The sequence below is a fragment of the Rana temporaria genome, chromosome 3 (genome assembly GCF_905171775.1).
Source record: "Rana temporaria chromosome 3, aRanTem1.1, whole genome shotgun sequence".
NCBI lineage: Eukaryota > Metazoa > Chordata > Amphibia > Anura > Ranidae > Rana > Rana temporaria.
In genome coordinates this window covers 223,545,850-223,617,938 of record NC_053491.1, presented here as the reverse complement: position 1 = coordinate 223,617,938, position 72,089 = coordinate 223,545,850, and the positions used below count along the sequence as shown (strand labels likewise).

The window sequence follows — 72,089 nt, the reverse complement described above, 5'->3', positions numbered from 1 at the left end:
TCACTGCTCCTGGCCCCTCCCTCCTGTCGAGTGCCCCACAGCAAGCAGCTTGCTATGGGGGCACGGGAGCGGAGCTGTAGCTTCCTGTGTCTATTCAGACAGAAAGCTGTCGTTCGGCCCCGCCTCCTCTCTATCCTAATTGGCTAACTGACTTTGATTGACAGCCGCTGGAGCTAATGGCACCACTGCTGTGTCTTAGCCAATCAGGGGGGAGAGTCCCAGAAAGCCGAGGGACTTGTGCACATCGCTGGACAGAGATGGGGCTCAGGTAAGTATTAGGGCGTGCTAGGGAGGCTGCTACACACAGAAGGCTTTTTATCTTAATGCACAGAATGCATTAAGATAAAAAACTTCTGCCTTTACCACTTCTTTAAAGTATAACAATAAAAATTAGATATTCCTTTAAATATAGTGCCTGGGGGGTCCCCTTAGTCTGACTGTAAAGTTGTGCATCTGTAGCATATATAGAACATGCTGCTGAAAAAATTACATTTCGAAAGAAAAAAAAACGAGTCAAATCATACTTCAAATGACTTGCCGTTTTTTTTTAAATTTTGGCATTGGGTTCCTCTTAAAATCCATACCATTTTTTTAACCAGCTATTTTTTTTTATTAGTCCGCTGTCATTGCGGAAGCCTATTGACAACTGATGACGACTTGTTAGGGCTTCCCATCCCCGCTCCTTAATAACCTGCTTACACTGCACCCGGATTGGACAAAGCTTTGCCCAATCAGGGCGCAGAATGCACTGTGCAGCGGGGTGAAAGGCATGAAAAGGGGTAAAAGGTGGGAGATGGAATTGAGGTGATGCCCAAGTATCAAGCCCAGGAGCCCAGAGAATAATGCAAAGAGAGGAGGGGTCACGATTCAATCCCCCCAAAAAAACCTGTACCTTAGATAGAAAGACATCTACGAGGATAAGGTGTCCTACAGCAGTCATAAACTTCAGGCCCCATACACACCATAGAATCTATCCGCAGATAAATCCCATCAAATGGGTTTCTGCGGATAGATCCTATGGTGTGTACACGCCAACGGATATTTATCCGCGGATAAATCTCCCCTGGGATGGATTTCCAGCAGATGGATATTTGCTGACATGCTCAACAAATCCATCTGCTGGAATCCATTCCAACGGATGGATCCGCTCGTCTGTACAGACTTACCGGATCCATCCGTCTAAAGGGATTCCCCGCACGCGTCGTAATGATTTGACGCATGCGTGGAATTCCTTATATGACAGCGTCGCGCCCGTCGCCGCGTCATAATAGCGGCGACGGCGCGACACGTCATCGGCAGAGGATTTCAGCGCGGATTTCAATGCGATGGTGTGTACACGCCATCGCATAGAAATCCTCTGGAATCCTCGAGAGGATTTATCCGCGGATACGGTCCGCTGGACCGTATCTGCGGATAAATCCTCTCGTGTGTATGGGGCCTCACATGTAAAGAATTGACACCTTACATCAATTGATGGGAGTATTGTCCCCTGCCAGCGCCAGAAAGGGGAAGGGTTTGAATAATGAAAAAAAAAAAAATGTTTTTATTGCTGTCTACATCCCATTCAGACAGATCTCCTTTAATTACTTTTCCCGGTGATACAGCAGGAAGTTAAGGTAAAGCTGCCCAAGAGATGCAACTCACAGTACACACACATCAGAGAAAAAGTCTTACTCCATATCGTTAAACCTTTCATATGGATAATTATTTTGTCCATACTGCTCTCATGGACTTCATTTTTCAAAACAGCCAAACAGCCAAACATTAAAAGTCCTAAAAAAACGACAAAACTAAATTATGCATAATTTTAAATTGTGATGTAGACAGACATTTTGGAGGTTTTATTGTATTTGCATGTACTAATAAATATCTGAAGTTATTTCTTGGTAATTATTTGCATAATCATTGGTGGGAGTATCAAGGAGGTATTCAAAATCATGGATATGATTGTTTTTTGGTTTAGATACTGTATGTTTTATGGTGTTCTTTAATTACCTTTCAGGTCTGTCTTGTGCATTTCATCACTGCATGGAGAAACGGGCACAAAAAAATTAGATGACCGTGGCATGAAACCGTCAACAATAAATAAAAAAAAAAATCCTTCTGACAACTGCCAAGTTTTATTTACAGTTTTCTGGACTAATGCCGCGTACACACGACCGTTTTTCATGACGAGAAAAATGCCTTTTTTTTAATTGGTCGTTAAAAGCGGTCGTGTGTAGGCTCCAGAGCATTTTTCACGACGACAAAAATGGGCATTAAAAATTTAGAACATGCTCTATTTTTTTCTCGTCGTTCTTTGCGTCATCGTTTTTCTCGTCGTGAAAAACGGTCGTGTGTACGCTTTAAGGACAGGGAAAAAAACCTGCATGCTTAGAAGCAAGTTATGAGAAGGGAAATTTGCATAATCAGCCCAAATGGTGGCGCCATTCGAATGGAACTTCCCCTTTATAGTGCAGTCGTACGTGTTGTACGTCACCGCGCTTTGCTCGAGCATTTTTTTTTTTCGTGATCGTGTGTATGCAAGGCAGGCTTGACAAGAATCACGTCGAGAAAAACTTCGTTTTTTTCCATGACATGAAAAATGGTCGTGTGTACGCGGCTTTAGAGATCTATGACTTTATTCATTTCTTTCTTTTCTAAATATCTAAAACCCATACCGAAGAAAATTTATTTTTGTAATGTTGCTTTATTTCTGTATACAAATTTAGAGGCATTCAGCCATCGATTTTTTTGTAAGCAAAGCTTGGATCTTCGATGGTTTAGCTCTGACTTTTTCAACCAGGGTGTACAGGTACCCTGGGCTGCCTTCAGGTTTCTTCAAGGGTGCCTTGGCAAAATGCATAAAATTGGCTAAAAATTGTACACATGCCAGTGGGTGGATCAAGCCTGCCTTTTAGTTACACAAAGCTATGAGTTTTCATTGTGCACCATTACCACCTTCTAGCGGCCAGCGTCCTAACAACCAAGGATGTCATCGGTTGATGAGGACATCAGGCACCTACACAGAATCCTTGTTTGCCCTTCCCCTGTCCTTCTCCATCTGCACTGGGGTCACATTAGCTGAGTGAGGGTGAAAACCTGAGTGAGAAGACAAACATTGGAATACTAGTCAGTACTAGTGAGCAAAGGTGTTTTTGCTTTGGAAGAAAAAATCACCTCTAATGTTGGGTGTCCTACGTACTGGATAATCCTGAATTACAGTACAGTGGGGTAAATAATTATTTGATCACCTGCAGATTTTGTACGTTTGCCCCCTTACAAAGAAATGAAGGGTCTTTAATTTTTACCATAGATATATTTTAAATGTAAAAGACAAAATATTAACCAAAAATTCAGAAAAGATCATGATCCTGTAAGGGCTTACCTTGTGTGGAGTCCATTTTGCAGGTTTGTAAGCTCACCCTTGCAGATACACACAGCCCAAGGTAATACAGGTAAGACACTACCTGGGCTGTGAGTCTTTGCACGGGGGCTAGATAGAGATTAGCCCAGGATAGTATAGCCGTGGCCCAGGATTCCAGAGAGAGTCAGGTAAGTACTGACGGAAAGTTCAGGGTTTGCAGACAGGAACGAAAGACAAGTCCGGGGCACAAGCCGTGGGTCAAGGGATGGAGAAGACAGGGAAAGTCCAAAAGTACAAGCCGGGGTCAAAGGGCAGGAGACAGCAGCAATCCAGGGTACGTAAGCCAAAGGGTCAGAAGCCGGGGTCAGTCTTGTAGCTGAAGACAATCACAGGAACCGTTGGCACAGACAGGACAAGCAGAGTACAATGAACTGACACCTGCCTCATAGTGAGGCAGGGCTTTATACCCTGGTTGATTAGGAAACCTGCCTCAGCTGGACCAGGATAAACAGGTGCAGATTGCAGGGAGATTCAAAGACAGGCAATCAGCACATAGTTCAGAACCAGGCTTTGATGGACAGCAAGCAGAATATGAATGAATGAATGAAAAACTTATAAAGCGCGGCGCATGCGAACTGAATCGCTTCTGGGCGCTAGTTGTTCGTGTCTCATGACATCAAAAGAGCAGAGTTTTGATTCGTCCTCATGAAAGTCAGGTGGTTTTCCTCCAACCGAATGCTGGTTGGTAAAGCGTTCCATAGTCTAGGACCCTGAAAAGCAAACCTTCTTTCTCCTTTGGACTTGTATTTGGTTTTCGGTACCCTGACCAGATTTTGGTCGGTGGATCGCAGAACGCGATTCGAATTGTGAGGTTCTATCTTGTCGCAAAGATATTGCGGAGCCTTCCCATGGATGCACTTATGTGTCAGGCAGAGTGCTTTAAATGCAATTCTGTCTTTTACTGGCAGCCAGTGAAGGGTTCTCAACGTAGGTGAGATTGATTCCCATTTTTTTTTCCCAGTCACCAGTCTGGCGGCCGTATTCTGAACGACTTGCAGACGGGAGATTTGGTACTTTGGGAGTCCGAGGTACAGGGCGTTAGCATAGTCCAGTCTGGAATTCACGATTGTTCCCACCACGACTGCTACGTCTTCTTTGGGGATAAATGGAATAAGTCTGCGTAGTAGGCGCAACAGATGGTGCGCTCCGCTGACTACTGACCCTATTTGTGCGTCCATTGTCATGAAGGTGTCGAAGATGACCCCGAGACTTTTGACTTTGGAGCTAGGGGTGATGATTTGGCCCAGAATGGGCGGGGGTGTCCAGGTTGTTGCCAGTTGACTCTTTCGGCTGGCGTGAAACATAAGGAGTTCTGTTTTTGAACTGTTGAGTTTAAGATAACTCTTAACTCATCCAGTTTTCTATCAAAGAGAGACATTTCTCTAAACTGAGATGATGATCCTTTTTGTTGCAGATGCGAAAATACAGTTGCGTATCGTCTGCATAAGAGTGATAGAGTAGTTCTTGGCTACTGATAATATCAAAGAGAGGGCGAAGATAGATGTTGAAAAGCACCGGTGACAGGGGGGATCCTTGGGGGACTCCACATGACACCGTGCGCTTTTCCGACGTGAAACAACCCAATTTAACTGTTTGTGATCGGTTTTCAAGAAAGGAAGAAAACCATGGTAAATCACCTTCTGCGACTTCTGCTACCTTGGCTAGTCGCATCAGTAACAGTTTGTGGTCTACCGTGTCAAAGGCTGCGCTTAGGTCCAGCAGAACCAGGAGACAAGATTCTCCTTCGTCTGCGGCCTCGAGGGCATCGTCCCATATTTTGAGTAAGGCCGTTTCTGTCCCGTGTCCGGGACGGAAGCCTGATTGTAATGGATCCAGTAGATTGTGGGTATCTAGATGCTGTTGCAGCTGTTGTACCACTACTTTCTCCATTATCTTGGAGAGAACATTTAGGCCTGTTATGGGACGGCGGTGAGTTGGGTCCTTGGGATCCAGGTTAGGTTTTTTCAAGATGGGCTGGATTGTGCCCTCTTTCAACAGGGATGGCACTGTGCCTTCCTTAAATGACTGGTTTATAAGCTGTGTGATGGGTGGTGCCAGGATGTCGGCACATTCCTTCAGCAGTTTGGTGGGGATGATATCATTGGGCGATGTGCTGTTCCGCAAAGCACCAATGATATTTTTTGTGGTATCGATGGAGATCGGTTCCAGAGTGAACTTTGTTGATTGTAGAGCGTTTCTGTGGGTGTTTTGAGGTTGATTGACGGTGGGGTTGAGGGGGGTATTGTTTTGCATGATGCTTTCCCGGATTCTTTCAATTTTGTTGATGAAGAAATCCGATAGTTCATTGAAGAACTCTTGGGTGTCTGAGTTGGGGACTTCAAGACATCCTGGGTTCATGGTCTGGGTGACCATCTTGAAGAGTTCGCGGGGGCGGTTTAGGGCGCTGTTTATCGCCATAGAAAAATGATGTTTCTTGGCTTTGAAGATTTCTTTATGATATCGTGTTGTTATTGCCTTGTAGATGATGAGGTTATCCTCTGCAGGACTTCTTTTCCAGGCGGCTTCCGCCCTTCTGCGCTCTTGCTTCAGAAGCAACAGCTGGTTGTTGAACCAGACGGACTTTCTTTTTCGGATGCAGGCTTTGCGTTTCGGTGCTACTAAATCGGCTGACTGTAGCAGGGCTGCGTTTATGGCATCCAGTGTATCTGCGGCTGTTTGCTGAGGCTGGATTGTTTTGATTCTGTTTCCCAAGGTAGATTTGAAGAGTTCCGAATGGAGCTTCTTCTGAGATCTAGCCCAGTGTATTGTCACCGGCTTGGGTGCTTTTATCACTGCATATGAATATGAATATGAACTTGAGAAGTGGCTCAGAGGCAAAGACCTGGAGCAGTGAAGGAGAAGTCCTGGGTTCAATCCCACCCAGAGCCACTTGGGGCATGACCACGCCTCGCTGTCTGTTTGGCACGATAGCGATCGTGACAGTTCCCCCCCCTTAAAAACGCCCTCCGGGCGCTGGAAGGAGCTTCCTCATAGACACAGTCTGTAAAGTCCAAACCACCCTCTTCACTAGAGTAGTCAAACACATCGTCCGACAGGAGAGATATGTTGCCATAGGCATCCATGCCATACAAACAGTTCTCGTCCAAACCATGGGGAAACAAAGCACCAACGACAGAGTCCGAAGACTTTTTCTTTTTGGACTTCGTTGCTTTTGAAGTTCTGGTAGGGGGTGCACTCACTGCTTGTAAAGCTTGTTCAAACACTGCTAGACCCTGCTTACGGACCATAGTACCATTCGAGGCATATGTGCAGTCAGGTGGAAGAACTTCACTTGGGGAGACATGATCTGGAACTTCAACTGGGGACACAGGAACTGGAGACACAGGAACTGAGGACACAGGAACTGAGGACACAGGAACTGAGGACACAGGAACTGGAACTGGAGACACCGGAACTGGAAACACAGGAACTTAAACTGGAGACACAGGAACTAGAACTGGAGACACAGGAACTGGAACTGGAGACACAGGAACTGGAACTGGAGACACAGGAACTGGGGACACAGGAACTGGAACTGGAGACACAGGAACTGGGGACACAGGAACTGGGGACACAGGAACTGGAGACACAGGAACCGGAAACACAGGAACCGGAGACACAGGAACCGGAGACACAGGAACCGGAGACACTGGAGCCGGAGACACTGGAGCCGGAGACACTGGAGCCGGAACTTCAACTGGGAAGGTAGGTACAGATTCTGAGGTATAGAAAAAACTCCCAATAGTACCCACCTGAAGAACCCTTGGCCGAGGTGGGCGAGTTGGGCAGAGAGATATAAGGTGCCCGCTAACACCACAATAAAAACAAAGTCCATAGCCTCTCCTTCGCTCTCTTTCTACCTTAGATAGGCTGGACCGGATGGCCCCGATCTGCATGGGTTCCTCATCCTCCAAGGTAGGCATGTGTGCATCCACAGGAGCGTCAAGGCTATGTGGTGTTGGAGCTTAATGGCTGGGGACATACAGAGCTTCATACCTTGGCACATGCTGGGCTGGCTTGGTGTCATATCTGTACTGGGAATTCCTGTCCCTGGATACTCGTAGGCCACGTGAACCGAGAGTGGACTTGGGAACACTGGTTCTCTTGGAGACAGGAATGTATGAGTCCAGAGCAAACATGAAAGTTTCCCAGCTGTCCAAGACTGGACTCTTTTCCTGCAACAACTGATGAGCCCATGATTTGATTTGCCCTGTGAGCAGGTTGATGGAAGCGCAAACTTTAACATAGTCTGTGGCATAGGTCTTAGGTTTAAGAGTAAACAACAACTCACAATCCATCTTAAAGCATGAGAAGGATGCACGGCTACCGTCAAACCTCTCTGGCATCACAACAAATGGCTCAGGATATGCTGGTTCCGGGGCTGGGCGTACTGTCCCTTTAAGCAATAAAACTTCTTGCTGTAGTTCAGAAATGGTATGGCCCAGGCTGGAGACTTGCAAAGCCAGGGAGGTGAGCATTTTATACAACTCTGCGGACTCCATGTTATTGGTCAGTTCATTATGTAAGGGCTTACCTTGTGTGGAGTCCATTTTGCAGGTTTGTAAGCTCACCCTTGCAGATACACACAGCCCAAGGTAATACAGGTAAGACACTACCTGGGCTGTGAGTCTTTGCACGGGGGCTAGATAGAGATTAGCCCAGGATAGTATAGCCGTGGCCCAGGATTCCAGAGAGAGTCAGGTAAGTACTGACGGAAAGTTCAGGGTTTGCAGACAGGAACGAAAGACAAGTCCGGGGCACAAGCCGTGGGTCAAGGGATGGAGAAGACAGGGAAAGTCCAAAAGTACAAGCCGGGGTCAGAGGGCAGGAGACAGCAGCAATCCAGGGTACGTAAGCCAAAGGGTCAGAAGCCGGGGTCAGTCTTGTAGCTGAAGACAATCACAGGAACCGTTGGCACAGACAGGACAAGCAGAGTACAATGAACTGACACCTGCCTCATAGTGAGGCAGGGCTTTATACCCTGGTTGATTAGGAAACCTGCCTCAGCTGGACCAGGATAAACAGGTGCAGATTGCAGGGAGATTCAAAGACAGGCAATCAGCACATAGTTCAGAACCAGGCTTTTATGGACAGCAAGCAGAATATGAACTTGAGAAGTGGCTCAGAGGCAAAGACCTGGAGCAGTGAAGGAGAAGTCCTGGGTTCAATCCCACCCAGAGCCACTTGGGGCGTGACCACGCCTCGCTGTCTGTTTGGCACGATAGCGATCGTGACAGATACATATAAATTAAGTTGCAGTTCAATGAGTAAAATAAGTATTTGATCCCCAAGCAAAACATGACTTAGTTTATTTGTTTGGATTACTGTATTGTGTTTTTGATAACTATTGACACAATAAAGATTTTTCTGATTAAAAAAAAAAAAACATGACTTAGTACTTGGTGGAGAAACTTTTGGCAAGCCGAGGTAAGACGTTTCTTGTAGTTGGTTACCAGGTTTGCACACATCTCAGGAGGGATTTTGGTCTATTCTTCTTTACAGATCTTCTCTATATCCTTAAAGTCTAAGTTCCCCTTTACAGAAAATATGTAAAGTGAACTTACACTGGACCCCCTCCCCATTGCACCTGATCCCGCAGTACCTGAAGCCGGCCAGGTATTTTAAATCGGTTTTCTCTCCTCCAGTGCTAACAGGATGGGCTATATGGGTTCTGATTGGTCGGTGCCGCCAACCAGTCAGAATAGCACTTATCCGTACCTTAACGAGGTACGTTTAGGAGATTAAGCAGTGGGGGATTTCTGATCTCCAGACCGGTAAAGCGGCTTTATAATGTGTCAGTGCAGGAGATCACCAGCTTTGGGTACAGCGGGATCGGGTGCGATGGGAAGGGTGTCCAGTGTAAGTTCACCCTTTTCTACTTGGTAACTTCTTCTTATTGGGAACTCAAAGTTTAAGCTTCCTCCATAAATGTTCTATAGGATTAAGGTCTGGAGACTACCTAGACTGCTCCATAACCTAAATGTGCTTCTTATTGAGCCATTCATTTGTTGCCCTGACAGTATGTTTTGGGTCATTGTCATGCTGGAAGACTCATCCACGACCCATCTTCAGTGTTCTGGCTGAGGGAAGAAGGTTCTCATTCAAAATTTAATAATACACGGCCCCATCCATTGGTCCCTCAATGCAGCAAAGTCGGTCTGTACCTTTAGCAGAGAAACAGCCCCAAAGCATAATGTTTCCACCTCCGTTCTTGATTGTAGGGATGGTGTTCTTAGGGTCATAATCAGAATTTTTCTTCTTCCAAACACCCCAAGTCGAGTTAATGCCAAAGAGTTTAATTTTGGTCTCATCTTACCAGAGCACTTTCTCCCAATCCTGATGAATCAATTAGATGTTCATTGGCAAACTTCAGATGGGCCTGTACATTTGCCTTCTTGAGGAGGGAGATCTTGTGGGCGGTGCAGGATTTTAATCCATCACAGCATATTGTGTTACCAACGATTTGTTTGGTGACTATGGTCCCAACTGCCTTGAGATCACAAGCTCCTCCCATGTAGTTCTTTGCTGATCCCTCACTTTTCTCATGATCATCCTTACCCCATGATGGGAAATCTTGCATGGAGTTCCAGACCGAGGGTAAATGATAGTTATTTGGCATTTCTTCCATTTGCTAATAATCACTCCAACAGTTGTCTCCTTCTCACCAAGCTTCTTGCTGATGGTCTTGTAGCCCATTCCAGCCTTGTGCAGGTCTACAACCTTGTTCCTGACGTCCTTTGACAGCTCCGTGGTCTTGCCCATGATGATAAGGTTTGAATGGAAGAAAGATTCTGTGGACAGGTGTCTTATACACACACAACGAATTGTCGTTAGGAGCACCATCTTAAATTGACAGGACTAATCTGTGTACCACATGAGAACAAACCGTAGCCAGTCTTTGGGAGCCATAATTATTGTTGGTTGGTAGGGGATTAAATACTTATTTTTCTCACTGAACTGTAGTTCAGCAATATCCAGTACGTAGGACACCCAACATTAGAGATTATATTTTCTAACATTTGTATCATGTGTTTTTTCTGGATTTTTGGTTGACATTCTATCTATCAATTAAAATACACCTTTGATAACAATTATAGACTCTTAAAGTGATTGTAAAGTTTTTTTTTTATTTTTTTTTTAAATAACAACCATGTATTACTTACCTCCTTTGTGCAAGGGTTTTGCACAGTGGCCCTGATCCTCCTTTTCTGGGGCCCCCCCCACGGCACTCCTGGCTCCTCCTCTTCTCAAGTGCCCCCTCGGAGAGCCGCTTTCCAAGGGGGCACTCGTTCGGGTGCGTTCCCGAGTTCCGCTGTTGCGTCCATTGACACAGATAGCAGTACTCGACCCCGCCCACTGGCTTCCGTGTCACTGAATTTGATTGATGGTGTGAAATGTAGTGCTAGAAATCTTATACAGTGAATCTGTACCAATAATATGTGAATAGTAATGAGTAAAAATCAGTCTCCAAAAGAAAAACATACATATGGAATTATTCACATGTAAATCAAGTCCAGTGAAATGAGCGCTCCATAAAATAAATAAAGTCCACCACAACTTAGTGGTTGTTCTCAAACGGGTGCTTGTGATAAGAACAGATGTGTGGAACATCCGGAGCAATGTGTCATCCAACTATTGATAGGAGTGTATACTCTTTTTTTTTAACAAGAAAAGGAGTGTATACTCTTACCGGAAATGGTGGACTCAGATACAGGAATAACATGTGATCACAGTTTAAAAGCAATGAGGGGAGCAATGAGCCAAGCCCAATGTGTTTTGTCCAAATAAGACTTCTACTGGAGAAGATGCCCTATTTGGATGAAACGCGTCAGTCTTGGCTGTGCCTGTCGCTGGAACGATCTAGCTCAGGTAATAAAAAGGGCAGGTCTGGGGGGGTGCTGCAGCACAAAGGGTTTTTCAGCACAAAAGGATTTTCACCTTAATGCATAAAATGCATTAACCCCCCTGGCGGTGTTCCCGAGTCTGACTCGGGGTTAGATTTCTGTGCTGCGATTGGTAACCCTGAGTCAGACTCGGGCTCGCCTCGCTAGATCCACAGGCATGGTTTACTTACCTGGATCCAGCGATGCCACCGCGCTGTGTGAGCGAGCGGGTGCTCGCTCGATTCACACAGCGTCCTCCTGTGCTGCCGATCTCCGTTCCCTGCGACGTTACAACGCACGGGAGCGGAGAACGGCGCCAAATTCAAAAACGTAAACAAACACAATACATACAGTATACTGTAATCTTATAGATTACAGTACTGTATGTAAAAAATACACACCCCCCTTGTCCCTAGTGGTTTGCCCAGTGTCCTACATGCACTTTTATATAATAAAAACCTTTCGTTCTCCCTGCAAACTGTATATTGTCCATAGCAACCAAAAGTGTCTTTTTATGTCAAAAATGGTTTTAGAGCAGCTAGAAAACAGCGATAATAAATTATAATCACTTGCAGAATTGTGCGATAGTGATTTGTGGGGAAATTCGTCATAAAAAAATAAAAGTAATGACAGCGACAATTCTGCAACTGAGCAAATTTCAGTGATTTTAAGTTGATTACATTATTGAATAATTTTTATTATAATTATATTATTATTTGTTATAATTATTTATAGTTATTTATTAGATTATAATTTATAATTTTGTTTTTAAAAAAATGTCATACCCGGGATGCCTATTAGACTCTGGTTTGGTCAGATTTAAGTGAGTTACTCCTAAGAATTACAGGCCTACAATATAAAACACCAAAATTCCTTGCAAATAATGGTACCGCTTTCAGCACCTTTTTTCTGAAAGAATCATACCGCCAGGGAGGTTAAGGTGAAAAACCCTGAGGGCCAGATTCTCGTACAACGGCGTATTGTTGCGCGGGCGTAACGTATCCTATTTACGTTACGCCTCCGCAACTTAGACGGACAAGTGCTGTATTCTCAAAGCACTTGCTCCGTAAGTTGCGGCGGCGTAGCGTAAAAAGGCCGGCGTAAGCCCGCCTAATTCAAATTTGGAACAGGGGGGCGTGTTTTATGTTAATAACTTGTGACCCGACGTGATTGACGTTTTTCACGACCGTCCGTGGAAATCTCCCAGTGTGCATTGCTCCTAATACGCCGCAAGGACGTATTGGTTTTGACGTGACTGTAAATTACGTCCAGCCCCATTCACGGACGAGTTACGCAAACGACGTAAAAAATTCAAAATTCGACGCGGGAATGACGGCCATACTTAACATTGGTACGCCACCATATAGCAGGGGTAACTTTACGCCGTGAAAAGCCTAACGTAAACGCTGTATCTGTACTGCGTCGGCCGGGCGTACGTTCGTGAATTTGCGTATCTAGCTGATTTACATATTTCTAAGCGTAAATCAGCGTACACGCCCCTAGCGGCCAGCGTAAATATGCAGTTACAATCCGACGGCGTAAGAGACTTACGCCAGTCGGATCTAAGGGAAATCTATGCGTAACTGATTATAAGAATCAGGCGCATAGATACGACCGGCCAGACTCAGAGATACGACGGCGTATCTCTTTTGAGAATCTGGCCCTGAGGGTTTACAACCCCTTTAATTTCTTCATAAGGAAAAAATATACAAAATCTGCAGGGGATCAAATATTCATTTAGTTTTTTACATTTTAGAATGGGGTGCCTCGAGATTGTGCAGGATTTTAAAGAGTGCCTTGACTGGAAAAAGCTTGAGAAACAGTGGTTTAGCTAAATAAAAAAAGCTAAAGTCCATTCAGATTCAGGAAAAACCTAATGATGTTTGTATCTATTTTTGTTCCCGTCTTTAAATTCTAAATTGTTAAAGAAAAAATAATAATAATTTACTTTATATTTACTTTTATAAACTAATATTAATACTCTGGATTAAGTATACTTATTGTCATTTTTTAACCAAGAATACCCACAGAACATCTGCTTTTGTGAATCATCCATGAAGCATTTTTTTTTAAAGGTGCCTTACAAAATGTTGGCTTTGCTTTGTTTGCTTCTCTGTCATATGTATGTCATAAGAATTGGAACACAGACACACAGCTGCACTAATGGGACTTGTGACTCCTGAAAAAAAAAGAAAAGGCTCAGTAATAATATATGTGAATTTCAGTCCATGACCACCTGCATGCGTCATGGAGACGGGAAGAAGCCCTTAAATGTTTAATAAACTTGTCTTTGTCTCCCTTTTGTATGGGATGCTATTAATAACTAAACTGGCAGTACCGTATCGCTTCCTCGTTACTATAGCATCGTCTAGTGTAGCATCTCTCCCAATATCAGGGACACATGACAACCAAATAGGATCATTATCACTTCTCAGAATCCTAGGGCACTGACTGGGCACATGTACAATATTAGATGGGGCTTTTCTTCTTGCAGTTTACCTAGAAAATTCATTTGTAAATCGTGTACCTTTGATTCACTTTAGAAATGGGAAGTTTAGCACAGTCAGTCCTATTGTGTTGCTGCATGGGGCTTAATCATTTTGAGCTTCACGTGTGAAAATAGGTTGGTTGAGTTTACTGCTATCCTGCACAGCTGTCAGCTTCCCCTCCAGATAGAAGATCACTGATGTGAGATCCACTGCTCCATCTACTACTGGGATAATTACACTTGTCATAAACCTGTGCTTTATACAAACATCTCATTTGAAATCCACAGTGAAGTCACTTTTTAATAAGTAAGTGGAAGCTTGGAAGAAACTGTTGGGGACGTAGAACTGGTTTTGCTGGAATGAGGTGGTGAGGTTTGAGCCATTTTTTCAACGGAAGGGTCAACGCTAGTTCTGGATGACAGAAAGTAAGGATGAGAGGTCTGCAGTAGAGTTGACACCATAACCATATACAATGCCTTTCCAAGCACTAAGTTCATTCAAGGAAAAAATCCTGAATCCTGGAAAGGAGGAGGCGAAGAATAACATAGGTGACTCACTGGGGCACCTGCAAAGGTAAGAAACATTTTTTACACCTTTTATTTTCTCTCCTTTTTCTAAAGTGATGCTTCTCAACCCTAGTCCTTGATGGTCCCCAACAGGATCTGCTTTCCTAATCTTCTTATAAGTTTCCCCCAAAAAATATTAGGAGAGCCATTAATTCATTTGGCTGGGCAATTACCCGAAAGCATAGATTACAGGACCTGTTGGTGTCCACTGAAACTTTAAATGGAGAAACACAGTTTTGGAACAACTGTGCACTCCAGCCCTATGCAGTAACAGATTACGTTTTCCAGACTTACAGGAAGAATTGTATTAATTAAAATAATTATTAAGGTATTTACCTGATTTATTAATTGATTACCTTTATGTCAAACTGTATTATACATATTTTTACTTTTATTTTATTTTTTTACAGGTAGTTATGAATTCCATTTATTTTCCAGTTATTTTCTAAATTACTTATTAATTGAACGCCCAAATTAAATATTGGATAGACAAAATGCCATTTGTATAAATGTATGTGTATACACATTTTCATATGCAGCAATTATACTGAACTGTATGCCAAAACAATATTGAAAAAGTAGGAAAATACAAAAATGAATATTAGTAACAATAAAATTAGCTCACTTTATTTAGAGGATTCGAATTTTAGCATTTTGTCAAATGAACGGGTCAGTCCATCCAAAAGTGATATTCCAATGCATAGAGAATAGTGACCTATAGCTTTTTGGGCCACTTTGGAGTTTCACCATTCTGCTGAACCAGGGGTATTCCCTGTATTGCTGTTGCTTTTCTTCCTAATACAAAACATGTATGAAGATATATTTTCGCGCCAAAAATTAATATATGTGGAACATAGAATTATATAATTAGAAAAAAGCTGCTCCCCTAAAAATAAAAAGGTGATACCTCATAGATTTTAGTGAATGGTGAATGGTAGATACAAAACATACCCAACAGAAAGAGCTGGACCACCTCAAAATGGGGTCAGACAGAAACTCAAGAATGAGGATTTTATCCTTGGAGTCCTTGGAACTATTAGAAAAGCGAAACCACTAGATGATTTAATCCACCTTCTTAAAACTGATATATCAGTTATGGGTAGACTGACCCATTAATATTTCATGGTTTATTTCATCTTGCTTATTACAGTCCTGTATCACTGTTCTTATTAAACAGGTATCATGAAGAGTTGTATTTTTTCTTGCATGTTATATGGGCATTTTTTTTTCCATTTTGTATTTAATAGAGTAAGCATTTTATTTACACATTCATTACCAGGTTATTGTTTTACATTATTGAAGAGCAGTATGTTTACTACCTTTACCCTTTTCATGGAAGGAAAGAAAAGAACAGATGTTTTTTAAAAGAATATGTTTCAGCAGCAAGCAAATACGAGTATTATCGTTGCCGTCAATATGGGATTAAACGCTGTCAGTTAAATGTCAAAGTACATCAAAAATAAAAGATTTACAAACAGTTTTAGGAGACTTTTCACACACTGGAACTTATTTTTAAATGAACATTTTATATAAACCATAAGATTTACTCTTTGTGTAGTTCTATTCATAAAAGATTTGGTAATAATAATTTTTTTGTGTGTTATATAGATCCTTTGGTCACTGAAGACCCCACACACAAAATTAATATATATTCACTGTATACACCATGCTTTTGAATGTGTATTTATTGCCATATCCATATAACTTGCATAAGAGCTTAAATGTATTTTTAGGTAAAAAAAAACTTAATATGCAACTCTATTTTTAACATTTGTGTACTATATGCACGTCTGGAGTTTTATCAGGGCAGTGAAAACATTAGTTTGTCTCTATCATCAACTCGAATAAACATAAATTATTATTTTTGGGATTTGTAAGACAGCTGAGCTATATGAATATTGTTTGCTGTAAGAGGGGAAATATTGTACTCTATTGCATATTGTTGTATAATATAGTTTATTGGGCTTTTAGATTCTTTAGTGTACATCCAGCATTCACATATTCATGTAGTGCACTGGGTGCATGTTATAAGAAACAGCAAAGGGTAACTCCTATAAAATACAAGATATAAATTACAGGCAATGACAGGGATCGCCAAACTTTTCAGTACGAGGACCACATTGTAAATTTTACAAATATTTGCCTATTTAAAAAAAATGTTTTATAAATGAATGAATATAACTTAAATAAATAAACAGGTTTTATTTGGAGATTTTGTTCAGCATGATATAATTCAGAACAACCGAGGCAGAACTTCAAAGCAAAGAAATTCCAAAATAAACTTGAGCCATTAATAAAGGTCGAACAAAAATAAATTCAGTCTGCTTCATTTTCATCAGACTCCCCTTTACATAAGGGTCCCTGTCAGAGTTCCCCCTTACATTACAGCCCCCATCAGAGTCCCTTTTACATCAAGCTCCCCATAAGAGTTCCACCTTACATCAGTGTCCCCCAATAAAGCCCCCTGTACATTGGCGTCCTCATCAAAGTCCCCACTTACATCAGAGTATTTCTTACATCTAAGTTCCCCTAACATCAGGGTCCCCATCAATGTCTCCCTTACATCAGTGTCCCTATAAGAGTCACCCCTTATGTCAGTGACCCCATCAGATCTACTTGTACATCCGTGTCCCCTTTAGAGTCCCCCTTACATCATAGAAGACCTAAAGGACTTTATGGGTGAACTCTTGTACACAATGGGGTTGATTTACTAAAGGCAAATCCACTTTGCACTACAAATGCACTTGAAAGTGCACTGAAAGTGCACTTTCAAGCGCAGTCGCTGTAGATCTAAAAGGTAGATCTGAAATGAGGGGAAGCTCTGCTGATTTTATCATCCAATCATTGCAAGCTAAAATGCTGTTTTTTTATCTTCCTTGCATGTCCCCCTCAGATCTACAGCGACTGAACTTCCAAGTGCACTTTCAGGTGCACTTGCAGTGCAATTTTAGTGCAAAGTAGATTTGCCTTTAGCAAATAACCCCCACTGTATCGTAAAAACATGAAATTTATTAGTATTTAGGGATCAAAAACATTGTAGTGGTCTAACACATCACCATACATAATATACATTACAGCATATAAATAAGGTACCATGGTCAAAAAGAGCTCATCAGTGTTCCCATCAGAGTCCCCGTCACCTCTATAATTAGGCTTACATAGCAGTGTAACAGCAGGTGGGGAGCCAGAGGTTGGAGCAAGTGCGGATGGAGGAAGTTCTGTCCTTCTCTGAATGTTGGGGCAAGCATGTCATTGGTTGCTAGGATGTCAGTGGTCCTTGGACTGACACAGCTCAATGGGGGAAGGCAACCTGCACTCCTGCACTGGAGACTTGCTGGGGCTCAGAGGTGCTGTTGGGGGGACACAAACTGTGCACATCAGCTGTTTAGGGGGGAGGAGAAGGGAAAGCTATGCACATAAGCCACAGGCTGGATAAACCTTGGAGTGGGCCATAGTTTAGAGACCCCTTGTCTATGCCATATCACATTATTTATATACATGCAAACCCTTTTAAGGGATCTATTTATCAATGCTTGCACCCATGATCCACACATTTTCTAGTTAAATCTTATGAGAATTGAATTGTATGTGTGAACCTTGGGCAAAAACATTGATAAATGATGTAGATCATCCAACTATTTTTCAAAGTACAGACATAGACCTTAATGTGCATCTATAGCCAAAACCTTTTGGAAAGAGTAGGGAATGGTTGTAATCCCTGATAATAATTATTTGCTGTCTGATCTTGTTGGGAAGGCCTCTTTTCATGTTCTGTCCTAAGAGCACAACAGGAAGTAAGAGTAGTGGAAGTGGAAGTGGAGATTTCCTCTTACTTTCTGTCGTGTCTTCGGGAGAGGAAGTGAAGACAAATCTCGCCTAAAAATAGTTTTTACCACAATAGATGTCCTTATTAAATAACAATGTAGTTCCCCTCATCTCTAAAATGTTGAATTTCCACTCGCTTTATATCTTTTGTGGCACAGGTCACTAGGACAAATACCAAGGGTGAACCTACCAAGTGGGACACATACAGCATTAAAATGTGACAGGGATCTAATTCTTTGCAACACTATTAAAAACTAGAAAAAATAAATAAATAATAATAATAACATATTGGCTATACATACAGCAGTCAACAAAGTTATTGTATGAGTGTTCAAGAGTATCTGTTGTCGTCAGTTCATTTGAATTAAATAATAATATAATTTAATACTGGGCTTATAATAATATATTCATGCCTAAATTATTCAAACAATATAACAATTTTAATAATATTTTTAATAATTTGAATATTTTTAAAATGTAAAAATGTAAACATTTTAGAGCTATACTAAAATCACAAAAAGAGAAAGTGATCCATCCTCACATTAGAAGTCACTTCATTTGTAAAATACTCAAAAACAAGTTAAAATTACAGGCATGTAACCATCCATCACAACCTACAGACACTCACTCCTCTATTTCCTATATTCGGATTAATGGATGGGAGCATAGCCCTAGCAACATGCAGATGGCAAACCATAGCTAAATGACGCATTTCAAGATCAAACCCTCTTTCTCAGGACTAACCTGCTTGCACAGATGTTTACCCCCAAAATAGTCCACACCCCTCTGGCCTTATGCTGGGTCTAGAGTATTTAGGGGTAAGAATATTTGCAAGCAGGTTAGCTCTGAGGAAAAAAAGAAGGCTTGTCCCTCAAAAAGCATAATCTAGCTACAATTTACCATCTGCATATTGCTAAGGCTATACTTGCATTGATCCATCTGAATATAGCGGAGTGAGGGGTCCATAGAATGTGATGAATTGGATTTTACAAAAAAAGTGCTGCCTAAGCTAATGCATGAGGATAGTGTACTTTCTATTTTTGTGATTTTAATACAGTTTTTAAAGATTTCCTAGGTCTGAAGAAAGCTGCAATGTAATAAACAATTTCATGACCTCATGCAAATTGGATCAGTGAATGAGAAGAATATTTAGATTCTGCACCTAACCAATATATTTTAGTACTTGAGCGGCGGTAATGTGTTACAGCGTCAGCAGTAAAATGCAACCTTATATAGTTAGTATATATGCTTTCATTAGGCAATAAGCAGCATTTCATTGTTTTCCAACCTTTTCCAAGACATGGAACTTCAGGTGACACATAGAACTAACTTACACATATAATTAAGGGTTCATGCACAAGGACTAATTTAGGCATTTTTTATGCCTAGCATAAACCTTCTGTAGATATATGGCACCTGGGTAGCCGCAAGTGCCACGTACAGCGTCCCACACAAGTAAACTGCTGTACATCTGCATACACTTGTAAACACTGATGCTTCCTTGCATCAACATTTACCCACGCATGCACATCCAACAATTTATCCTACAGTGGACGAGCAATTAGTTTGTATGTCAGACTGTACACAGCACATGCGGCTTCCCGGAGCAAGGAAAAGCCCTGCAAGATTTACACTAGGCTTAAAAATGCTGAAAATAATTTGTGTGCATAAACGCTTAAAGAGTTTTAGGTTCTTGAAATTGCCTATGAAAAAAAACAAACAAACAATTATATCAAGCATTTTTACTATTTATGCAATAAATCACACTAAAACCTCTCTTCTGCCCATCTTAGGCACAACCAGTCCTGCTATGTCATCCAACCCACTTCTCATGAGCCCATAGGGGAAGGGGTGACTGGAGTTGTGGCTGGTGAGCCTGGGGGTGGGCTTTAAATCAGCCTGTGTTTTGCTCATCCAGGGTAAAGCAACAGGTTCACTTTAATGATGGCTGCTGCATTTGCTTATACTTCTTTTTGCCCCCTGTGTCATTACCCTGGGGAGTCAATGTGACATATGTGGTGTATGTGAATCGCTATCCTTTTACCCATTACAACACTGGTTATTTGCTGATTGCCACTCAGACAGGGAAAGTATCCCCAGCACGCATGAGCTCCAAAGTGCAACATGGAACTTGAACGAGCATTCTTTTTTAGAGTAAATAAAGCAGAGGGGGATAAATGGAAGGTACACATGGGCAGATGGTGGGGTGACATTAAAGTGAACCTATGCTTGCCCTGCATGGTATTAGGGTGTTAGTAGTTCTAACAGTCATGATCCACATTCCCCAGTGTTCAGAACAGCCAACAACTTCTTTTAGTTGCACTGGTAAAATTAATGATAATATATTGTTTAAACTATAACATATACAATGTTAAATGTATCCTGCTGACTGCACATTAAAATCGCTTGGATAAATACTTGTACTTTATTTTAACCACTTTTTTTTTCTTAAGGAAAATCGATGGCACAAATTTTGAGGAAGATAATATTGAACTGAATGAAGATGGACAGCCTGTTCAAGCCCCCACTCATATACTTCCGCAATTTGATTGTCATTGCTGTGGTTTGCCCAAGCGTTATATCATTGCCATTATGACTGGCTTAGGATTCTGTATTTCCTTTGGAATTAGGTGTAATCTTGGTGTAGCTATTGTCGAAATGGTAAATAACAATACTGTTTATGTTAACGGAAAGCCAGAAATTCAGGTAAGTGACCATTTATTCATTTTAAGGACAAATGCATTTTTTTTTTAATGTCCACCCTGCCTAGACCCCCTGATCAAACTGCTTGATTTCCCCTCTTCCTGCCAACTACTTGCTTACCTGAGTAATCTTCCTCACCACCAGCTGCATCTGTGCAGTGACTTCTATGGGGTCTTCTTCTGAGACTGGAGACCAGGTAGAGAAATGTACATTCTCTAAAAGTGTATATAACTTAAGGCATATCTGTTGCCTTAAATATGTGTTGGGCAGGCTGTAGGAGAAAAATGCACAGACCCTCCAACCAATAGAGAATAGGTTTAAGAACGAAATTTGATTATGTAGATGGAAGAATTAACTGCCAGTCTCCATCACAGGTTCCTAAAATTTATGACACTGGGGTACTCATGGATTGACATTTCTACTTCATCCAAACCTTAACCCTTTCATTGACAATCCATAGAACCTCAGCTGCGCTCCTGGTAGCCTGGGTTTACTCCCAGTCCAGAGGCTCCCCTTCTTCTCTACCTTCTTCTGTCTCCTCTCCTTGTCTTTCTCACTTTGCTCTGTTTGAAACACTGGTCTCATGTGCACTTGGGTCTTAGCAAGATTAGTAAATCGACCCGACCATTTGTGAAATCTTATACCCAGATTCACCTATGATGCGAGAATTGTCATTGCGAGATATCACTTGCTCATGGTGTGCTAGATATCACTTGCTCATGGTGTGCTAGAGTAATTATGCTGTACATGACTTGCACTGTGGATTTATTTTTATGTACGGTAGTGCTTGCTTCTGGTATTTCTTTTTGACTTTCGAGCCAATGTATCTGTATATGTGCAAAATCTAATAAAGCTATATTTTTTTTAAATAAATGCAGAGACTCAGTGATGCTAGCACATACCTTCAGATGTCTCAGTCAGCACTCCAATTACCACATACCCCAGTGTGTTCTAAGAGGAAAAAGGCCACCACCTCATGCCCCACCTGTTCTGTTCTTAAATAGTCAGCATTATTGGCCAGTAAGGAGCTGTGTTGCCAACCGTCCATATTTATATGGACAGTCCGTAAAAACAGGCACGTTTTTCCCGTCCATAAATGTCCGTGGTTGCGGGAAGGTGCCAGTAAAAATAGCCGAGATTGGTTCGGCTTGGAACTGCGCATGCGAGTGATGTATTAGGACATCCCAGCGCGCGCCAGAATTTTAAATCTGTAACTAACCAGGAGGTCAGAGGAGCACAGCAGTCAGGATTCGAAGGCTGAGCAGCACGTGGCGGTGGCGGAATGGAGGAGCCTGCTGCATCCAGGCAATACAAAGTTTACAGGGGAGTCGGGGACGGACAGAGTGACAGACAGCCCAGCCGACAGTGACATCAGGTGATGGTAGCAGAGGGGGATCCGATGAAAGAAGGGGGTGATGGTGGCACCGCAGAGGGGGATGATGGAGGCAGGGGGAGATTGGAGGCAGGGGGTGATTAGAGGCAGGGGGTGATGGTGGCTGCAGTGGCACCGCAGAGGGGGCGGAGGCAGGGGGCAATGGAGGCAGGGAGTGATTGGAGGCAGGGGGCCTGGGGGAGATTGGAGGCAGGGGGTGTTAGTGTCAGGGGGTGATTGAAGGCAGGGGGTGTTGGTGGCACGGCAGAGGGGGATGGTGGCACCGCAGAGGGTGGGGGATGGAGACAGGGCTTGTTGGTGGCACGGCAGAGGGGGATGGAGGCAGAGGACGATGGAGGCAGAAGGTGATTGGAGGCAGGGGGCCTGGGGGAGATTGGAGGCAGGGGGAGGTTGTGGCACCGCAGAGGGGGGTGAAGGCAGGGGGTGTTGGTGGCAGAGGGGGATGGAGGCAGGGGGTGATGTGACGAAATATTTTGCCCTTATTATATCGAAAATAACAATAATATGTTTTTTTACCTTAATATCTACCTAAAATCACATTGCTATTTGCCTAGCGTACTTGTTTGTAGCCTAAATACTGAAATTTGCACCTAAAAATGTAATTTAGTAACTTTTGTGAAATGCCAGTAAAAACATAGGTGCGCCAGTAAATTTCAATCTGGTAGGTTGGCAACACTGGTAAGGAGGTACGAGTAGAGGTAGGGTCAGCATCCATTTCTACCATATTGTGTTATTCCTTTTTAAGTCCTTCAAAAAACACTGAAGAACAGAAGCAGCATGTATAATTATAATAAAAGATAAACTGCGCCAATAGAATAAACCAGCAACAAAGTGCCAGTACTCAATAACTATACAAAGTCTCTCAACCCCAAAATGAACCTTGATTGGGGGGTAGATGAAATAATAATAAAGTCCCAAATAATGGTATAGGGATCAAGGCGGACCCCACGGGCAGGATGAAACAAACACCACCGTGAAAATGACTTCTTGTGAGGAGACCACCACCTAATGGAAAGCCGCTTACAACAACCACGGGGTTAATAGACCTATAGAAAACTCCATCCACAGATAGGGACACCAAGCCAAGAGGGATTCCAAGAACGGATAAGCAGGATACGATTGCTTCCTCACAGATGAACAGGTCCTCGATTCATGGATGTAAAGGAAAAAATTGACCAATTGTGTAACTCTGTATAAAATTTTATTAAAAAAGGACGAAAACGTACTTACAGAAAGTAACGTAGTTAAAAACATGTATCAGTAGCTGGCCGGCACTATAGGAGCCCTTCCTCCAAAACGTAACAACGCGGTGACGTCAGTGTGCGCCGTCCCATTAAGGAAGGGCTCCTATAGTGCCGGCCGGCTGCTGATACATGTTTTTAACTACGTTACTTGCTGTAAGTAAGTTTTCGTTCTTTTTTAATACATTTTTATACGGAGTTACACTATTGGTCTGTTTTTTCCATTACATTCATGAATCAAGGACCTGTTCATCTGTGAGGAAGCGATCGTATCCTGCTTATTCGTTCTTGGAATCCCTCTTGGCTTGGTGTCCCTATCTGTGGATGGAGTTTTCTATAGGTCTATTAACCCCGTGGTTGTGGTAAGCGGCTTTCCATTAGGTGGTGGTCTCCTCACAAGAAGTCATTTTCACGGTGGTGTTTGCATCCTGCCCGTGGGGTCCGCCTTGATCCCTATACCATTATTTGGGACTTTATTATTATTTCATTTACCCCCAATCAAGGTTCATTTTGGGGTTGAGAGACGTTGTTTAGTTATTGAGTACTGGCACTTTGTTGCTGGTTTAATCTATTGGCGCAGTTTATCTTTTATTATGCTATTTATGTTTATCTAAATGTATTGCTGCCTTTGATCTTTATTGATGTTATCCTTTATTTTTTGTTAGTGCAGTCTTTTTTTCTATATAACATGTATAATTAATTAGAACTTTTACTGACCAATAAAAAAAGCTGTTTTCATGGCCCAATAATAATGTCAAGCTTATGGGAACTGGTGCTGTGCTTTTTTTTTTTGTCCTTACACTATTTAGTGAATGGAACACCTTTTGAAGCATGCAGATGTATGGCCTTAATAAGCTGGCCTTGACACCCTAAAGTGCTCATAGACATTGTAAACTAGTCTGGAGGGAAATTGTACAACCATGTATCCCTACTACTTCTTGTCGTTGTTGTTCTTCTAGAATGTTGCTATGACCTGTTGTACTTTTACTTCTGGCCTATATGTGATGGATGTGTAATGTGCAAACTTAAGTGTACTCTTGTATTTACTGTGTGCGTTATTCAATAAACCTTTATCTGAAAAAAAAAACTAGTCTGAAGATCCAGCAGCTAAATTATCATTCCTTATGTATGATTAATTCCTAACTCCAGCCAAAACTTTAATTTTAGGATAGAATAGGAAAAGATAAAGGGCCAGATTCAGAAAGAATCGCCTATCTTTAGGTGGGCGTAGCGTATCTCAGATACACTACGCCGCCGTAACTTAGAGCGGCAGGTCCCGTATTCAGAAAAAACTTGCGCTCTAAGTTACGGCGGCGTAGTGTAAATGGGCCGGCGTAAGCCCGCCCAATTCAAACAAGGCTGGTAGTGGGCGTGTTGTATGTAAAGGATTCGTGACCCCACATAAATGACGCGCTTTACGAACGGTGCATGCTCAGTATCACATCGAATTTTCTCCGTAAATTACGCCCGCTCAATGCTTAGTCGACATGAACGTAACCTACGCCCAGCCCCATTCACGGACGACTTACGCAAACGACGTAAAACGTGTAAAATTCGACGCTGTTCCGACGTCCATACTTAACATTGGCTGCACCTCATATAGCAGGGGTAACTTTACGTCGGTCAGACGCCTTAAGTAAACGACATATATTGATACGCCGGGCGCAACTACGTTCGTGAATAGGCGTATCTATCTCATTTGCATATTTGACGCGGAAATCAACGGAAGCGCCACCTAGCGGCCAGCGTAAATATGCACCTAAGATACGACGGCGTAAGAGACTTACGTCAGTCGTATTTTATACAAATTCTGGCGTATCTGATTCTTTGAATCAGGTGCCGAGATACGACGCCTCACATTCAGACTTACGACGGCGTATCTGGAGATACGCCGTCGTAAGTCCTTTGTGAATCCGGGCCTAAGTTTCAGGTTTTAAATGATGTCTGTGCCCTTGTTAGGAAATGTTTTTTGATATTTTAAATACTGTCTCTGTCCCAATAGGGGAGATTTTACTTGTCATTCTGTACTTTCTGGCATGTGTCAGCTGGATCACAAATGAGGTGACAAACACAGAAATAGCATCTTAACAGACATTCTAAACCTAACTAATTTTCACAGAAAGTATTGGTCATGTGCCGTTTGGGTGGATTTTTCACTTCCTATTCAGTCTGAGACTAATCAAATAAAGGAAATGGGAATACTTTCCCTCACTTCCTATCCTGTGAGACAGACGATGAGGAGGAATCTCCCAAATGGAGGCAAAGACAGTAGTATCAATTTGATAGATATTAACCCTTCCTCGCCAAACAAAAAAAAGCGTTGGATAGAATTAGGCTTGAACACCCTCCTGTGAGCATGTAAGGGCATGTAATACCACCAGTTTATCTCTGTACTAAGACTTTATTGGAGGATATGAAGGAATCGAATGCTAAATTATTAATGTGGAAAAGTGGAATTCAAGCCTAACACTAACTATTCTTACAAGTGTTCACTCCTCCGCCTCCTCCTCCTCTCTTCTGCCTAGCCCGTGTACTTACCTTTTTTTTTTATTATTTTTATTGCAGGTTCTATAATAATATATTTTTTTGCTTAAAATGAACAAACATGTTATACTTACCTGATCTGTGCAGGGTTTCTATGGTTTTGCACAGAGGACCCCAGATCCTTTTCTTCTCGGGTCCCTCTCCGGCACTCCTGGCCCTTCCTTCCTACCAAGCAGCTTGCTATGGGTGGCACATGAGCTGAGCTGCTGCTCTGTGTGTCCATTCAGACACAGAGCTACGGCCAGGCACGGCCCCCTCTCTCTCCTCATTGGCTCACTGACTTTCATTGATGGCAGCGGGAGCCAATGGCAGCCGAGGCTGTCGTGCACATCGCTGGATCGAGATGGGCTCAGGTAAATATTAGGAGTGCTCAGGGTGTTGTTCAGACCTATTGGTATCACATTTTGCAGATTACCTTTATCAGATGTTTATAGGTATATTAGAAATTTTACTTGTGAAATTCCGAGTCTTCGCACCAGCCCTGTCCATTGCATCGTATACTAATGTGCATTGCATTAAGGAAGCCATTGGCTAGACTGCTTAAGGCCCCACAATGAATTAAAAACTGTGCATGCAGCATTTTATAAACAGATCCTTTAAATAAATTACATATCTTTTGATAGAAAGCTCAGTTCAACTGGGATCCAGAAACTGTTGGTCTGATCCATGGATCGTTTTTCTGGGGATACATTGTGACCCAGATTCCTGGAGGATTCATAGCAAATAAGCTTTCTGCCAATAGGTAACTATATTCAAACATGTATTAAGACCATCTATGGCACTTTTTTTTTATTGTAGTTCTTGTATTAAAGCATTGTAGGCCTATCAGTGGCATAGCAAAGTTTGATGAAACTCTGTGCCCCTTACCTAAATAATTAAAATATATAAATAAATATGTCTTATATTTTTTCATGTATTGGTGTGGTGTGCCATCTAAATTTATTTTTTCCTACAGGGTATTTGGTGCTGCTATTTTTTTAACCTCAGTCCTAAATATGCTAATTCCATCAGCAGCAAAAGCACATTTTGGGTGTGTTATATCGGTGCGAGTTCTCCAAGGTCTTGTTGAGGTAAGTACTCCTAATATATTGTTATTCTAGCCCCTATCTGTAACAATACGCCAAATTAGTTTCAGGTTTATGGATCGCAACTGCGGAGACTTCTCAGGTTCGAACCCAGGTTTCACTCTTAACTCAGTTAAGAGTTTGGGTTCTATCATCACAGCCTCGGTAAAGTAAATAGTGCTTATTCCAGCATAAGCAACATTAAAGTAAATCTTGGTATTAATGGTATAAGGATAAGTATAGCTGCAGTACTGGGACTGCACACTAGGGGTTAGTAATGAACATTAACATGAGAGCTGGTATCTGTAGCAGTGAACATTAACATGAGAGCTGGTATCTGTAGCAGTGAACATTAACATGGAAGCTATAATAGAGACTTCAGCAGATCTCCATAGCATTAGGCAGCATAGCAGTAAACATGAACTTGGAAGCAAAGTAGCAAGTATGGAGATCAGCGTTTAGCAATTGGTTTCTATAGCAGAGTACTTGCGGTTGCAGATAACTGGGCATGGATGAGCGTCCTGGGAGCCTGGACCTGGTTGCTGTGAGCTATAGCGAACAAGGAGTCCTGGTGGTCCAGTTCAGGAAGCTGGAGCTTAGATCAGGTGAGTCTGGAAGCCCAGCTGACAGTGGCGTTCTGTCAGCAATAGAGGATCCCCTTCCTGTCAGTGCTGGGAGTTTAAATAGGCCGTAGGAAGTGAGAGGGTATTCGGAAAGAAGGAAGAAACGAAGTGAGTTGTCTGGGAAAGAAGTAACTATAGTTGTACCCAGTGGAAGCCACTGGTGTGATGTTACACTATCTCTCTATCTGTTTTATATCTGCAAAATCTCAGTTTTGTATATTTTATTTGGGTGTGTTATGCTCTGTACTGTTTTTTACTTAAATTTTAAAATATGTCATTACTAAGATTTTTGAATTACTAGTTCCTCCTATTTGCTCCATTTTAGTCTTTTAAATATGCTGTCAAAAGAGTTTTGTTAAATCTGTTCAATAGGTGTATCACATAAATATTACCAGCCAATAACTTCATGTGTTCTCTGCCTATGTTTTACTCTTGTCCATTACATCAAAGATCCCCAACCCCGGGACTGTAGACCGTTACTGGTCTGTGACTTGTTAGAAACTGGGCCGCACAGCAGGAGACTTGATCTGTAATTCACATGGGAATGCACACAGTTCCCTTTTTTTTTTTTTCGTTTTGTAGAAACTTTATTTGAAGTGTACAAAATGTAGACTACAACTTCAAATAGAGTTGTAGAAACTTTATTTGAAGTGTACAAAATGTAGACACGATGCACTGCTGTACATTGCCATGGTGTGCTGCAATAAAATGCAGCACAGCCATAGGCTCAGTGTGAATGGGACAAATAGGAAACAATTGTTTTCGGTGTGCCCTTGCGGTGAGAGACATTTTACAGTGCAGTAAATTGTCTGTCATAGCACACAGTGTGAATAAGTCCATACAGCCGCTCATATTACCATCTGTCAGATCAGTGGCGGTATTAGATTATCATAGGAGCATGAACCTTACTGAAAACTGAGCATGCAAGGGATCTAGGTTTTGTGTTTTTATGAGAATTTAATGCTTGATGATCTGAGGTGGTGCTGAGATGATAATGCTAGCACTGGGGAGTGGCTGCAAATACAGATCATTAGCACAGAGATACCTATGAAAACCCTATCAGTGATTGGCAAATGACTGCATCTGGTGGCAGGCTATATCCACAAAACTGGAGCCTAGTGCCAAAAAGGTCGGAACCGGTGTGTTACTTTATTCCTGGCTGTCTCTGCAGACTACAAAATACTTTCTCACTATGTTATGAACATGTGGAAAGGAAGAGGTGTTCTGTAGCTCTAAAAACACTTCCCATCCTGGAAAGGCAGCTAGATAAAATACCATGAGACACTGTTTTCACCCTAGGACAGTCTGCTGCTGGCAAGATCAGCAGGTAAAAATTTAGGAAAAAGGACTGAAAAGTAATGCAACCACCACATCTACAGACTGATAAGCTGTCATATGTTACATTTTATTTTTCACTTTAGATCAGGGATAGGCAACCTAAGGTATTTGCGGCAGGGCCAGCAATGCAATGCCATTTTCAGTGGCACCCAGAAGATTGTCATGAGGCATATGCGCAGGTTTGCCCATAGGCGTCTGCTGCTGTCAGTAAGGATGAGCCAAACACCCCCCTGTTCGGTTTGCATCAGAACTTGCGAACACACCAATTTGTGTGAACTTTAGAACCCCGTTAAAGTCTATGGGACTTGAACATTTGAAATCTAAAGTGTTAATTTTAAAGGCTAATATGCAAGTTATTGTCCTAAAAAGTGTTTGGGGACCTGGGTCCTGTCCCAGGAAACATGTATCAATGCAAAAAAAAGTTTTAAAAACGGCCGTTTTCTCAGGAGCAGTGAATTTAATAATGCTAAAAGTGAAACAATAAAAGTGTAATATTACTTTAAATTTTCGTACCTAGGGGGGGGTGTAAAGTCAGCATGTGAAAAAGCGCATGTTTCCCGTACACAGAACTGTCTCTGCACAAAGTGTCATTTCTGAAAGAAAAAAAGGCATTTAAAACCGGCTTTGCGGCTCTAATGAATTGTCGGCTCTGGCAATTCAGAGATGATTCATTCATAAAAAAAAAAAGCCTGGGGGTCCCCCCAAATTCCATTAACAGGCCCTTCAGGTCTGATATGGATATTAAGGGGAACCCTGCCGTCAATTTAAAAAAAAAATTACGTGGGGTTCACCTCAAATATCCATACCAGACCCTTCAGGTCTGGTGTGGATTTTAAGGGGAACTCCACCCCAAATTAAAAAAAAAATGGCGTGGAGTCCCCCTAAAAATCCACACCAGACCCTTATCCGAGCACGTTAACCTGGCCGGCCGCAGAAAAGAGGGGGGGACAGAGTGCGGCCCCCCCTCTCCTGAACCGCACCAAGCCACATGCCCTCAACATGGGGAGGATGTCCCCATGTTGATGGGGACAAGGGCCTCATCCCCACAACCCTTGCCCGGTGGTTGTGGGGGTCTGCGGGTGGGGGCTTATCAGAATCTGGAAGACCCCTTTAACAAAGGGGACCCCCAGATCCTGGCCCCCCCCTATGTGAATTGGTAATGGGGTACACTGTACCTCTACCATTTCACGAAGGTAGTGTAAATAGTTAAAGAAAAATACACACAGACACCGTAGAAAAAATTCCTTTATTAATAAAAAAAAACAAAACAGCGGTGGTAATCCACTGTCGATGCGGCTCCCTGCTTCAACGTTGTCTTCTATCCAGCGACGGATGATCTCTCCAGCGATGGGTGATCAGCGGTCCGGTCCAGCGATGAGAAGATCCATCCGTCCAGAGCGCAGCACCAGACCCTTATCAGACCCATATATATATATATATATATATATACAATTACAGTGAGGGGAAAAGGTATTTGATCCCCTGCTGATTTTGTACGTTTGCCCATTGACAAAGAAATGATCAGTCTATCATTTTCATGGTAGGTGTCTTTTAACAGTGAGAGACAGAATAACAACAAAAAAAATCCAGAAAAATGCATTTAAAAAAAGTTATAAATTGATTTGCATTTTAATGAGTAAAATAAGTATTTGATCCCTTCGCAAAATATGACTTAGTACTTGCTGGCAAAATCCTTGTTGGCAATGACAGAGGTCAGACGTTTCTTGTAGATGGCCACCAGGTTTGCACATCTCTCAGGAGGGATTTTGTTCCAATCCTCTTTGCAGATCCTCACCAAGTCATTAAGGTTTCGAGGCTGACAATTGGTAACTCGAACTTTCAGCTCCCATATTTTCTATGGGATTAAGGTCTAGTGACTGGCTAGGCAACTACAGGACCTTATTGTGCTTCTTCTTGAGCCACTCCTATGTTGCCTTGGCCATGTGTTTTGGGTCATTGTCATGCTGGAATAACCATCCATGCCCCATTTTCAATGTCCTGGCTGAGAATAACCATCCATGCCCCATGTTCTCACCCAATATTTCACAGTACATGGCCCCGTCCATTGTCTCTTTGATGTGGTGAAGTTGTCCTGTCCACGTAACTGAAAAACACCCCCAAAGCATAATGTTTCCACTTCCACGTTTGACGTTCCTCCTCCTCCAAACACGGTGAGTTGAGTTGATGCAAAAGAGTTTGATTTTGGTCTCATCTGACCACAACACTTTCACCCAGCTCTCCTCTGAATCATTCAGATGTTTATTAGCAAACTTCAGATGGGCCTGTACATGTGCTTTCTTGAGCAGGGGGACCTTGTGGGCGCTGCAGGATTTCAGTCCTTCACGACATAGTGTGTTACCAATTGTTTTCTTGATGACTATGGTCCCAGCTGCCTTGAGATCATTGACAAGTTTCTCCTGTGTAGTTCTGGGCTGATTCCTCACCGTTCTCATGGTCATTGAAACTCCATGAGGTGAGATCTTGCATGGAGCCCCAAAACGCGTGGGATATTGACAGTTATTTTGTGTTTTTTTCATTTGCAAATAATCGTATCACTTGTCATCCTCTCACTAAGCTGCTGGGTGATGGTCTTGTAGCCCATTCCAGCCTTGTGTAGGTCTACGATATTGTCCCTGACATTCTTGGACAGCTCTTTGGTCTTGGCCATGGTGGAGAGATTGGAATCCGATTGATTGATTGATTGCATCCATGGACAGGTGTCTTTTATACAGGTAACAAGCTGAGATTTGGAGCACTCCCTTTAAGAGAGTGCTCCAAATCTCAACTCCTTACCTGTATAGAAGACACCTGGGAGCCAGAAATCTTGCTGATTGATAGGGGATCAAATATTTATTTCAGTCATTAAAATGCAAATTAATTTATAGCTTTTTTTAAATTGCATTTTTCTGGATATTTTTGTTATTATTCTGTCTCTCACTGTTTAAACCTACCATTTAAATTATAGACTGATCATTTCTTTGTTAGTGAGCAAATGTACAAAATCAGCAGGGGATCAAATACCTTTTTCCCTCACTGTACTTGCCACTTTATTAGGTATACCTGTTCAATTGCTTGGTAACACACATTTCTAATCAGCCATGGCACATGATCACATGGCAGCAACTTAATACATTCAGGCATCTCGACGTGGCGAACACGAGCATCAGAATGGTGAAGAAAGGGGATTAAGTGACTTTGAACAAGGCATGGTTGTTGGTGCCAGAAGGACTGGTCTAAAGTGCAGGTTCAAGACCTGACTGTGCTGTCTGGCTGGAATACTTAAAAGCCTGACTGCACATTTACAGATCCTTTATCAGACAAAACCATATTCAGGGGCAGATCCAGAGTCTAGCCTTGGGAGCGGCACTGCCAAAAAACAATTTTTTTTTACAAAAATCTGGGAATTTATCTGGGAAATTACTTGTGTTGGCGCGTTAATCATCCTGGCACCATGGTTATTATGGTGTCAGGATGATTATAGTGCATTATTTATATTATTACATTGTTATATAAAATGTAATAGTTCAACTCACCATAATGCAGAATCACTGGGAGCCCTGAGTGTGTCACTTGCCACTGTCGCCTGCCACCAGATGCGGATTGTCATTTGCCACCAGATACGGATTGTCACTTGCCACATCACCTGCCACAATATACGGATTGTCACTTGCCACGTCACCTGCCACACGTTGCGGATTGTAACTCACCCCAGGTTGCAGATTGTCACTTGCCACACGTTGCGGATTGTCACTTGCCACGTCACCTGTCACCAGATGCAGATTGTCACTTGCCACGTCACTTGCCACACATCGCAGATTGTCACTTGCCACATCACCTGTCACCAGATGCAGATTGTCACTTGCCACGTCACTTGCCACACATCGCAGATTGTCACTTGCCACGTCACCTGTCACCAGATGCAGATTGTCACTTGCCACACATCGCAGATTGTCACTTGCCACATCACCTGTCACCAGATGCAGATTGTCACCTGCCACGTCACCTGCCACATTTTGCGGATTATCACTTGCCACACATTGTGGATTGTCACTTGCCATGTCACCTGTCACCAGATGCAGATTGTCACTTGCCACACGTTGCGCATTGTCACTTGCCACATCACCTTCACGAGATGCAGATTGTCACTTGCCACGTCACTTGCCACGCGTTGCGGAGTGTCACTTGCCACAAGTTGCGGATTGTCACTTGACACGTCACCTGCCACCATTTGCGGATTGTCACCTGCCACAAGTTGCAGATTGTCACTTGCCATGTCACCTGTCACAAGTTGTGTATTGTCACTTGCCTGCTACAATTGTCACTTTCCTGCTAAGGTGGGGATTGTCACTTCCTGTGTCCCAGAGTGAAGTCAGGCCATGAAGTATAATTAAAAGCTCTGTGACCTACTCAAAGTGGATGCAAGTTGCAAGACTTAACTCTTCTGACACATATTGGCTGCAAATTGGTGAAAGTAGTTGTGACACTTCAGTCTTAAGTAAAGGAGTTATCATATCACTGTTCCAAACTTAGGCAGCAGAGAGATGATGTAATCTCTCTGCTGCCTGCACAGTGAGGGCGGAACTGTAGGTATGCAGGGCGGGCACCAGGCAGGCACCAGGCGGTGAGAGATTATGTCATCTCTTTACTCCCTTGCCCGCCGATTGGCCAGCTGCCTCCTCACCTGCTGACTGGCCCGCCTGCTCACCCACCGAGCTGCCTGCCCGCCTGTTCACTCACCCGCCCACCAAGCCACCCGCTCACTCACCCACCGGTCGAGCTGCCCACCCGCCGAGCCGCACGCTTACCTCACTCACCCGGTGACTGGCTGGCCCGCTGCTCACCGTAACTAATTTTGTCAGGGGCAATTGCCCCGTTGCCCCCCTGGATCCGCCCCTGACCATACTCAGACATGTATTTGAATTGACCTTTTGTTATTTGTCTGAAGTTTGTTAAAGAGTCTGCTCACATAATTTGTAATAAAACATCTTTGCCATTCTGAAGCTTCCCTCCAACCACTTTGCATAATATTTTATATATAATGTGATTCTGTACTTGCCAAATATGCTGCAGAAATCTCCCTCCAATGAGTCTGGCTTTAGCCATTTTAACTGTGGGCAGTTGAAGCTGCTGCCTGTTCACTTCCTGGATTTACATAGAGGCACACCTCCATCTCTGCAGCTCTCATTGGCCCTCTTATGACTCACCACCCCCCTCCCTTCCTGGCAAACTCTCACAAGAGTTAGAGAGAGAGTTGTGCATGATGTCATAAGCCTAGTCTATTTACCAGACAAGAAACAGGAAGTGGGCTGTATTAGGTATTTACTGGCAGAAAAAAAATGTTTTACTATCCAAAGTTAAAACAACAAGGGTAGAAGATTTAATAGATGGAAAGATGAAGAAATTACTGAATTTCCGCTTTAAATATGTGATTTGAGAGATTAACATAAATGTATGTTTAAATGTTTTCAGGGAGTGACGTATCCAGCATGCCATGGTTTGTGGAGTAAGTGGGCGCCCCCACTGGAGAGAAGCAGACTAGCAACCACTTCTTTCTGTGGTAGTACAAAATTCTTCTTACATATTAAATCTTAGTCAATTATTGTGCAGCTTTTGGATGACTTTTTACTGTGTAGCAAACAATAACTAATGCAGCGTACACACGACCGTTTTTTGGGTTGTAAAAAATGACGTTTTTTTTTAATGTCATTAAAAACGATCGTGTGGGCTCCAGAGCATTTTTCACAATGTAAAAAATGGCCATTAAAAATTAGAGCTCTAATTTTTCACTACGTTTTTAACGTTGTCGTTTTTAACGTCATTAAAAAATGGCCGTGTGTGGGCTTTAACGACGTGAAAAAACTGTGCATGCTCAGAAGCAAGTTATGAGATGGGAGCGCTCGTTCTGGTAAAACTACCGTTCGTAATGGAGTAAGCACATTCATCACGCTGTAACAGACTGAAAAGCGCGAATCGTCTTTTAATAACACAAAATCAGCAAAAGCAGCCCAAAGGATGGCGCCATTCGAATGGAACTTCCCCTTTATAGTGCCGTTGTATGTGTTGTACGTCACCACGCTTTGCTAGAGCATTTTTTCTTCACGATCATGTGTAGGCAAGTCTGTTTTAACGATTGGAAAAAAACTTCTTTACAACCCGAAAAACGGTCGTGTGTACGCGGCATGAGTTCTAGATTCTGTTGTAGTGGATGGTCATGACTTGTTAGATGTGTATCCTGGGAAGAGGTTGAGGAAATATTTCCCCTATTGATAGAATTCTCTGTCTCAGAGATATTCCAGCATGCTGGACAATCTTTGTGACCGACCCTTGCACTGGATTTGGGTAGTTTAGGAAAATAATTTGTTGTAAGTACTAATTCTTCCCTGTTTACATTGCAGGATCCTATGCTGGTGCGGTAATCGCTATGCCATTGGCAGGGATACTTGTACAGTATATTGGATGGTCATCTGTTTTTTATATTTATGGTAAGGCTTTCTTAGGCATTTTAACAATAGCTCACTATCTTGCTGCTAGGTGCCATTTTAGTTTGCCTTAAAGGGGTTGGAAAGGTACAATTTTTTTCCCCTAAATAGCTTGTACCTTTACCACCCCTTTAAAGAAAATTTGGATTTTAGCCATGCAGGGGAAGACCACAGGCAGGGGCATTGCTTGGTGCCAAAAGGACCAGGGGCTTCAGCCCTAAGCCAAGCCAGGGGGGGGTTCGGGCGCGGTCGGTGGAGTGGCGCGGGGTGACCTACCTGACACACATACCCTGACCTACGTGTGTGTGTGTGTATGTGTGCACACACACTGACCTGACTTACATACACTGACCTGTCCTGCATACACTGACCTGTCCTGCATACACTGACCTAACCTGCATACACTGACCTGCATACACTGACCTGTCCTGCATACACTGACCTGTCCTGCATACACTGACCTGACCTGCAAACACTGACCTGACCTGCATACACTGACCTGTCCTACATACACTGACCTGACCTACATACACTGACCTGACCCACTGACCTGTCCTGCATACACTGACCTGTCCTACATACACTGACCTGACCTACATACACTGACCTGACCCACTGACCTGATCTACATACACTGACCTGTCCTGCATACACTGACCTGACTTACATACACTGACCTGACCCACTGACCTGTCCTGCATACACTGACCTGTCCTACATACACTGACCTGACCTACATACACTGACCTGACCCACTGACCTGACCTGCATACACTGACCTGACCTGCATACACTGACCTGACCTACATACCCTGACCTGACCTGTATACACTGACCTGTCCTGCATACACTGACCTGACCTGTATACACTGACCTGTCCTACATACACTGACCTGACCTAGATACACTGACCTGACCCACTGACCTGATCTACATACACTGACCTGTCCTGCATACACTGACTTGACTTACATACACTGACCTGACCCACTGACCTGTCCTGCATACACTGACCTGACCTGCATGCACTGACCTGACCTGCATGCACTGACCTGTCCTGCATACACTGACCTGACCTGCATACACTGACCTGACCTGCATACACTGACCTGACCTACATACACTGACCTGACCTGCATACACTGACCTGACCTACATACACTGACCTGACCTGCATACACTGACCTGACCCACTGACCTGTCCTACAAACACTGACCTGACCTACATACACTGACCTGACCCAATGACCTGTCCTGCATACACTGACCTGACCTGCATACACTGACCTGTCCTATATACACTGACCTACATACACTGACCTGACCTACATACACTGACCTGACCTGCATACACTGACCTGACCCACTGACCTGTCCTACATACACTGACCTGACCTACATACACTGACCTGACCTGCATACACTGACCTGACCCACTGACCTGTCCTACATACACTGACCTGACCTACATACACTGACCTGACCCACTGACCTGTCCTGCATACACTGACCTGTCCTACATACACTGACCTACATACACTGACCTGTCCTGCATACACTGACCTGACCTGCATACACTGACCTGTCCTACATACACTGACCTACATACACTGACCTGTCCTGCATACACTGACCTGACCCACTGACCTGACCCACTGACCTGACCTACATACACTGACCTGTCCTGCATACACTGATTTGACCCACTGACCTGTCCTGCATACACTGACCTGACCCACTGACCTGTCCTACATACACGGACCTGACCCACTGACCTGACCTACATACACTAACCTGTCCTGCATACACTGACCTGACCTACATACACTGATTTGACCCACTGACCTGTCCTGCATACACTGACCTGACCCACTGACCTGTCCTACATACACGGACCTGACCCACTGACCTGACCTACATACACTAACCTGTCCTGCATACACTGACCTGACCTACATACACTGATTTGACCCACTGACCTGTCCTGCATACACTGACCTGACCCACTGACCTGTCCTACATACACGGACCTGACCCACTGACCTGTCCTACATACACGGACTTGTCCTGCATACACTGACCTGACCTACATACACTGACCTGACCCACTGACCTGACCTACATACACTGACCTGACTTACTGACCTGACCTACATACACTGACCTGACCCACTGACCTGACCCACTAACCTGGCCTGACTCACTGGCCTGACTCACTGACCTGACTCACTGACCTGACCCACTGACCTGACCTACATACACTGACCTGACTTACTGACCTGACCTACATACACTGACCTGACCCACTGACCTGACCCACTAACCTGGCCTGACTCACTGGCCTGACTCACTGACCTGACTCACTGACCTGACTCACTGACCTGACTCACTGACCTGACTCTCTGACCTGACCTACATATGCATTTTCCAAGAACAGACAGGTGAACAGAACAGGTGATCTTTTTTTAAATGATATTACTTGTAAAAGCTCTTCATATAGGTTCACCGTGAACCTATATGAAGAGCTTTTACAAGTAATATCATTTAAAAAACATCAGTAACAGCTCCACACACTGACCTACCTTAGCTCAGCCTCAGCCTTGGTGTGCGGTCACAGCAGGCAATGGCAGTCAGTCACACACACTCGTCGTCAGAGAGGAGCGGAGGAGAAGACGAGAGGAGCGGAGAGCCACCCGCCTGAGCGGGGATGTGGTGTGGCGGCCGAATTGTAATTCCCACCGTGGAGCCTGCAACGCCTATGATTGATGTCACACGTCCCGCGTCCCGACATTGGCGCTGCAGGCTCCAGAAGGCGGGGCCTGCTATCTATGGCACTCGGCCGTACTCAGCGACACTCTGCGCTGGCCGCACTCGGCCACTTTCGGCCGCACTCGCCCACTTTCGGCATCAGATTGGTCCCGACTCCCAGACGCTCGGGGCTACCAATGTAATGGAATGCTGCATAGACTCTGGGCTTTTCGGGAACCCATTCGGGGCTCCAGCCCCCCAAGCCACCCCCTAACGACGCCCCTGACCACAGGTTTGCGTTAATCCTTTCCTCCCCCCTTCACAGAATCCAATAACACATACTGACCTTTTAGCAGAATAGATCATTGGCTAAATGATCAACCAGGGAATAAATGTTACTTTGCAAAATAATGCTATATAAAGCATATATAAAGCAATAATGCAAATCAATTTTAGGATGACATAGCATGCATACACTGCAGAATAATGCAAAACAGATTATAAAAGCTGCACAAACATGGACGCTTCACAGCAACATCTCTGTGACTCAATTAGAGTAAGGTGGCTGCATACAGTAGCATAGTCTTTATAAGACCCAAGGACAAGGAGGGGGGAAGGGCTATTTGTGATTATCCTTATAGACGATCTCAGTGAAGTCCAGGGATGTTCTGGTAACACAGATGAACAGCTGGAGGGATCCAAGGACAAAGGGCCACTCCACTGGAACTAGAGTACTCCAATAGCAATTGGGCAGGTGCGCCTCACAGTAGCTGGGTCTTCCAGAGAAGCTACACTACAGCTACAGTCTCTGGCACACCAGTGACAGTGGAGGACCTCTCACCTCATTAGGTAGGCCCTTTTTAAACTGCTGGGCGAGGGAAGTTTAAGAATTTATAATCCTTGGGTATGTTCAGGAAGTTGTGGGAGATAGAGCTAAAAGAACCTGCACCAGAGCATGGTGAGTAAGTGGGCACTCCACTACAACCTTTCCTGTGTTCCCCTGCGAGTCAGTGCAGCCACTGGTAATGAAGGTAATACCTGGTACTTAAGTGTATGGAAGGAGATATGCCCTCAGGTGGCAGCTCTGGTGATTGGCCCAATGGCCCAGAGTTGTCACGTTGGAGAGGTGAAGCAATCCTCACTTCTATGTACGTTTTGGATAGATAGACAAGAAGCTTACACACATAGAGAGAGACATTTTCCCTTTTAGTAGCTATATATTGGTCAGGGTGTGTGGCCATCATGCTTTTTGCAAAACTGTTAAGATTAAACAAGATAAAAACAATCAGCCAATCACACACACACACACACACATACACCATAGATAATACTTTTTTCTTTAAAACAGAACAATATGTACATATCTTTCTATTTCCAGTTAAAAAAAAGTTACATTATCTAAATCCCTGGTGCCCAAACGGCAACCCTTTGGCACATTTGTGCAGCTCTCTGGGCAGGGCCGCCATCAGGGGGGTACAGGCAGTACACCTGTAAGGGGCCCGGAGGCCCATAGGGCCCCAGATGGAAACCCCCCCTTTTTTTTATTTATGTTTTATAAAAAAATATATATATTTTTTAATATATTCTTATTTTATTTTTTATTAAAGGGCCATTTTTTTTTTTAGGGGTCCGGAGGTCCCCAGGGGCCCGGAGATCCCCAGGGCCCCGGATGACAACCCCCTTTTTTTTATAATTTTTTTTTTTTTAAATGTTATATTATTTTATTTATTTATTTTTCTTTTTAGTTCTTTTTTTTTAATATATATATATATTTTTATTAAAGGGCTCAGAGGTCCCCAGGGCCCTGGATGGAAACTCCCCTTTTTATATATATATATAATTTGTTTTTATTTATTTTTTATTAAAGGGCCCAGAGGTTTCTTTTTTTATTAAAGGGTCCAGAGGTCCCGGATGGCAACCCCCCTTTTTTACTAATTTATTTTTATAAAAAATAATAATAATTTGTATATATATATATATATATATATATATATATCAATATATATATATATATATATATATATATATATATATATATATATATATATAGAGAGAGAGAGAGAGGGCCCAGAGGTCCCTAGGGCCCCAGATGGCAAGGCAACCCCCCTTTTAAAAAAAATATATATATATATTTTATATATATATTGTATTTATTTTTTTATTTTTATTACAGGATTACAGGGCCCAGAGGTCCCCAAGGCCCCGGATGGCTACCCCCCTTTTTTTTTTGCAGCCCCCCGCTTCTCAATTTCAGGCGGAAGCACCCCCTCCCCCCGGTTCTCTGCTCCAGGGGGCCCATGCCTGAAGCTGTGTAAGGGGCCCCATAATTCCTGATGGCGGCCCTGCCTCTGGGACCCTGCAGCTGCAGACACTAATCTGTATTTCTCTATTGGCCTGTTATAGCAGTCATTTTTAGTAGTCTCCTGTAATAGATCTCCAGTCTATGACTGCCTTCTGAAGAATGTCCCCAAATAGTATGTTCACAGTCTCTGAAAAATTTTGCAGCATGTCTGCAGTTTCTGACCATCTCTAGTAAAGTGTTCACATTGTCTGACCGTCTCTTGTATCATGTCTGCAGTCTCTGACGATCTCTTATATCATGTTTACAGTCTTTGACCATCTCTTATATCATGTCCACAGTTTCTGACCATCTCCTGTAAAATGTCCACAGTCTCTGACCATTTCTTGTATCATGTCTGCAGTCTCTGACAATCTCTGGAATCACGTCTGCAGTCTCTGACCATCTCTTACATCATGTTTGCAGTCTCTGACAATCTCTTGTATCATTACCACAGTTTCTGACCATCTCCTGTAAAATGTCCACCGTCTCTGACCATTTCTTGTATCATTTATGCAGTCTCTGACAATCTCTTGTATCATGTCTGCAGTGTCTGACAAACTTTTGTATCATGCCCATAGTTTTTGGGGCAGATCCACAAAGAAATTACACCGGCGTATCTATTGATACGCCGGCGTAATTTAAAAATTCCTGCGTCGTATCTTTGTTTTGAATCCTCAAAACAAGATACAACGGCATCTCGGCTAGATCCGACAGGCGTACGTCTTCGTACGCCGTCGGATCTAAGATGCAACTTTTCGGCGGCCGCTAGGTGGCGTTCCCGTCGAAATCCGCATCGAGTATGCAAATTAGCTATTTACGGCGATCCACGAACGTACGCCGGCCCGTCGCTTTTTTTTTCGTCGTTTGCGTTCGCCTTTTTCCGGCGTATAGTTAAAGCTGCTATACTGAGGCGTACTCAATGTTAAGTATGGCCGTCTTTCCCGCGTACAATTTTGAATTTTTTACGTCGTTTGCGTAAGTCGTTCGCGAATAGGAATTTGTGTAGAATGGCGTCACCGTCGTAAGCATTGGCGGGTTCCGGTTTAATTTCGAGCATGCGCACTGGGATACCCCTAGGGACGGCGCATGCGCAGTTCCAAAAAAACGTTGTTTACGTTTAGATCCATTTGAATTTCGCGCCCTTACGTCGCGTGAGATACGCTACGCCGCCGTAACTTATGTCGCGGATTCGTTGTGGATTTAATTTAAAAAAGATAAGTTACGGCGGCGTAGCGTATCTTAGATACGCTGCGCCCGGCGCAGATCTTTGTGGATCTGCCCCATTGACTATATCCTGTTGTGTGTTTGCTGTCTCTGACACTGAATATTCACAGAATTTTATGTGCAGCCCTTTGGTGATGTTGAGAGCCAGAGAGCCACGCTTGAGGCCTCCCCATGTCAAAAAAGTTGGACACCGCTGATCTATGTTATTTATTCCATTGGATGCTTCTCTTTTTATCTAATAATGACTATTATTATTGGATAATCATTGCACATTTTCACTATTACATGTATTTTGTGGCTTTATCATTCAGGGGTGTTTGGCATTATCTGGTACGTGTTCTGGCTTCTGCATGCTACAGAGGGCCCAGCTGCACATCCTTTCATCAGCCCTGAGGAAAAATCATACATTGAATCAAGTATAGGAGAAAGCAGCAGTTTAGTTACAACTAGCGTAAGTTTTGACCTTACTATGTGTGAATATTTATTTATAAATCTGGTCATTGCTTGTGGAATAATTGTTAAAAATATATGTTAATATATGTTAATATATGTTAAAAATATATGTTCCGCAACCCAACTTAGACAGAAGCAAACAAACGTTAAACTCTAAATCCTTCTCCAAGTCAACCTCCTCTCTTCTATTTAACCTCCAGTTAATAGACTCTTGGCGAGCCTTGAACATAGGTGCAAGAGACTACACCTTTTATTCACACCCACACGATTCATACTCAAGAATTGATCACATATTCTGCACCCCAATAATTCTAGCTAATTCCCTTGGCGCCGATATTCATCCTTGCTCCTGGTCTGATCACAATATTATCACCCTTACCACAAAATTCATAGGTCTCTCCCCCACCTCCTATTCCTGGCGATTGAATGAATCCCTTCTAACAGACCCTAACCACCAACAAGGAATTGACTCAGAGATTAAAGAATATTTTTCCCTGAATGACACTCCTGAAACTTCTGCAGCAACACTCTGGTCAGCTCATAAAGCAGTAATCAGAGGCCACTTGATTAGACGCGCAGCCCAACGTAACAGAAATAATGTTGAAAAAATCATCTCCCTCACGAAAGACCTTCATAACCTATACAAAATCCATACACATTCACATGACCCTGCTGTCCTTAAAACCATCTCTCTTAAACGCAACGAGCTTGACACATTGCTTTCCCTTAAAGCCGAAAAGTCACTCAGATGGTCAAAAGCTAGATTTCTTCTCTCCAGCAACTCATACTCGGCAATGTTCGCCCGTAAACTCAACCAATCCCTCAAACCGTCACACATCTACAGACTCAAGAATAATAGGAACCAAGTGGTCACACACCCAAAAGAAGTACTTTCGATATTCACAAAATTTTACTCTGACCTTCTCTCTGCACCAAAACCCTCCCCACCCACTCTACCATCCACGTGGTTGAACAATCTCCCCTTCCCTAAACTCAATCAAACACAAATAGACAACCTTAACATGCCATGCTCAGACGATGAACTAGAACAAATTATCAAAACACTTAAGAAAAATTCCGCCCCAGGCCCAGATGGATTCTCATCACTCTATTACAAACAATATTCTCAGATCCTAGTCCCACACTTGAAGAAACTTTTTAATTGCATCTTAAAAGGCGATCACTTCCCAGACGAGATGCTACTCGCCAACATGTCCTTGATCCCAAAACCCAACAAAGACCATACTCTCCCCCAAAATTACAGACCAATCTCCGTCATAAATAATGACCTTAAAATATTTAGTAGACTCTTAGCTAACAGACTTTCCTCTATTATCCCTACTCTCATTTCCCCCTTCCAATCAGGCTTCATCCCCGGAAGACAAATCACAGATAACATCAGACTGGTCACAAATATAGTCCAGGATGCCAAGATACATTCCAACCCTGTTTTGTTACTCAGCCTGGATATAAACAAAGCCTTCGACAGTGTGCATTGGTCATTCTTGGACAGTGTTCTACATAAATACGGCTTCACTGGCGAATTCTTACACGCATTTCATGCACTCTACCATAACCCCTCCACCAGAATACGTCTCCCGGGCTGTAACTCTGAGTTTTTTAAAGTAGGCAAAGGTACTAGACAGGGCTGCCCCCTTTCCCCTTTACTTTTTGCACTAGCAATTGAACCACTTTCCACAGCAATCCTCACCAACCCTAATATTAAAGGTTACTCATCTGGACCCGATACATATAAACTAAGCATGTATGCAGATGACATGCTACTCTTCCTCACACAACCGGTCAATACACTTCCTAACCTTCTACAAACCCTAAACAATTTTGCATCCATATCAGGCCTCACAGTCAACGTCTCAAAATCAATAGGCATGCCCATCAACATCCCCCCACTAGAATTAGACTCCATACGCTCCTCCTTCGAATTTTCTTACACCCCAGATTCTCTCCCATACCTAGGTATTTATCTCACCCCTAATCTTGATGACCTTGCAAGTAAAAATTACATCCCGATGTTTCAAAAATTAAGGGCGACACTTAAAATGTGGAAATCTTTCAAGATCTCTTTCCTCGGTAAAATCACAGCGATTAAAATGACACTCCTCCCAAAATTACTTTATCTATTTAGAGCACTCCCCATTAGAATTAATAAATCCCTTATCACCAAATTCCAATCTGATATTAACAAATTTATTTGGTCTGACTCCCACCCCCGTTCTCCTAGACAAGTCTTGCACAAATCTCAGAGATCTGGCGGCCTCGGCCTCCCAGACCTTTGGCTATACTACCTCTCAGCAAGATGGACCCAAACAGCACAATGGCACATCCCACATTCCAAGATCCCATGGATAGCTTTCGAGAAATCCTCAATATCCCCTTTCACCATCTCAGGGATTCTCTGGGGAAATAAAATCTCAATTCCATCCCTAAATTCCCTTAACCAAATTGTAGCACATTCTTATCACTTATGGAAGCTCCATAATGGAAAATATAACCTCGTTTCTAAATCCCCACCGTTTGCTACATTCATAGGAGACCCAAAATTCATACAAAACTCCCCAATAGACCTTTCATGGTGGAAGACTAAAAACCTCACTACACTTAACAAATTTATTATAGGTACAAACTTCATCCCCTTCTCCACCCTGAAAGCTAAATATCAGATTCCGGATTCGGAATTCGATAATTTCATCCTTATCAAACAATTTTTCGAAACTCACTTCAAAACCACAAACACCCAATCCCCCTCTCATTTTGAAAAACTCTGTCGCGATTCCCCCAGGATGAAAGGTTTCATCTCAGAACTTTATTTCATCATGTCTAACAACACAGAGCCCAATAAATTATCATATATGCTAAAATGGGAACAAGATCTTAACTTTACGTACTCCCCAGTAAACTGGGACAACTGTATAACCAACCTACACAAATGCACCAGATCTATTGCAATCAAGGAAACAGCCCTAAAAGTGTTTATCAGATGGTATTATACCCCGACCAAACTCCACGCCATTTTTCCCTCAATCCCCTCCTCATGCTTTAGAGGCTGCGATGTTTCGGGTTCTTTCCCCCACATTTTTTGGTCTTGCGATAAGGTCAAGAATGTTTGGTCACAGCTTGAAAGTTTTGCCTCTAAAATTTCAGACAAACCAATCACCCTCACAATACATAACTGTTTACTCTTCTCCCCCATCACGGACCTTTCCACATGCCATATGAGACTCATCCATACATTATGTGTAGCCATACACTGGCTGATTGCATCTCAATGGAAATCCCCAATAATACTCCTAAATCCACTCAAACACAGGATTAACGAAATAAATTTGATGGAAAAAATCTCCCATACGCTACAAAACACCATACACATTTTCAACAATAAATGGTCCCCCTGGTCTGAATATTCACCTCTCTTTTTTAATACAAACTAATTTCTTTATTATACCACATTCCCTTTAACATGGCTTCCCTCAATATTCTTTCAAGATCCTCCATGGTTCTTTCCCATCTCTAAGTAAAGCCTGTTAACCCCAATTGCTTTGCTGTGTCATATTATATTTCTGTTTCTGATATGAACTTACCACATCTTTTATAATTATGCTGTATCTTTATATTTTTCCAACTATGTACCGCTGTCTATCTTTTGCAATAAAAGTTTGTAAACAAAAAAAAAAAATATATGTTAAGGTTTTCAGATATCCAGGTCATAGGATACTGGCTATTTAGCAGTAGTAAGTCAAAAACACGTAAACTTGCTGTGCATTTGGAGAAGAGACGCTTGAGAGGGGGTATGATTTCAATTAACAATACCGGTGACCACACAATAGGGGCAAAACTTTTTTTGCGGAAAGGAGTTTAACGAGACATGTGGCCACTTATTAAAATTAGAAGAAAAGAGGTTTAACCTTAAACTACGTAGAGGGTTCTTTACTGTATGAGCGGCAAGGATGTGGACTTCCCTTCCACAGGCGGTGAAGCATAGATGGATTCAACTATTAGATAAGCACCTAAACGTCCACAACATACAGGGATATACCGTATTTTCCAGGGTATAAGACGACCTTTTGCATCTAAAATAATGCCCCAAATGTCGGGGGTCGTCTTATACGGCGGGTACCTGTGTCAGAGGGTGTCAGACGGCGGCCATCCATTATTCAAAAGCCGCGCCTTCTCCTCAGACTGTTCCGTGATAAGCGGAACACTAATTTTCCCAGCAGAGCCTCTGTTCAGTGTTCCGCCTATCACGGATGTGCTCTCATCCTCGGCCTTGGCCTCGGACGAGAGGACATCCGTGATAGGCCAAACACTGAACAGAGGCTCTGCTAGGAAAATTAGTGTTCCGCCTACCACGGAACAGCCTGTGAAGGAGGCGCGGCTTTTGAATAATGGATGGCCGCCGTCTGTACGCTGCAAACAGGAGAAGGTAGGGAATGGAATGGCACAGTGAGGCATGTAATAACTGCACAGCGAGGCATGTAATAATGGCACAGCAAGGCATGTAATAATGGCACAGCGAGGCATGTACTAATGGCACAGTGAGGGGTCGTCTTATAAGGTGAGTATATGATCCAGGGCCATCTTTTCCACTGGGCACGCTGGGAAGTTGCCCGGGGGCCCTGCTTGCCTGGGGGGCCACACCGGCTGCCCAGTAAGAAAATGTGGAGAGTGACGGGTTAGAACTGCCCATGCCCAGTTTGCGGAAATTACAGAGAAGATCCGGTCCTCCACGAGGGAACTCAGTCTGTGGACCCTGATGTAAGTGGGAAAGAGAAAGCAGTGGACTCTGATATAAGGTGGTCTCTGGTCACCAGAGCCCCCCTCCACATCAGAGTTCCCCCCTTAGATCATGATCTGCAGCTTTCCCCTTTACATAAGAGTTCCCTTTCACTGTAAGGGGGAATTCTGCAGACTCTGATGTAAGAGGAAACTCTGTGCTGCCTGGGTTATAGTAACCTGACCTTCATGTCAATGAAGACATATTTTTTTTTGTTTTACTTTTGTTTAACTTAAACACATTGCTAATAGCACTATCTATATGTTTATAGTTTAAATAATGACATTTGCATTGTTCGGCACTGAAAACTATAATTTTAGGTACTTTTTTTGCAGTGGCAGTAAAAAATGTGGTTCTGCCAGTAGATTTTATGATTTTTGTTAGTAAATTCTCGTGCGTGATTGTGTAGACAGGGCCCCAGTGCACTGTATTGTCCGGGGGCCTATAATGATGTTACGATGACACTGAGTATATCCCAAAACCAACATTTTAGCTGGAAAATTAGGGGGTCGTCTTATACGCCCAGTCGTCTTATACGCCGGCAAATACGGTACAAGGTAATACGGACATATAATCACACACATAGGTTGGACTTTTTTTTGTCTTTTTCAACCTCACCTACTATGTAACTATTATATAAAATAATTTTGCCCTCATCTAATCATTAGAAAGGAAGCTATCTAGTCCACATTAAAACAACCCTCTCTGTACTGGGAGAGGGGGCTTAGATACCATTTATAACCCAAGTGCAGTACTGTACTGACTTTTCCTCCTATGTATTCACACCTTCCATCATGACATCATGGTGACTGGTTTATAGTGTCTGTATTATGGTGACAGGATAACCAAAAAAAAATGCTTCTGTTTTTTATTTTTCTCTTGGTAGAAATTCAAAACCCCTTGGAAGAAGTTCTTTACTTCAATGCCAGTCTATGCAATCATTGTAGCCAATTTTTGCCGCAGTTGGACATTTTACTTATTGCTCATCAGCCAGCCTGCTTACTTTGAAGAAGTCTTCGGGTTCCCCATAAGTAAGGTACGTAGAACTATAACCAGATGTCCTCCTGTACCAAAATGTATTATTATCTATATTTCATATACCTCATGCCATTTGATTGAAATGTGCCATGATGATAATAGCTCCATTTTTGTCCATTTAGGTTGGTCTACTGTCGGCAGTCCCGCATATGGTGATGACAATAATTGTACCCATTGGAGGGCAGCTAGCTGATTTCTTTAGAAGCAAGCAGATTTTGAGCACCACGAATGTAAGGAAAATCATGAACTGTGGAGGTAATAAAAGATCATGTTTCTCCTACTACCGTGTTTTACCACTTTAGATGTTTGTGTAAATTTTTATTTTTTCTTTTAAGTGTATTTTGTGCGTGTACTCGAGAGAGGAGCCGGACTGCAGGAGTTGGGAGTAGGCACGCCTCCCCCAGAGGCAATCTGCCATCTTTCTCCATGCCCCGGTTGGCAATGGTGGGTGTGTGAGGGGGTCCTCCCACACAGCCCGCCCTACCTGCTCCGCTTTGAAGCCCAACGGGGCAGAGGGACTCCCTATAAGGGAGTGAGAGGATCTAGCCCGCTCAACCAGCCCCGTTAGTCCTTCGCCTCTCTTTTTAGAGACCGCGTGGTCAAAGTGCGTGCATGTTAACCCAATTTCGAGTGCGTGTAAGTGTGGTGGTTTTTGTGGGAGGGGGGTGGGCGTACTAAGCTCAGGCTCACCTCGCATAGCACACCCACCGGGAGCCGGGCTGAGACCACCAAACTAAATTCACATGTAGCCAAAACCGGGATCCGAACCCCCTAGCTGCAGAGGTGAATGGCTTGTCAGCGCAGTGCCAATCGCGTTGAGCCACCGCAGCTCCCTAGATGTTTGTGTGAATAGAACACATAGTATGTATGTGGTGTAATATGTAATGAACGTTCCATGTGATGGGATTGTGACAGCAGTAACCATTTCATCCAAATTATGTGTGTAGGTTTTGGAATGGAGGCCACGCTGCTGCTGGTAGTTGGATATTCTCACACTAAGGCCATTGCAATTTCTTTCCTTGTTCTTGCTGTTGGATTCAGTGGCTTTGCTATATCAGGTAGGACTATAGTAAAAAAAACATTATGTAACATGTATTATATGTTTGCTGTCTTACTATTTTTATTTACCTGGGTCAGCCCATCAGTGGAGTGGAGACTGGTGGGCTGAGTCAAGCTTTTATTGCTCTCTATGTTCATGTTGGGCAGATTAATCCTTTCTATTTGTCCATTTGAGGGAATGTCCTGAATTCTTAAAGGGATTGTAAAGGTTTTTTTTTTTTTTTTTTTTTACTAAATAGGTTCCTTTAAGCTAGTGCATTGTTGGTTCACTTACATTTTCCTTCCATTTCCCTTCTAAATGTTTTTTCTTCTTCTTTGTTTTCTTTGTCTGAATTTCTCACTTCCTGTTCCTCCTCAGTAAAAGCAAAAAAAACATTTAGAAGGGAAATAGAAGGAAAAGGTAAGTGAACCAACAATGCAGTAGCTTAAATGAACCTATTTAGAAAATAAAAAACTAACCTTTACAACCCCTTTAACAGGAATCTTACAGCAGTGACACATTTTGCATCGATAACTGTCTAAGATCAGATTTCCTTCACTCTGGAGATATTTCCTCTCACTTCCTGTCTACAAGCCAGGAAGGGAAGGAAAATCTCCCAAATGGGAAGAGGCGGCAAAGAAAACCTGATGGATTGATGGGTTTTAACAATTTTCTACTTCATTTGAGACAAACATAAAAACGTTTCCTGCTAGCTGTCTGTCAAAATGAGTGGACGATTTGTGCTGGGGGGGGGGGGGGGGTTGGTGGGGCAATTTGTACTATAATTATAGAGGTTTTGTGCAAGGCGGGGCATTTGGAGGGAGAAATTTGTGAATTGGGGGGCGGGGGCGGAGGATTTGTGGTAGGAGTGGAAGATTTGAGCTGGGAGAGTGATTTTAAGGGGGGTGAGGGGGGGAGGATATGTGCTAGGAAAGGGGATTTGGGGGTGGGGATTTCTGCTATGAGAGGGTTTTGGGGGAAAGATTTGTGCTAGGAGGGAGGATCTGGGGGGAGGATTTGTGCTGAGTTTTGATTAATATAATAAAGCATTCACATATCAAACTGAGGCAGTGGCATTTTGATATACCAGTAGGTTAAGGTGTTTCCCCCTGGAAGTAATGACTGTGGAAGAGCAAGGGGTGCACAGAGTAGAAATCCTTGGAGACAGCTTACCCCCAGGTGAAGAAGATAGCAACCCAGTAAAATCCAATCAGTCAATTAATTCTTCGCCAGAGAAGGCTTGGCCCAGGGATGAGATCAGGCAGTGTTCGCCAGCATGACTGTCAGGGGAGGGCTGGCAGGGGGGCAGGGTGGAAATCTCCCCCCGGGCTGGTGACACTATGCACAGCCACCGGCCGCCACTACCAAATGCTGTTTTTGCATGGCAAAAATATGCCTGCTGGAGCTCTGTTAACACAGGTCAAGGCCGCTGCTCACCTCCCACTGTGTAGACGTGCCTGTGTCAGCTCCGAGGTACAGTAGATGGCTGCAGAGCTGAGCTATGTCTCGTCTCACACATAGCTCAGCCTCAGTGCACACCAGCGCTGACATCCCCTTCTCTCTCTGCACAGACATGAGGACTCTGATGTAAGGGGGGCCTCTGTGCGGACTCTGATGTAAGGTGGGCCTCTGTGCGGACTCTGATCTAAGGGGGACCTCTGTGCGGACTCTGATCTAAGGGGGGCCTCTGTGCGGACTGTTTTCCTCGATCCATCACTTTTCCACGCTCTATGGGCCACTTGACTGGACTTGCCCCCCAGGCCTAAGGCTGCCAGCCCTCCCCTGATGACTGTTACCTGTTCCAACCATACACTGATTAAATCAGGAGAAGATTATTTTATGCCAATAGGCACAGAGCTCTGCTTGGGAGATTTTTAAAATCTAATTAATAATATTGAAATTGTGTATTAAAGCTGAACTATGGCCTACCAGTTACATAAGAAATACGTGCTGCACTTAATTATACATGCACCTGTACTTGCAATTAATTCTTTGTTCCCTTACAAAGTCCCACAAATACCTGTTGAGCCTCCCAGTGAAGTCCATCTAATGCAGCTTCTTGTAATGGGGTGTGGCAACAATACTGTACAACAGTGTGATGAAAAAAATGTTGCAGGTGTTATATACTTAATACTTTATAAGGCTTGTGCATTATATAGTAACTGGATTTGGTACTTATTTAGACAGAGGTCTTTAGTTGTTAAGTTAAAGTGGTTGTAAACCCACTTTTTTGACTTTTGCCTACAGGTAAGCCTATAATAAGGCCTATAATAAGGCTTACCTGTAGGTATAAAGAATATCTCCTAAACCTGTACGGTTTAGGAGATATACCCCTCGCAATGCGCCGCTGATTGCAGCGGCGCATGTGCAGGGGGGATCCTCGGCTGAAGGGCCGGCCCCGCCGACCCATGCCGGAAAGGAAATCTCCCGCGCGCATGCGCGGGAGTGACGCCATCGCCGCTCCAGCCAATCACAGCGCTGGAGCGGCGATACCCGGAAGACACGCTCGGCTTGGCGTGGACCAGGTAAGTTCCCTACCTCGTTCCGAGGTAAGTATTTCATAATGAGCTAATATACAAGCTCATTATGGCTTTTGCCTTGCAGGTGTAAAAAAATAAAAAAATAAAATTATATGCGGGTTTACAACCGCTTTAAGCGGTAGTGCTTAAAGGGGACCTAAAATTCGCTGAGGGTTCCCAGCACTTTTGACATAATGTTCAAGTATGCACAGCATTGGTCCCTTCCAGTGATGTAATCTCATGTCACTCTGCCACTGCTTCTAGCCCAGCCTTCCAATCTTCTTTGGTGTCTTCGGCCATCTTAATTGACTGGTTCAGGATGACTTAAAACAGACCTTCAGTAATTTTTTCTTCCCATCTATTAAATCTTCTACCCTTGTTGTTTTAACTTAACTTTACCTTATACTAAGGTGACCAGATTTTTAAAATGAAATCCGGGGACTTTTACTAGTAATGGTGGCAATCAGCGACTCTCTGCCCGCCGCTGCCCGCCTTACAGCCCGTCAAGTCTTACTCTCCGGGCCCCGGCTACTACTGAGTGGGGTGCGGAGGAAGATCACTCTGCCAGGGAAGGCAAGGAGAGGCAGGCTGCTGGCCGGGACTTGAGCCAAGGCAGAAGAACATGCGAGTGGAGCTGAATGGGCATGCACCCGAAACTAAAGAAATATTCCCTCCGCTCCGACCAGCATATGATCATCAGAAAGGGGCACAGCGGGGATGTGCAATTCTGAATTTTTGTTTTTTTATTCTGCACTCACTGTCTTTGAAATTGCCCCAGCCCCTGTTCAAATCCAATCTGGGGACAAAACTGGGGACAGACTTGGTCCAGGGACAGCGTCCTCAATCTGGGGACTGTCCCCTGAAACCGGGGATGTCTGGTTACCCTACCTTATACAGCCCACTTCCTGTTTCTTGTGTGGTAAAAAGCCTAGGCTTATGACATCATGCACAGCTCTCTCTCTCTCACTCTTGTGAGAGTTTGCAGGAAGGGAGGGGGGGGGGGGGGGGTGAGTCATAAGAGTGCCAATGAGAGCTGCAGGGCTGCAGAGCTGGCGGTGTGCCTCTGTGTGTCTGTGTAAATCCAGGAAGTGAACAGGCAGCAGCTGAAGCTGCCCACAGTTAAAATGGTTGAAGCCAGACTTAGTGGGGGGACATTTCTGCAGCATATTTGGCAAGTACAGAATCACAGTATATATGAAATAATATGCAAAGTGGTTGGAGGGAAGCTTCAGAATGGCAAATATGTTTTTATTCGAAATTATGTGAGCCAATTGCAGTTCCTCTTTAACTCTCGCACATGTGCATGGGAGTTAATTCATCCTGGTGCCTAAATCATACCAAAAATGTACATTGACCTGCATATGGAAAGGGCTGAAAAGGGACCTTTAGAATGAAACATAAGGGTTTGTTTACTAAAGGCAAGGGAAGTTGCACTTTGCATGGGGATTTTCCTCAAAGCTTAGTGAATGATGTGAAGCTCTGCTGACTTTCCTTATCCAATCATGTGCAACCAGAAATGCATTTTTTTTTGATTGGATAACTTTTCCAATTTGAAATTTCACCACATTCACTAAGCTCTGGGGAGAATTCTAATGCAAAGTGCGATGCCTCTTGCAAAGTGCCTATTTGCTTTTAGTCAATCCACCACCAGAGTCTCTTCTGACAGAAATGTTTCCTTTTATAGGCTTTAATTCAATTTTAATAGCTAGGTGTAGCTAGCTATTGATCAAACATATGGAGAAATAATTTTCCTGTGAAGTAAGTTACAAAGGTATCATACAGACTCATGTAATAGCAATTAATTGAACATAACTGGAGCATAGTACACCATAAAAATAATTTCTACTACATGTGACTTGTGTTATCGGAGGGATATCATACGGAGCCATTAATTCAATCTGTTTAGTGATTAATTGCTAGAGAATAATCGCTAGAAATTTTTAATGAATGTAATTTCTTGTGTAATACCTCCTGTGTAACTATAGCCTATACAACTTACTTTCTGCTAGATACTAAATAGTTATATCAACAGCAGGGGTTGCTAGAGTCCTAAAAGACCCAAGCGCCCCAGGACACTAATGCATTGTACACACGATCGGAATTTTTCCGATGGAAAAAGTCAGATGGAATTTTTGCATCGGATATTCCGACTGTGTCTGTGCCCATCCGAGTTTTTCTATTGGAAATTCCATTCGTCTGTATGAAACTCCGACGGAGAAAAAAAACATGCATGCTCAGAATCAAGTCGACGCATGCTCGGAAGCATTGAACTTAATTTTCCTGGGCTCGTCGTAGTGTTGTACGTCGCCGCGTTTTGGACGGTCTGAATTTGGTGTGACAGCGTGTATGCAAGACAGCTTCAACGGAATTCTGTCAGAAAAATCGCTCCTGTAGTCTAAGGGAGGGGGCGAGCACGACACTCCACACCAGGGAGAAAGCCTTGCATTACTGTGTGGAGTTACAGACAGAAGAACAGGAAGTGAGGATTTCTCAGAATAAATAAGGACATTTAAAAGCAAAATGGAAGGATGAGGTAAGTGAAGGAGGACTGCATTGAGGTAAAGGAAGCTATTTAGGGAAAAAAAATTGTACCTTTACAACCCCTTTAAAGGTAATCAGAATAATAATGTACTGTATAAGGTAAAGGTACTAAAGCTGTTACTTTTCCCCAACTTTCCTCACTCCTCTCTTCTCCTGACAGTAAGCATCTTTCTTGCATCCTCCCATTCTCTACTGTTTTTTTTAACGTATGCCACACATCCAGTTTGGACATAAGCCTCGTGAAATAGGGGCAATATTCCCCAATGTTATCACTTCTTCTCTTTTTATCATTCTTTGCTGCAACTGCTGTTTAAAGATATGGTCAGTGCTTAATTAAACATATTCCACTGCTTCCTCTTGTTTTAATTTCTTCAAACAATGGCGCTAATGCTTGAGTGTTCCTTTAATTAATGTTGAGACTGCGGCCCGATAACATCTGGGTAATCTGTTATGTATGCCAGATGGAGCATTTGTTATTTTAGAATGCAAATGATCATTTTGTTTTCTCTAGTTTGTTTTATTAACACGCTGCAATCTTCCAACACTGATTAGCAAATCACTCTGCAAGGATGCTGGAGGCTGCTGTTATGCGTGAATAATCATACCGAATCTAATTAAAAAAAGAAAATGACACCATATACAAGTTTATGCATTATAAGAACTCTCCACTAATATAGAGACACTAATGTATAAACATTAATATGTATTGAAGCCCAAATCCAACTGTCTGGCAACTTTAATAGTAAAAGACATGGGAACAAAATAATCACATTTCATTATTTTGTTGTTGTTCAGTCGTTTAGTCGTGTCCGACTCTTCGTGATCTCTTGGACCATTAAAACACCAGGCTTTTCTGTCCTCCACGGCCTCCTGGAGCTTCCTTAAAGCGGAGTTCCACCCACAAATGGATCTTCCACTTTTTAGAACCCTTCATCCCCTCCGGTGTCACATTTGGCACCTTTCGAGAGGAGGGGTGGAGCAGATACCTGTTTAATACAGGTATTTTGCTCCCACTTCCGGACATAGATACCCGAGCCACCCGCGGGTATCTACGCCATTTCCTTTGTCCCCCGCATAGATACCCGAGCCACCCGCGGGTATCTACGCCATTTCCTTTGTCCCCCGCATAGATACCCGAGCCACCCGCGGGTATCTATGCCATTTCCTTTGTCCCCCCTGCTGTCTTCTGGGAGACACACAGGTTTTAGAAGACAGCAGGGACTAGTGGGATCGCGCAATATGAGACACACACGTTTTAGAAGAGAGGAGGGACTAATGGGATCGCGCAACACGAGACACACAGGTTTTAGAAGACAGCAGGGACTAGTGGGATCGCGCATGCGCAGTAGGGAACCAGGATGTGAAGCCACAAGCTCGGCTTAGGGTGCCGACATCGCAGGCGCCCTGGACAGGTAAGTGTCCTTATTTTAGAAGTCAGCAGCTGCAGTATATGTAGCTGCTGACTTAAAAAAAAAAAAAAAGACGGAACATTTTTTTTAACTTCATGTTCATTGTTTCGATTATGCTATCTATCCATCTTGTTTTCTGTCATCCTCTTCTCCTTTTTCCTTCCATGTTTTCCAGCACTATTATTATTATTATTATTATTATTATAATACAGGATTTATATAGTTCCAACAGTTTGTGCAGCGCTTTAGAACATGGGGGCAGACAGTACAGTTACAAAACAAATCAATACAGGAGGGATCAGAGGGCCCTGCTTGTTAGAGATTACAATCTAGAAGGGAGGGTCAAGTGGAACAAAAGGTAATAACTGTGGGGGATGAGCTGATGGAGAAAATACAAATACAGGTGTGGGTAGGATAGGCTTCTCTGAAGAGAAGGGTTTTCAGGGATAGTCTAAAAGCTAATAGAGAAGGAGATAGACAGACAGATTGGGGTAAGGCATTCCATAGGATTGGAGAGGCTCTGGAAAAGTCCTGGAGGCGAGCATGGGAGGAGGTGACGAGGGAGCTAGAGAGCAGGAGGTCTTGAGAGGAACAAAGAGAACGATTAGGTTGGTATTTAGAGATGAGGCTATTGATGTAGCTGAGGGCTAAGTTGTGGATGGCTTTGTAAGTATTCGTTAGTATTTTTAATGTTGGCAATTTGATCTCTAGTTCCTCTGCCTCTTCGAAATCCAGCTTGTACTTGTGGTAGTTCTCAGTTCACATGATGCTGAAGCCTAGGTTGTAGAATTTTCGGCATAACCTTGCTAGCGTGTGAGATGAGTGCAATCGTACGGTAGTTTGAACATTCTTTGGTGATGCAGTTCTTTGGTCAGTAAACGGACCTCTTCCAGTCTTGTGGCCATTGTTGTGTTTTCCAAATTTGTTTGGCATATTGAGTGTAGCACTTTAATAGCATCATCATTTTAGGATTTTAAATAACTCAGCTGGGATACCATCACTTCTGCTAGCTTTTTTATTAGCAAGGCTTTCTAAGGCCCATTTGACTCCACTCTCCAGGATATCCAGTTCAAGGTCAGTGATTGCTTCATCGTGGTTATATGTCCCATTCAGATCTTTCTTGTATAGTTCTTCTGTGTATTCTTGCCATCACCTCTTTATCTCTTCTGCTGCTGTGAGGGCCTAGCCATTTTTGTCTATTATCATGCCCGTCTTTGCACAAAACTTTCCCTTGAAAAGCTCTCTAGTCTTTCCCATTCTGTTGTTTCCCTCTAATTCTTTACATTGATTGTTTAAGAGGGTCTTTTTGTCTCTTCTTGCTATTCTCTTGAAATCTGCATTCAGTTGGGTATATTCTCCCCTTTCTCCATTGCCTTTTCCCTTCCTTCTAAGTTCAGCTTTTTGTATAGCCTCATTTGGTTTCTTGCATTTCTTCTTCTTTGGGATGGTTTTCATTGCTGTGTCTTGTACGTTGTTACATGCTTCCTTCCATAGTTCCTCAGGCACTCTGTCTATCAGATCTAATCCCTTAAGGCCTCATTCACACTTGGCCGTTCGGGTCCGTCTGTCGGCGGACCTGAACGGCCGCTCCATGCATCGCTATGGAGCGTCGGATGTCAGCGGAGACATGTCCGCTGACATCCGACCCGACCCGCTAAAAACAGACGTATGGGGGCCACGTCCCCATCCGTCCATGAGGATTGGATCGGGTAAGATCTGATGAAAACGGACATGCTGTTCGTTTTCATCAGATCGCTCCATAGGGACACAGCGGTGCCCGACAAGCCCCTCCCCGCTCAGTGAGCAGAGAGGAGCTTGTCATCGTCGGCTCAGCGGAGATCTGCGGACTGATCTCCCGCTGAGCCGACGGGAGCAGGCAGACTCTGTAGCGACGGAGTCCGCCAAGTGTGAATGAGGCCTTAATCTGTTTGTCACCTCCACTGAGTATTCACAAGGTATCCGATTTAGATCATATCTGAATTGTCTAGTGGTGTTTCCCACTTTCTTCAATTTAAGCCACAGTCAGCTCCAGGGCTTGTTTTGGCTGCAGAGAAAATAATTGATCTGATTTCTGTATTGACCATCCAGTGATGTCCACATGTAGAGTCGCCTCTTTGGTTGCTGTTCATTACTTTAGTAAAGCCTAATTATAAAAGGTTTTTACGAGTCTCGTTTCACTACACATCCCAAAAATAAGTGGTAAATTTCACATCGCAGGTGAGTGGGGGGAGGCATGCAGATAATTATTTTATGCCAGATGCACATCCAGATCCACTGGTGTACAGTGCAAACAATTTTACTTACCTTAACCCTCACACCTGCATTCTTCCTCTCTATGCGGCTATTCACACACTGATGTCATCACATACAATGCAGGACCAGTAATCCACTTTCACCATGTGCTTTTTTTATTAGCTCTTAATTGAATAATCGTTAACCTTTCCTCACCCCATCCTAGTATAAATTCAGTTCAACTCTTGGGACGGCTTGCAAGGGTAGGCTGGACACTTCTTGTGCAAAGTGCCACTTTGGCATTAAGTGCCTGGCACTTTCTACATGGGTACATTCTCAACACAGAAACACATCATCATCTTTCTGGCAACTGCCTACACCCTTCCCTGCAACACAAAAAAGTGCCTGCTATTTTCTACATGGGACTTTAACTAAGGCACTTCTACAAAAAGCAAGTACAAACATCAGTGTGCACCACACCAAGTTGTCTGAAAGTTCACTTTCATCTTTTCCATTTCTCTCAGCATTCTTTTCCCCCCCTCTCCACCCTCCAACATGCTCATAATTATCTTCTTATTTGCAATAACTTCTACCCTCCTCAAACTTTAATTTCTTTACCCCCTCCCCCTCCACTCCACAGCCTGTACATATCTCCCTCCAGTGGCAGCTGGTGTTTTTTTCTTTTGGGGGAGGCAAACAGCCACCCTCCCTGTCGGTCGGCTGGTGGCGGCGGCAACCCCCCCCCTAGTAGACAGTCCAGACATCAAAGCCCTGCACTTACCCCACCTAGGAAGCAGGCAGGCGGGCAGCGTGTCCGGCAGCTTTCTTCCACCTCCTTGGGTGTGGATCATGGCGGCTTCCTCCGTGCAATCCCCTCCTCTTCCAAGGCATTCAGTAGGATCGCCAGACCTTTCATCCAATTGGGAAATGGGTATCAGACCCACGCTACCTGATTGAGAGGCGAGTCAGTGTTAGAAAAGCGAATATTCATTTGCTTTTCTAACAATATTACTGCACTTATCACCTCATGCTCATTCTGAGCCCACACAATGTCACCACTTCCACTTCATTGCAGAACCTGCCCTGCATTGTACTGTAATTGTGCTGTTCCCCCTCTACATTGTAAAGCGCTGTGTAAACTGATGCCGCTTTATAAACCCCGTATAATAATTCACTGAGAGAAGCAAAGTGTTCTCTAAATGACACCTGTGGCAAGCAAGTAAACCCCTGTGATCACTAAGCAGTAGGGCAGCCAGTCAGCACGGGACTCGGAAGATAGCAGCAATCTCTGTAATAGCGGTGTCTAATGCAGTGATTTCCAGCTTCAACAAAGATCAGCCAGGTATAAAACATACATAGTTACATTGTAATTATGTAAAATTATCCATACCTGGAATTCAGGTTTAAATGACCCCCATCTGTGTATATACATGCATCGTGTATATACCCAGATAGCAAGCAATTGTGCTGCAAATTTGAAAATGACTTACTAACCTATTGCTAGAATTTCCAGGCTTCACAAGTTAGTTGCACAATTGTAGCAAGTTCTCATTGCATGACTCCAGATCAATTTTATTTGCAAACTTTCTGTAAGTCTGCTGCAAGTTCTGGTTTTGTTACTGTATGTTGTGCAATAGTCATTCAGCCACAGGGGTCACTGTGGCTGAATTTTCATGCTGTAGACTTACAGAGCTCTTGCTAGAGACTTGCCATGCAAATTTGCTACAAATTAGAAAAGTGTCAACTAGAACTTGTGCTTCAAGTGCTCTGTGAGTGTACAACTTGCCTGTGTATTGTGCAACAAGTTAAAGACGAATTAAACCCCGACGGGATTTACTTCCTCTTTTGCTCTGTGCAAACCCTACAAATGAAAAGCATAATGGGTTAGTTAATGCATTGCATACTAGCCCATCATGTGATACTTACCTGCAAATGAAGCCCACGCCGTCCCCTGTGAACGCCACATTTATTTTGTCCCCTCTTCCTTCCGGGGGCCGCTGACTCTGTCTCTGTATTTGGCCGGAGCTGAGTGACGTCACTCCCTCAGTAATGGCACACGCTAGGAAAGAAACGGCACAGAGGTCCATTTCTTCCCAGCGCATGCTCCGATTACATCATCAGCGCACTACAAGTAAAAAAAGTCTCCTAAACGGCGCATGTTTAAGAGATATTTCCACTACCTATAGGTAAGCCTTATTCTAGGAGGAGGAGTCTCATATTAAAACTTGCCACAGCGCATTGTTGACTTTGATGTTCTGGATAAGCTATTTTGTTTTTGCTACATAATGAAACAGGTAATATTCTTTAATCATAGTTCTAATATAATAAAAGCTAATTTGTATGAAAGATCGTTTTATTTGATATACATGTCTTTGAAACAAGTTTCTTTTTCTAGGTTTTAATGTGAACCACTTAGACATTGCCCCCCGATACGCCAGCATTCTTATGGGGATCTCAAATGGAGTTGGAACCTTATCTGGAATGGTGTGTCCACTCATTGTTGGTGCTATGACAAAGCACAAGGTAAACCATGTGTACACTATTACTGGGCTTTTTTATCACTGGATTAAATTATACTAATTTATGTTGAAAAGGTGAGCTCAGTCAAAAGCAGATAGCTACAGGAAAACATGGAACATTTACTATGTTTTATAATATCACATTCCTAATAAGACAGGATTCAGTACTTGACAAGTTTATAAAAGCTTTATTGAAAGCTGCACTCCTGGAAGACATAAAATGCACACTTTTTTTTATCAATTATTTTATTTATGTATCATTAAATATATTTACACACAGAAGGAAAAATTACATCATATCAGCCCATCAGCACCCAGACTGGGGATTGAAAGAGCGACACTATAAGCCTATTAAGCACTATTAGCCGGATTCAGGTACAGTTACGACGGCGTATCAGTAGATACGCCATCTTAACTCCGAATCCGCGCCGTCGTAACATTAAGCGTATGCTCAAACTGAGATACGCTTAAATGTTGCTAAGATACGACCTCCTACGCCGTCGTATCTTAGCTACCTATTTACGCTGGCCGCTAGGGGCGTGTACGCTGATTTACCCCTAGAATATTTAAATCAGCGAGATACGCCTATTCACGAACATACGCCCGGCCGTCGCAGTAAAGATACGCCGTTTACGTAAAGATAAACCACCAAAAAGATGGCGCAGCCAATGTTAAGTATGGACGTCGGGACCGCGTCAAATTTTTAACGTTTTATGTTGTTTGCGTAAGTCATCCGTGAATGGGGCTGGACGTAAGTTACGTTCACGTCGAAACCAATGAGTCTTTGCGGCGTAATTTGGAGCATGCGCACTGGGATACGTCCACGGACGGCGCATGCGCCGTTAGTAAAAAAGTAATATACGTGGGGTCACAATGAATTTACATACAACACGCCCACATCTTACACATTTGAATTAGGCGGGCTTACGCCGGCCCAGTTACACTACGCCGCCCTAAGTTAGAGCACAACTTCTTTGTGAATACAGGACCTGCTGCTCTGACTTACGGCGGCATAGTGTATCTGAGATACGCTACGCCCGCCCAAATATATCTGAATCTAGCTATATAAGTCTAGTTAATCCCTTTACATCACAGGAACCCAGTAATAAGCTTTAATGCCCACACGCCCAACATATGCGTTGCTGTACGGGCAATGTTTATGTACTGGGAGCACGCTGGTAGCACAAAGACAGAGCTACCGAAAACGGTTCTCGGTCCCCAAAAAACATCGGTAGACCGGCTTCCAATCAATAGACCACTGTGACAGCCAATCACAGTGGTGACATGATCGGCAATACTTCCTGCCCCCCTGGGCGTTAAGAACTTTTAAAGAGGATGCCAGGGCAGGCGGACTGGAAGGGGTTAAACAACATTACATGGTGCCGTCCATCTAGCAACAAGAACTTCCTTAGAGGAGAAGATTGGTGTGCTGTTGCACCTTCATTAGCCATTCACAGGCTCGTCGGGACCTAGACCAGGCTATATAACCAAACTGCAGTGTGGGTCTCGGGAACTGTAATTTAAAGTATATATATTCTACTGCTAGGGAGTAAAGGAAAGTAATTAAAGCTAAGGGGGGGAGGTGGCATCCTCTAAAGGTATAATGTATCTGGTATATAGGTAATTGCTTTTCTCTGAATCAGCCTTATTTTAATACTTTCATTATAGACACGTGAAGAATGGCAGAATGTATTTCTTATAGCAGCACTGGTCCACTATAGTGGTGTTCTATTCTATGGCATCTTCGCTTCAGGAGAGAAGCAGGAATGGGCAGATCCAGAAAACCTTAGTGAAGATAAGTGTGGAATTATCGAGAACGATGAACTAGCAGAGGAAACTGAACTGAACAATGAATCATTCACCAGTCCAACAAAAAAGAGTTATGGCGCCACTATTCAGAGTAACGAAGTACGCAGGTCAGGATGGAGGAAACAGAAGGGAATGACACAGGACTTTGACGAACAAACTTCCTATCAATATGAAAATGGGAATTTTCAGGACTCCTAAGAGCAATGCACATGTGTTTACACAAGCTTAATGCCTATGTCATAAGATCACTATTCAATGACAGTGCAAGAGCTGAAAGAAAACCACTTAAGTATTGCTGTTAAGTGGGTGATATTGATCAATACTTCATGTAAATGAGGCAGAAGAAATGTCACATTTAGATTAGCCACTGACCACATTGATTTCCTATACCAGAACATGGTACAGAGCACATTGAATTAGTAGTCCCATTTTTCATGCTATGCAACTTTAACATGCATGTGTCATTGTTGAGGGGTCTCTTTTGATTGATACAATTCGTAATGATGATAAATTTTAACATCTTACATTCAGTATTGTCTCCCTTAGGGATAATAAATTGCTGTTCTGTAACACCCCAGTTGTTAAAGTGTTGATGTTTTCTATTCATTCTTAAAGAACTTCAAGCAAATGTAAAAAAAGGACCCTAGAATATAAACATTGTAGTACCTCTGTAATCTGCTCTTCCAAAAGAACACTTATGTCTTCCTTTTACAAAATATGCAAACAGATAAAACAACACTTTTACTGATATGCAAATTATGACATTTTGCCCAGAGTCAGAAGCTAGATTCTCATTTTCATTTTGGACCACTCCCCCGTGGCTCTTAATGTATGCAGACTAGTGACACATGACTGTCACAGGAAGGCAGGGCCGCCATCAGGGGGGTACAGGCATTACACCTGTAAGGTGTTTTTTTTAGGGCAATTTTTTTTTTTAAAGGTCCGGAGGTCCCCAGGGGCCCGGAGGCCCCGGATGGCAACCCCCCTTTTTTTATTTATTTTTTATAAAAAAAATATTTTTTATATATATTTTTATTTTATTTTTTAATAAAGAGCCATTTTTTTTTTAGAGGTCCGGAGGTCCCCATATATATATAATATTATTATTATTATTATTATTATTATTATTAAAGGGCCCAGAGGTCCCCAGGGCCCCGGATGGCAACCCCCCTTTTTTTATAAAAAAAATATATTTTTTTTATATATTTTTTTTATATATATATTTTTTTGTCTTTATATATATTTATATATATATATATATATATATATATATATATATATATATATATATATATATATATATATATATATATTATTATTATTATTATTAAAGGGCTCAGAGGTCCCCAGGGCCCCATGTGTGGCACACCCCCCCTTTTTTTTAACAAATGTTTACTTTTTTATTTTTGTTTATGTATATATATATATACGTATATATATATATATATTTTTTATTATTATTAAAGGGCCCTGAGGTCCCCAGGGCCCTGGATGGCAACCCCCCTTTTTTTATAAAAAAAATATATATTTTTTATATATTTTTTTTAGGGCTGTGACTGATTAAAATTTTTGTGTTCGATTAATCGTTTTTTTTTTAATCGATTAATCGACTAATTTCGATTAATTAACGCACATACAGATACAACTACTTTTAGCTGATCTCCTTGCATTGCAACTCTGCATTAGCCACTGGTAAATGTGGTGGGGGCAGTATGGGGGCAGATGTGTATATTCTTGCAGCATGGGGTCAGATGTGTACATTACAGCATGGGGGCAGATGTGTACATTACAGCATGGGGGCAGATGTGTACATTACAGCATGGGGGCAGATGTGTATATTCTTGCAGTATGGGGGCAGATGTGTATATTACAGCATGGGGGCAGATGTGTACATTACAGCATGGGGGCAGATGTGTACATTACAGCATGGGGGCAGATGTGTACATTACAGCATCTGCCTCCATGCTGTAATATACACATCTGCCCCCATGCTTTAATATACACATCTGCCTCCCATACTGCAAGAATATACACATCTGCCCCCATGTGTACATTACAGCATGGGGGCAGATGTGTATATTCTTGCAGTATGGGGGCAGATGTGTATATTACAGCAAGGGGGCAGATGTGTACATTACAGCATGGGGGCAGATGTGTACATTACAGCATGGGGGCAGATGTGTACATTACAGCATCTGCCTCCATGCTGTAATATACACATCTGCCCCCATGCTTTAATATACACATCTGCCTCCCATACTGCAAGAATATACACATCTGCCCCCATGTGTACATTACAGCATGGGGGCAGATGTGTATATTCTTGCAGTATGGGGGCAGATGTGTATATTACAGCATGGGGGCAGATGTGTACATTACAGCATGGGGGCAGATGTGTACATTACAGCATGGGGGCAGATGTGTACATTACAGCATCTGCCTCCATGCTGTAATATACACATCTGCCCCCATGCTTTAATATACACATCTGCCTCCCATACTGCAAGAATATACACATCTGCCCCCATGTGTACATTACAGCATGGGGGCAGATGTGTATATTCTTGCAGTATGGGGGCAGATGTGTATATTACAGCATGGGGGCAGATGTGTACATTACAGCATGGGGGCAGATGTTTACATTACAGCATGGGGGCAAATGTGTACATTACAGCATGGGGGCAGATGTGTACATTACAGCATCTGCCCCATGCTTTAATATACACATCTGTCCCCATACTCCAGGAATATATACATCTGCCCCATAATGTTACCACACACAGATGGTTGTCCTTTCTTACCTGACTATCAGGCAGGCAGACCCATCTGCAGAGTAGCTGATGGACACACGTGCGCAAGGGAAGAAGATACAAGCAGGCGGGCAGGTGATGATGACGTCAGCGCGCCGCGGCTCCGGAGCTAGGCCGAAGCCGCGGCCTTTCCTATGGGCGAGACCGCGGAGCTCACTCCGCGGATCGTCAATCGATCAAAATAATTTTAATCGACCAAATAAATTAACGATTAATCGACCAATTAATCGTTAATTTCCGCAGCCCTAATTTTTTTTATATATATATTTTTTTGTCTTTATATATATTTATATATATATATATATATATATATATATATATATATATATATATATTATTATTATTATTAAAGGGCTCAGAGGTCCCCAGGGCCCCATGTGTAGCACACCCCCCCTTTTTTTTAATAAATGTTTACTTTTTTATTTTTGTTTATATATATATATATATATATATATATATATATATATATATATATATTTTTTTTATTATTATTATTAAAGGGCCCTGAGGTCCCCAGGGCCCTGGATGGCAACCCCCCTTTTTTTCATAAATGTTTATTTTTAATTTTATATATATATATATATATATATATATATATATATATATATATATATATATATATATATATATATATATATTTTTTTTTTTATTATTATTATTAAAGGGCCCAGAGGTTTCTTTTTTTCATTTTTATTAAAGGGCCCAGAGGTCCTGGATGGCAACCCCCCTTTTTTGCAATTTCTTTATATATATATATATATATATATATACACACACACACACACATACATTTATATATATATATATATATATATATATATATATATATATATATATATATATATATATATTATTAAATGGCCCAGAGGTCCCCAGGGCCCCAGATTGCAACCCCCTTTTTAAAAAAATAATTTTTTTTTATATATATATTTTATTTTTATTAAAGGGCCCAGAGGTCCCCAGGGCCCCGGATGGCTACCCCCCCCTTTTTTATATATTTTTTTCTTTATTTCTTCGTTTTTGTGTAAAGGCCCCCCCCCGCTTCTCAATCCGCGGCAGCCCCCCCCGCTTCTCAATTTATGGCGGCAGCCCCCCCCCCGGTTTTCTGCTCCAGGGGGCCCATGCCTGAAGCTGTGTAAGGGGCCCCATAATTCCTGATTGGCGGCCCTGCAGGAAGGTGAGAAGTGTCTATAAAGTGTGGGCTGTGAATGACAGCTTGGCTTCGTCTTCTCTATTCTCTATACCATGTCAGAACCAAGGAGGCTTTGCCCAAAGAATAACTGGGTCTTAAGGGACAGACTAGGGCAGAGATTTTATAAGCAGAATAATTCATATATAACTCATATTTGTCAGTAGTTTCTGTAAACACCAGAAAATGAAAATGTTGCTTTAACCTCCCTAGCGGTATGATTATTTCAGAAAAAAGGTGCTGAATGCGGTACCATTATTTGCAAGGAAATTTGGCGTTTTATATTGTAGGCCTGTAATTCTTAGGAATAACTCACTTAAATCTGTCCAAACAAGTGTCTAGTAGGCATCCCGGGTATGAATTTTTTTTAAAAACAAAATTATAAATTATAATATAATAAATAATTATAACAAATAATAATATAATTATAATAAAAATTATTCAATAATGTAATCAACTCAAAATCACTGAAATTTGCTCAGTTGCAGAATTGTCGCTGTCATTACTTTTATTTTTTTATGATGAATTTCCCCACAAATCGCTATCGCACAATTCTGCAAGTGATTATAATTTATTATCGCTGTTTTCTAGCTGTTTTTGACATAAAGGGACACTTTTGGTTGCTATGGACAATCTACAGTTTGCAGGGAGAAAGAACAGTTTTTATTATATAAAAGTACACATAGGGCAGATCACTAGGGACAAGGGGGGTGTGTATTTTTTACATACAGTACTGTAATCTATAAGATTACAGTATACTGTATGTAAGATGTTTGTTTACCTTTTTGAATTTGGCGCCGTTCTCCGCCCCCCGTGCGTCGTAACGTTGCAGGGAACGGAGATCGGCGGCACACAGAGGCACTGTGTGAATCGAGCAAGCACCCGCTTGCTCACACAGCACGGTGGCATCGCTGGATCCAGGGACAAGGTAAGTAAACCAAGCCTGTGGATTCTGCGAGGCGAGCCCGAGTCTGACTCGGGGTTACCGATCGTAGTGCAAAAATCTCACCCCGAGTCAGACTTGGGAATACCGCCAGGGGGGTTAAAGGGCTAGTTCACCTTTACCAAAAATCTGCCTATGCCAGTAAGGGGAGTTTGTAGATAAAAACAAACTGTGCAGCTCTAACTAAAGTTGACTAATGTCCTTGCTATAGGTGTAGGCCATTTACTTACCTTCCGAAGCCTGACTGGAATACTTCTAGGACATTACTGCTCACCTTCACCATCACAGGAGTGAGCTATTTCTCAGATTTAAACCCCCTCACATACTTTTTCTCTCCTGTGATGCAGTGGCTTTAAGCTCAGCATTTGAGGGCTCATTCCTGTGATGGTGAAGTTGAGCAGTAATGACTAGGTCCCACTTGGCAATGTCCTAATAATGACCTGGGGGTATTCCAAGCAGGTGTCAGGAGGTATGTTAATGGCCTACACCTCAAGACTAGTGCACACAGGCTGAATGTCAGTCAGCATTGTCATAGAAACTGGCCGACATTTGGCCCGTGTGTACAGTAGCCGGTCAGACAGAAGCGGCCTTTCAGTTGGCTTCTACCGAAGGCTCCTGGCTGGAAAAGGTCTGCCGGTGGCTCCTGATCGGCACTCTTAGCCAATTTCAGAACACAATAGCTCAGCGGGGGAGGCTCCAACCTGAGCTGTCAGTTTTTTTTTATTCAACCCAGTGGATTGAACAAAAAAAATTAAAAAAAATAGTGTGTACAAGGCTTAAAGCAAGGGCATTATTCCACTTTAGTCCAAGTTGCACAGTTTGTGTTTATCTACAGAAGCCCCATATTATTATTATTATTTAAGGTACTTATATAGTAGCGACGTCAATTTATGCAGGGCTTTACATATACATTGTACATTCACATCAGTCCCTACCCTCAAGGAGTTTACAATCTAACTCACATTCCTATACTAGGGCCAAATTAGACAGAAGCCAATTAGCCTACCAGCATGTCTTTGGAGTGTGGGAGGAAACCAGAGTATCCAGAGGAAACCCACGCAGGCACAGGGAGAACATGCAAGCTCCACGCAGGTAGTGTCGTAGTTGGGATTCAAACCTTATTTGCATAAGCAGTTTTATGGTAAAGATTAATTAACTAACTTTACCTTTCATAACATGTTACATGTTACTCCCATATTCAGGGTGAACTAAAAAAAACATTGAATTAATGTTTTTATTGTGTTAAATGACCTGCAAGCCATTGTCAGGTTATTTAATCATTCTCTACATGCTGAAATGAGAAAAGGTGGAGAACTGAGCCTTTTAGTCTTCACCCATATACCACTGGGGCTAAATTTCACAATCTAAATTTAAATTGTTAAGGCATTGGGGGAGTGGTGAGATAAACTTTAAATAAGTAAAAAAAAAAAAAAAGTTAAATTTAAACAACAAGCAACAAATTACAACTAAACTGGGGCTCTGAAAGCAACATTTTACCTGGAGTCACAGCACAGTCCCTAAAAAAAAGCAAAAATAAAAGGATAGAACCTGTGGGCCAAATCTTCAAAGGAGATACGCAGGCGGAACTGCTGTTCAGCCTGCGTATCCCTGTGGCTATCTTTGGAAACGATCCTCAGAAGGATTTTTCCAAAGATAGTCAGAAGATCCGACATCTGTAATAGACTTGCACTGTCGGATCTTAGGATGCAGTACCGCATCCGCCACTGGGGGCATTTCGAGTCGAAATGCCGCTTTGCGTATGCAAATGAGGACTTAAGCAGATCCACAAAGCTTTTAAGCTTTGTGTTTTCTGAGTAAGTTACGATTTGCACGCGTAAAATTAGGGCTGGTTTTACAATGTGTAAAGTTAGTACACCATGTAAAACCAGACCTTTTTTTCGATCGCCACGTTTTTTTTTTAAATTTTGAATTTTTTTTCCCGGCGCGTATTTTTTTTTTCCCGACGCAACTTTATTGTCCCGTCGTGATCCACAAAGCCCGGCGTAAAGTACGTTCGCGCGATGCACGTCGGGAAAAATTACGTCACACGCATGCGCCGAACGTCCGGCGCGGGAGCGCGCCTCATTTGAATAGGAATCGCCCCCTCGAGCAGACGACCGCCTTGCGACAGAGGCACTTAGGTTACACGGCGTGTAATTTCTAGGTAAGTGCTTTGTGGATCGGGCACTTAGGTAGAAATTTAACGCCTGTGTAACTTAACTGCTGAAAGTTAAGTTAGGCAGCGTTTTTGAGAATTTGGCCCTGTGATTCCAGTGATACATTTCCTACAGGTCTAATTGTTCCTGTACAGTTCAGTTATGAAGAAGATGTGTAGACAGCACCTGGATTTAAGGAAAAGATTACCGGGCAAAAAAACACCAAAAACTGGTAGAACAGATACAAATAGGTTACATGTGGCCTTATAACTGCTTAAATATATATATTTTTTCTTTGACTGAAGTTCCTCTTTAGAGCAGACATCACTACAGTGCTTCATATGTTGTGGACAGCTGTTGCCTGTTGGGACAGTTTTTTCGTCTTTATATCTTTAGGACATGTTTCGGTTGAGTATATAAGTGTTTCCAACTCCTGTTTTTATACACCATATAAAATGGACATTCTATGTGGCAATTACTACTAAACACTATTTGTGTTTTATATCATGGAATAAGTGGAATCATGGAATGAGTATGGAATAATGTAGCCTCAGTACAATTATGTTGTCTGTTCTCTTCAAGTTATCTGTACTGTAGATGGTTCAGCTAAATATTACTGAAGAACATAAGTATGTTGTATTTCTCAAGCTTATCTAGCTACGGACTGGGCCATGCTTTAAATATAAAATTGTCTGAGCCTGATGCAGACTGAGCCCAGAGGAAGATGACAATGTTGGATGTACACATTACTATTGTATCACACTATACCAGAAATGCAACTTTAAACAGTTAGTTCACCTTTACTTTATTTCTGTAAATGTGAACTAACACTATAAAGTAATCCTGTGCTTTGCCCAAGCAGAGCAACACAACAGGCTTGCTTTAACACCTACTTCTTTAGCGCCACATTCCCACCCTTTCTTCACTCTCTTGCCTCCCTATCAGCCACTCGGAGCTGAAGAAAATATCTAGTACTTCTGGGTATGGAAGATGTGACTCACTCCCATCTTTGCATGTGACAAAGATGACGCTTGATGATTCGCCCAGCCCTGTTACGTGGGGACCAACAGACAGTCCTCAGTGTAAGCTCCAACTAGAGAGATTGCAGTTAACACAGGCCATATTTTTCTCACTCCCAGCAACTAAAGGAAATGATAGGGGGAGTGAAAAGAATGGGTAAGTGCTGTTGGGGTGGGGAGCATTTTAGGATATTTAAACACAGGGAAATCATGTAAAATATTACAACTTACCAGTTCTTAGGCCTCGTACACACGACCGAACATGTTCGCTGAAACTGGTCTGCGGACCAGTTTCCGCGGACATGTTCGGTCGTGTGTAGGGCCGACCGGACAATTTTCCGGCGGATTGGACAGGTTTCCAGCGGACAAAAATTTCTTAGCATGCTAAGAAACATGTCTGCTGGAAGCCTGTCCGTCGGACATGTTGGGTCGTCTGCACGACTCACCGGACATGTCCGCTCGGCCGAAAGCCCTCGCCGCGTCATCGTCGCGGCGATGGCGCGGCCACGTCATCGCGTTCGCTGTCCGCGGGAAATTTGGTCTGATGGTGTGTACAGCCATCAGACCAAAATCCGGCATCGGACATGTCCCGTCGTGTGTACGAGGCCTAAGACATGGTGGTTTCATTCGTTTTCAGATTTAGGGTTAAGAACATTTTCAGAAAGTACAAAAAATATCTGTTGATCATGCCTGAAATCCAGACCTCTTCTGTGTGAATTAAACTGTTATTTAAAACAACGTTATTTTCCTGCCAACCTATCTCCTGTAAAATACTAATTTCCCTGCCCCCGTGTAATGGAAATAAAGTGAGGAAATGTGTTTTTATTTCAGCTTCAATTTGTTAGTATATATAAATCTGCTAGTGAAGCTAACACTCCCTCCTCCTCCATGACTTTACAATGCAAAGGGTGTCTCTGCTGCTCCTTCATCCACAACAATCCTTCAACAATTCAAGAATTGTGTTGCTGGCGAGGATACCAGGTGAAAACAGAGGGAAAAAAGCATAAAAAAAAGAAAATGAATGCATCCACCAATAAAATTATTTTTAATGGTTTTGGGTTTAATACTGCTTTAAAGTGATTGTAAAGGCTTGTTTTATTTCCTATAAAAATAACAAACATGTTATACTTACCTGTTCTGTTGCAGTGGATTTGCACAGAGCAGCCTGGATCCTCCTCCTCTTGGGTACCTCTTCGCTGCTCCTGGCCCTTCCCTCCTGTTCAGTATCACCACAATAAGCAGCTTGCTATGGGGGCATCCAAACTGAGTCACAGCTCCGTGTATCCATTCAGACACGGAGCCATCGACCCGGCCCCGCCCTCTCTCTCCTCTGATTGGCTAGCTGACTTTGATTGACAGCACTGGGAGCCAGTGGTGCCGCTGCTGTGTCTCAGCCAATTAGAAAGGAGATCTCGGATGGCTGAGACATTTGTGGACATTACTGGACAGAGAGGGACCTTAGGTAAGTGTTAGAGGGTGCTGGGCAGCTGCTGCATACAGAAGGCTTTTTATCTTATCAAATTCATTAAGATATAAAATCTTGTGCCTTTACAACCCCTATCCCCCCATCTGGATTCATTCTAACTTATGCACACAAGACACACAGTGCTCCGCATAAATGAGTACACCCCTTTTGAAAAGTAAAATTGAATCAATAACTCAATGAACACTAGAACACCCATAGGTATTCCTATGCAATACTTTAAACGGATACAGGCACTTTTAACCGGATTTCTTTGGGCGCATAAAAATCT

General features: G+C 42.8%; 1 protein-coding gene across 1 annotated transcript; it reads left to right on the top strand.

The window, feature by feature from the left end:
• The first annotated feature begins 13,591 nt into the window (after positions 1 to 13,591).
• On the top strand, positions 13,592 to 62,790 carry SLC17A8 (solute carrier family 17 member 8). Its single transcript, XM_040344328.1, has 12 exons — positions 13,592 to 14,351; positions 20,623 to 20,875; positions 26,674 to 26,792; positions 27,006 to 27,120; positions 34,545 to 34,632; positions 35,471 to 35,557; positions 42,179 to 42,318; positions 47,999 to 48,148; positions 48,273 to 48,405; positions 49,098 to 49,208; positions 60,286 to 60,413; positions 62,078 to 62,790. Exons 1-12 carry the CDS (start codon positions 14,251 to 14,253, stop codon positions 62,414 to 62,416), a joined length of 1,764 nt encoding a protein of 587 aa, XP_040200262.1. The 5' UTR covers positions 13,592 to 14,250; the 3' UTR covers positions 62,417 to 62,790.
• The last annotated feature ends 9,299 nt before the right edge of the window (positions 62,791 to 72,089 follow it).

Coding starts and splice junctions, on each gene's coding strand:
- SLC17A8 (XM_040344328.1), top strand. CDS start 14,251: ATGCCTTTCCAAGCACTAAGTTCATTCAAGGAAAAAATCCTGAATCCT. Junction 14,352..20,622: donor TCACTGGGGCACCTGCAAAG/GTAAGAAACATT, acceptor TTTTTTCTTAAG/GAAAATCGATGGCACAAATT. Junction 27,121..34,544: donor TTCTCCAAGGTCTTGTTGAG/GTAAGTACTCCT, acceptor AAATGTTTTCAG/GGAGTGACGTATCCAGCATG.